This window comes from Nycticebus coucang, chromosome 10, assembly GCF_027406575.1.
Source record: "Nycticebus coucang isolate mNycCou1 chromosome 10, mNycCou1.pri, whole genome shotgun sequence".
NCBI lineage: Eukaryota > Metazoa > Chordata > Mammalia > Primates > Lorisidae > Nycticebus > Nycticebus coucang.
In genome coordinates, this window is record NC_069789.1 from 112,936,779 (window position 1) to 112,992,451 (window position 55,673).

Here is a 55,673-nt window from a genome sequence, read left to right on the forward strand (position 1 = left end):
ATGAAAAATACATATAAGCCCCATCGAAGTACTGCTTTAATTTAACTATACATAAGAAATCATTCAACCTTCTGTTATTCCAAATACATTGAATGCTCATTTTTTAAGATGAGCCTTTCTCACCCCCAAAGTAACTGCATTTAATCTTTGAAATTAAGAAGAAAAGCAAACAAACAAAACCCCAGTCCTGGTGACAAATATATAGTGAACTGACTTCTTCATTCTTCCTGAAGACTGAAACCAATTTTCAGGACCATGAAGACTAGAAATTCACCTATTTGCTAAGACTTGTTTGTAGACTATGCAGCAACTCTGTTGTCTTTCCTATATTCAAAATCTGCAAATTACCTGCACCACGACCTCCTCTGAATCCGCCTTCACGGGGTGGTGAAGGTACCACCTCTGCCACCACGGCAACAGAGACATTCTCTTTATCCACCAAGGCCACGGTTTGGACAAGGTGGGATTCCAAATGTTTCCACATTTAATCTCCTTTCTTCAGCCCATGTCGGTCTTTGTTCTCTATTATCATCACAGGAAATATTATCAAAGAAGGATTTAGTTTTGTCATAATAGCAATTATTAGTTCCAAGTGGATCTTCTTCACCAGCATTAACTTCACTATTTTGGGTATCAACTCCTGATCCACCTTTATCGTCGCCATTTACAAGTTCGTCTTGTTTCTCAAGTTTCTTCTTTTAATCTAAGTTTATTATGAAACTCTGTCCATCTCCTCCTTGTCGAACTGTGCGTTTGCACTTTTAAAGTCTATCTCAAATTTCATTGGACAATCTCGGGAAATACCAGGTCTTCCCCCTGCCACCTGCATGACCCCAAATGCTCTTCTTGGAGCTGCAGGAGCACCTGGAGCTAACTGTCTCTTGCTATCATTTCTGAGTTGCTCATGTTCTGGCCTGGAAACTCTATGTACTTCAGCTCACGTGTGCTCTTGATTCTCTGCTGCTTTTTGGCTGGTAGATGGCAAAGGCCTGGTTGATACAGGGCCCCTTCTCCCAACAGGTGCCAGAGCAGTGGGCCCAGGCGGTCTTTACTGCTTGTTCCATGGTTGGACTTTTTCTCAAAGGGTCTAACTTAGAGCTTGAATGACCTTGAGATAACTGCGTTTTAAGAGATCTTGAATCCTCTGTAAAGGCAGAACCCACCGCACTGCTTTGGGATAAGGTGCCACTGTTGGATGTTTCTGTTCCAAAGGATGTCAAGGACCTTCCAGCAACACCAACAGCACCAAACTGCTGTCCAGCTAATGAACTTGGACTGAACTGGCAGTACGTCGGCATCCTGCCAGAGGTCGGCAAGAACCCGCTGATTAGAATGAAGCCTCGTAAGGACGGAACGATAGCAGGGTCTGGAGGCAAAGAGCATCGCGGCTCACAAACAGTGCGGTCTTTAATATCACTCCCACGGAAAATACTGTACTCAAATACTTCACCTAGAGGTGGTATCAGATGATCCGGTGATCTGTCTTCTGTACCAAAGGATTGAACTTTGGCGAGAACTACGGCGGAGTTCCCCGTGTAGAGGATGCCCTGGAAGCTGATCTCCGCCCTGCAGAGGAGGATGATAATGCTATCAATGTGAGGGATGCCCCGCTCGTGGTGCTCCGGGCCGCTAGCAGAGAGGCAGACCCCACACCGCAGTCCGGGCCACGTACACGGGCTCTCTCAGTGGGCGCCACTAAAACCCCAGGTGGCGGCAGCACCGGCTCCGCTGCCCTCCCTCAGCCTCGCCCCCTAAGTCACAGCGCTGCAAGAACAATAGCTGCGCCGGCGCGGGGCTCGCCACAAGTCCTGGGAGAATACTAGGAAAATAAAGGCATGAACATTTACTTCTCAGGGGAATTAATAATCCAAGGAGAGCACTGGATGCGAGTTGGAATCATTCATGCGGCCCCCGCCTCATCTTCTCTTACAGGGTCCTCCACCTCAGAAGGCTTCCCTGACAGGATGGCTGCCAGGGATGTGGCAATAGGAGTCATCTTCTTATCACAGACTGTGGTGGGAATTCTAGGGAATCTCTCTCTACTTTACCAGTATCTGCTGCTGGGCTTCTCTGGATACAGGATGCGGTTGTTCACAGAAACGTTAGTTAAACACTTAACTGAAGCCAACCTCTGCCTCCTCCTCTATAAAGGAGCGCCCCGGCAATGGCAGCTTTAGGGCTGCAGGATTTCCTCAGTGACTTTGGATGCAAACCTCTTGTCTATCTTCACAGAGTGGGCAGAGGAGTGTCCATTGGCAGCACCAGCCTGTTGAGTGTCTCCTCTGCCATCACGATCAGTGCCAGGAACTCCAGTTTTGCAGAGTTAAAGCAAAAGGTCCCAAGTACACTGGCCCCTCCATGTGCCTGAGCTGGATCCTGTCCTGTACTGGAAAATTATGCAAAGGAGCAATTCAAACTTCACAAGCTACAGAGATTTGGGATACTGTTCTGGAGTTCATAATGACAAAACCACCGAGATACTGAATGCAGCACTGCTTGTCATGGCCTGATGATGTCGGTCTGGGCCTCATGCTGTTGGCCAGCAGTTTCAAGGTTTTGGTCCTATATGGGCATTAGATAATCTCCTCCAGATCATCTCCTGAAAACCTTTGTCTGCTTTTTTTTTTAATTATTATTGTTGGGGATTCATTGAAGGTACAAGAAACCAGGTTGCACTGATTGCATTTGTTGGGTAAAGTCCCTCTTACAAATGTGTCTTGTCCCAAAAAGGTGTGGCACACAGCAAGACCCCACCCCCGTCCCTCCTTCCCTCTCTCTGCTCTTCCTTTCCTCCACCCCTCCCTCCTTCTTTCTCTCTCTGTTCTCTCCTTCCCCTAACTTGTCATAAATTGTCCTCATATCAAAATTGAGTACATAGGATTCATGCTTCTCCATTCTTGTGATGCTTTACCAAGAATAATGTGTTCCACTTCCATCCAGGTTAATACAAAGGCTGTAAAGTCTTTTTCTCTCTCTCTTTTTTTTTTTGCAGTTTTTGGCCTGGGCCGGGTTTGAATCCACCACCTCCGGTACATAAACAGTCTAATGCAAGTGTCCTTAGGATAAAAGGATTTTTTTTTCCTTCTGGGTAGATGCCCAGTAATGGGATTATAGGATCAAATGGCAGGTCTAGCCTGAATTCTTTGAGGCTTCTCCATACTTTCTTCCAAAAAGGTTGTATTAATTTGCAGTCCCACCAGCAGTGTAAAAGTGTTCCCTTCTCTCCACATCCATGCCAGCATCTGCAGTTTTGAAATTTTGTGATGCAGGCCATTCTCACTGGGGTTAGATGATATCTCAGGGTGGTTTTGATTAGCATTTCTCATGACGAGCATTTTTTCATGGTTGCTAGCTATTTGTCTGTCTTCTTTTATAAAAATTCATTCATTATTATATCACAGCTGTGTACATTAATGCAATCATGGGGCACAATATACTTGTTTTATACACCATTTGACATATTTTCATCATACTGGTTAACATAGCCTTACTGACATTTTTTAAGTTATTGTACTGAGACATTTACACTCTACATTCAGTAAGTTTCACATATACCCTTGTAAGATGTACCCTCCCTTGCATCCCATGAATCACTCTCCCTCCACCCATCCTCCCCCGTCCCATCACCTCCCTCTCTGCCTTCCCCATATTCTTAGTTTATAATTGGGTTATAGCTTTCATATGAAAGCCATAAATTGGTTTCATAGTAGGGCTGAGTACATTGAATACGTTTTCTTCCATTTTTTTATTATTAAATCATAGCTGTATACATTAATGTGATCATGGGGCAACATACACTGGTTTTATAGACCATTTGACACATTTTTATCGCACTGGCTAACATAGCCTTCCTGGCATTTTCTTAGTTAATGTGTTAAGACATTTATATTCTACATTTACTAAGTTTCACATGTACCCTTGTAAGATGCACCGCAGATGTAATTCCACCAATCACCATCACTCTGCCCATCCTTACCCCTCCCTCCCCTCCTTCTCCACTTTCCCCATTTCTTAGGTTACAACTGGGTTATACCTTTCATGTGATAGCCATAAATTACTTTCATAGTAGGGCTGAGTACATTGGATACTTTTTCTTCCATTCTTGAGATACTTTGTAAAGAAGAATATGTTCCAGGTCCATCCATGTAAACATGAAAGAAGTAAAGTCTCCATCTTTCTTTAAGGCTGCATGTACTCCATGGTGTACATATACCACAATTTATTAATCCATTTGTGGATTGATGGGCACTTGGGCTTTTTCTATAACTTAGCAATTATGAATTTGGCTGCAATAAACATTCTAGTACAAATATCTTTGTTATAATGTGATTTTTGGTCTTCTGGGTATATACCTAGTAGAGGAATTATAGGATTGAATGGAAGATCTATTTTTAGATCTCTAAGGGTTCTCTAAACATCTTTCCAAAAGGAATGTATTAATTTGCATTCCCACCAGCAGTGTAGAAGTGTTCCCGTTTCTCCACACCCATGCCAACACCTCTAGTCTTGGGATTTTGTGATATGGGTTAATATTACTGGAGTTAGATGATATCTCAAAGTAGTTTTGATTTGCATTTCTCTGATGATTAAAGATGATGAGCATTTTTTTATATGTCTGTAGGCCGTGCACGTGTCTTCTTCAGAGAAGTTTCTCTTAAAGTCCCTTGCCCAGCTTGTGATGGGATCATTTGTTCTTTTCTTGCTCATACGTTTGTGTTCTCTGTGGATTCTGGTTATTAAACCTTTGTTGGGGACATAACATGCAAATATCTTCTCCCATTCTGAGGGCTGTTTGCTTGCTTTACTTGCCATGTTCTTGGTTGTTCAGAAGCTTTTTAGTTTGATCAGGTCCCAGTAGTGTATTTTTGAAGCTGCTTCAATTGCCCAGGGGGTCCTCCCCATAAAATACTTGCCCAGATGGATTACTTCAAGGGTTTTCCCTGTACGCTATTCTAGTATTTTTATAGTTTCATGTCTTAAGTTTAAATTTTTAATCCAGTGAGAGTCTATCTTAGTTAATGCTGAAAGGTGTGGGTTCACTTTCAGTCTTCTGCAGTTGCCAGGCAGTTTACCCAGCACCATTTGTTAAATAGGGAATCTTTTCCCCACTGAATGTTTTTTAAATAGCTTGTCAATGATCAAATAATGGGAATTAGCTGGATTCATCTCTTGATTCTCTATTCTGTTCCAGACATCTACTTCTCTGTTTTTGTGCCAGTACCATGCTGTTTTGATCACTGTTGATTTATAGTACAGTCTCAGGTCTGGCTACCGATTTATGAAGGTTGATTTTATAACCTGAGACGTTGCTGTATTCCTTGATCACTTCTAAGAGTTTTGTGGTAGAATCCCTAGTGTTTTCCAGATATACAATCATATCATCTGTGAACAACGAAAGTTTGATCTCTACTTACCCTATATGGTTACCCTTGATCACCTTTTCTTCCCTAATTGCTATAGCTAAAACTTCCATTACAATGTTAAAGAGCAGTGGAGACAATGGGCAACCTTGCCTGGTTCCTGATCTGAGTGGAAATGATTTCAATTTAACTCCACTCAATCCGATTGGCTGTGGCTTTGCCATAGATGGCCTCTATCAGTTTAAGAAATGTTCGTTCTATACCCATTTTCTTACGTGTTGTGATCATGAAGGGATGCTGGATTTATCAAAAGTTTTTTCTGCATCAATTGAGAGAATCATATGGTCTTTATTTTTTAATTTGTTTATGTGCTGAATTATATTTATAGATTACATATATTGAACCAGCCTTGAGACCCTGGGATAAAACCAACTTGATCATGATGTATAATTTGTTTGATGTGTTGCTGGATTCTGTTTGTTAGGATCTTGTTGAATATTTTTGCATCTATATTCATTAGTGATATTGGTCTATAATTTTCTTTTGTTGTTGTGTCTTTTCCTGGTTTGGGGATCAGGGTGATGTTTGCTTCATAGAACATGTTGGGTAGTCTTCCTTCTTTTTCTACATTTTGGAACAGGTTGAGTAATATAGGTACTAATTCCTCTTTAAAGTTTTGGTAGAATTCTGACATGAAGCCATCTGGTCCCGGGCTTTTCGTTTTAGGAAGATTTTGTATGGTTGATGCTATTTCAGAACTTGATATTGACCTGTTCAATATTTCCACTTGATTCTGGCTAAGAAGTGTAAGGTGACATGCTTCCACGTATTGGTCAATTTCCTTCAGATTTTCATATTTCTGAGAATAAGTTTTCTTGTAATATTTATTAAGAATTTTTTGAATTTCTAAGAAGTCTTTTATTATTTTATCTTTGTTGTTTCTTATTGACGAATTAGAGATTTTACTCTTTTTTTTCCTGGTTAGATTAGCCAAAGGTTTATCTAAAAAAGGTTTATCTAAAAAAACCAACTTTGTGACTCATTGATCTGTTGTATAATTCTTTTGTGTTCAAATTCATTTAATTCTGCTCTAATTTTGGTTATTTATTTTTTTCTCCTGGGTTTGTGGTTGGAATGTTCTTCCTTTTCCAGTTGCTTGAGATATCCCATTAAGTTATTAACTTCCTTTCTTTCCTTTCTCTTGAGGAAAGCTTGCAGTGCTATAAATTTCCCTCTTAGGACTGCCTTTGCAGTATCCCACAGGTTCTGATAAGTTGTGTCTTCATTGTCGTTTTGTTCCAAACATTTGACCATTTCCTTCTTAATCTCACCTCTGACCCAGCTATCATTCAGCATAAGGTTATTTAACTTCCACATTGTTGTATGAGTATGCAGATCCCTGTTGTTACTGAGTTCAACTTTTATTTCATGGTGGTCCAAGAAGATGCAAGGAATAATTTCTATTCCTTTAAATTTACTGTGGTTAGAATTATAACCTAAGATGTGATTTCTTTTGGGGTATGTTCCATGGGCTGATGAGAAGTATGTGTATTCAGTTTTGTTGGGATAAAATGTTCTGTAGATGTCTGCTACACCAAATCTTGGATGGTTAGGTTTAAATCTAAAATTTCTTTGCTCGGCTTCTTATTGGAGGATCTATCCAACACTGCCAAAGGAGTGCTGAAATATCCGACTATTATGGAGTTGGAGGAAATCAAGTTTCTCATTTCTATTAGGGTTTCTCTTACAAATTGAGGTGCATTCTGGTTGGGGGCATAAATATTAATAATTGAAATCTCATCATATTGAGTATTACCCTTAACAAATATGAAGTAACTATTCTTATCCTTCCTTACTTTTGTTGGTTTAAAGCCTATTGTGTCTGCAAATAGAATTGCAACACCTTCTTTTTTCTGATTACCATTTGCCTGAAACACGGACGACCATCCTTTCAACCTGAGTCTATATTTATTTTTTAAGGTAAGATGTGCCTCTAATATGCAGCAAATATCTGGCCTGAGTTTTTGTATCCAGTCAGATAACCTGTGCCTCTTTAGAGACAGTTTAAGCCATTCACATTAATGGAGAATATTGATAAGTCTGGTAAAATTTGGGATATCAAGTTTTTAGAAAGTCCAGCGGACATGTTTAATCTTTTTGCCACTTGGAAGTTGGAGTTTGATCCAAAGTTTCTGAGTGAGTTTACTTTTGTGGTATAGGATGGGGTGGTCATTATGGAGGATAAGTCTGAGAATATCCTGAAGACCTGGATTGGTTATGGCAAATTTCTTCAACATATGAATGTCATTAAAGTGTTTAATTTCTCCATCATAAATGAAACTCAGTTTAGCTGGATATAGGATCCAGGGTGGAAAGTTGTTTTGCATTAGGAGATTAAAAGTCGATGACCACTCTCTTCTGGCTTGAAAAGTTTCAGCAGAGAGATCTGCAGTCATTTCTAATATTCTTCCCTTTGTAGGTAATGGCTTTCTTACCTCTGGCTGCTTTCAGAATTTTCTCCTTCATATTAACTTTAGTAAAGTGAATTATGTTATGCCTGGGGGATGTCTTATTCAGATTGAGTCATGCTGGGGTTCTGAAACTGTCTGCTATCTGAATTTCAGAATGTCTTGGCATGTCTGGAAAATTCTCTTTCATAATTTCATGGAGAAGGGCCTCTGTGCTTTGTGAGGCCACTTCATCACTTTCAGGGATTCCAATGAGGCAGATATTAGCTGTCTTCGAATTATCCCAGAGCTCTCTGAGAGAATGATCCATTTTTGCTCTCCATTTCTCTTCCTCTTTGAGAGTTTGGGAGCGTTCAAAGGCTTTGTCTTCAATGTCAGAAGTCCTTTCTTCTGCTTGCTTCACTCTGTTATTGAGGGTTTCTACTGTATATTTCAGATCTTTGAGGGCTGCAAATTCTTCCTTCAGTGCATCAAAATCTTTGGTGGTTTTGTCTTTAAATTCATTAAATTCTTGAGACAACTTTTGAATTTCTCCTCGAATTTCTATTCTGACTTTTAAATTGCTGTTTTTAAAATTGCTGTTTTTAAACTTTTAAATCGAGTTTCTAATTCCAAATTTTTCTCCATTTTATTAATCTTGTTTGCAATCCAAATTCTGAATTCGATTTCTGACATCTCAGCCAGCTGTTTATGAATGGGATCTTCAGTTTCTTCTGCCATCTCTTTCGTTAGGGGAATTGATCTATTCTTATTATTCATGTTACCAGAGTTTTTCTGCTGATTCCACCCATGATTATTTTACACCGTTAGATTTTTCCCCTGGAGCTTTGTTGAGGACCCGTACAGTACTATGGCCTGAGAAACTGGGGACCTGTTTGGTGTTGTGGGGCTAAGTGTTTCTGTCTTGTTTTCAGCTGATCTCTGTCCAACCCTAGTGAAACAGTTCTCTGGGTTGAAGTCTCAGCTATGGAGAAATACCAGCAATTAAGTCACCCCACCTGCCACAGACAACAATTGGAAAAGGAAAATCAAACCTTCCTACAACCACGCACACAGGGAACCACTTGGATAGTCCTCTGGCTATTGGCTCAGTTCAAAATGTCCAAATCAATTGTCTCAGTCAGAACCTGTCTCAGGTGGGAGATTTAAAAGGTCTCTGGCAACTGGATCACAGGGGTAGGGTGACAACTGAGGTATGACTTGCTCCTGTGCTCCGTGAAGTCAGGAGGAACCACCCAGCAAATAGATTAGTCTGGGAAGGTTGATTCCCTCCTTCCCCACCTTGCACCTCTGTCACACCCAGTTGCTGATATCCCAACAAAGCTGTGACCCAGTTGCCTGTAATAAACAGATACTCCACGGGTTTGCACCTGCTTGAATCACAAGGAAATCTATTTCTGCTCAGCCAGGCCACTGCGCTCTGCCTCAATCTAGAAGGGGAGGTGAGGCCCGACAACCTCGGGCTCTTGATGGAGGCTAGAGGTTGTTCACTCAGTTCCAGCCCCACCCCTGATTAATGTTACTGACAGAACAGAACAACTTTGAGGGAAATTTTTTCTGTCCCTGCTAAATTCCCCTGCAGAAGAGAATCTGTTTTGAGTTCCCAGAGCCTGTGCCTCAGGCCCTGTCTTTGCTCCTGCAGGTTTATATTTGGTTACCTGTCAGTTCTAGCCTCCTGTCTTCCTTTGTCCATAGGCTGACGATTCCCTGAGGGCCAGGTGCGTCTTAGGGTCAGCAAAGTGACCCTCTGGGTCAGCCTCACCCTGGGAACTTCTGGGGTCTGTGCGTGAGTTTCTAGTCCCTACGCTCCACCCAGGCCGGTACCACCCTCAGGCAAACCCTTTACTCATGGGGTCTGCATTTCCATCCCAGATCTGTTCTGTGGTGGTTGCCACCTGAGTAGATAACAGGCCTCCTCTGGTTGCCCAGGGAGACAGGGGGTGTGGCTTCAGAATATCCGGGAGTGAGCCATATTGTTGCTAAAAGACGGCTGCTGCTTTGCACCTTGGGGCACCGCTGCTCCAGTGTGGTTCCCTCTCAGCCGACCATCCTCTCCTCACTCCCATGCCCCAGAGTCAGCACTGACCAGCTGCAGGTTAGGCCCTGTCCACACCCCTCGAGAAATCACCCAAGCATCTGGACTCCTGGGGGATAGGCCTCCAGACCTCAGAGTGAGAGTGGAGGGGAGTACTGGGAGCTCAGAGTTGCAGGTAGAGAATGTATACAGTTTTATGCCTGGCAGGAGAACGCCGTGGCACCCCATTAGGGGAGGTAGGTCCAGTTTTTAGAGGGTCTCTTCCAGAGTGTAGTGTAGTGGGAGGACCTTTGAACTCTGCTCATTTGTTTGTGGGGCACTCCAAGCCGTTCTCATGGGGGAGGGGACTCCCATCCACTTGGTGATGGATTTTGTACCTTTTGTTTGTATCCTTGGGGTCGCAGCTCACCTCAGCAGGGTTGATGTGCGTTCTTCGACCTTCTCTGTTGGTGCAGCTCTAATCCATCAGGTTACTTGCTAAATTTCTGTCCCTTAACTCTCCTTCTGGACTGGAACCTCTGTGGAAAGCTGGCTTCAGTCAGCCATCTTGTCTCTGCCCTTCTTTTACTTCCATTCTTGAGATAATTTACTTAGATGAATATGTTCCAGCTTCATCCATGTAAACATGAAAGAGGTAAAGTTTCCATCTTTCTTTAAGCCTGCATAATATTCCATGGTGCACATTTACCATAATTTATTAATCGTGGATCCAGTTGTGGATCAATGGGCTCTGGGCTTTTTACATGACTTAACAATTATGAATTAGGCTTCAATAAACATTCTGGGTACAAATATCTTTGTTATAATGTGATTTTTGGTCTTCTGGGTATATACCTAGTAGAGGAATAGTAGGATCAAATGGCAGATCTATTTTTAGATCTCTAAGTGTTCTTCAAACATCTTCCCAAAAGGAACATATTAGTTTGCATTCCCAACAGCAGTGTAGAAGTTTTCCAATTTCTCCACATCCACGCATCCATGCCAACATCTCTGGTTTTGTGATTTTGTGATATGGGCTAATCTTACTGGCATTAGATGATATCTCAAAGTAGTTTTGATTTGCATTTCTCTAATCATTAAGGATGATGAGCATTTTTTCATATGTCTGTAGGCCATGTGCCTGTCTTCTTCAGAGAAGTTACTCTTCACGTCCCTTGCCCAGCCTAATATGGGATCACTTATTCTTTTCTTGCTAATATGTTTGATTTCTCTGTGGATTCTGGTTATTAAACCTTTGTCAGAGACATAATCTGCAAATATCTTCTCCCTTTCTGAGGTCTGTCTGCTTGCTTCACTTAATGTGTTCTTGGCTGTGCAGAAGCTTTTTAGTTTGATCAGATCCCAGTAGTGTATTTTTGAAGCTGCTTCAATTGCCTGGGGGGGTCCTCCTCATAAAATATTCGCCCAGCTGATTTCTTCAAGAGATTTTCCTACACTTTCTTCTAGTATTTTTATAGTTTCATGTCTTAAGTTTAAATATTTAATCCAGTGAGAGTCCATCTTAGTTAATGGTGAAATTTGTGGGTCCAGTTTCAGTCTTCTACAGGTCGCCAGCCAGTTCAACCAACACCATTTGTTAATTAGGAAATCTTTTCCCCATTAATGTTTTTAATTGGCTTGTTGAAAATCAAATAACGGTAAGTAGCTGGGTTCATCTCTTGGTTCTCTATTATGTTCCATATCTACCTGTTTTTGTGCCAGTACCATGCCTGTTTTGATCACTATTGATATATAGTATAGTCTGAGGGCCGGTAGCATGATTCCTCCTGCTTTGTTTTTAATTTTGAGTAATGTCTTGGCTATTCAATGTTTTTTCTGATTTGATATGAAATGAAGTATTATTTTTTCAAGATCTTTAGAGTATGACAGTGGAGCTTTAATAAGGATTGCATTAAAATTGTATATTGCTTTGGGTAGTATGGACATTTTAACAATGTTGATTCTTCCCAGCCATGAGCATGGTATGTTTTTCCATTTGTTAACATCTTAGGCTATTTCTTTTCTTAGAGTTTCATAGTTCTCCTTATAGAGATTGTTCACGTCCTTTGTCAGATAAACACCCAAATAGTTCGTATTCTTTGGCACTACTGTGAATGGAATAGAGTCCTTGACTGTTTTTCCTGCTTGACTATTGTTGGTATATATAAAGGCTACAGATTTATGAATGTTGATTTTGTAACCTGAGACACTGCTGTATTCCTTGATCACTTCTAAGAGTTTTGTAGTAGAATCCCTAGTGTTTTCCAGATATACAATCATATCATCTGTGAAGAGTGAAAGTTTGATCTCTTCTCACCCTATATGGATACCCTTGATCGCCTTTTCTTCCCTAATTGCTATGACTAAAACCTCCATTACAATGTGAAAGAGCAGTGGAGACAATGGGGGATCTTGCCTGGTTCCTGATCTGCATGGAAATTATTTCGATTTAACTCCGTTCAATACGATTCAACCCCGTGATTATTTTACACGTTTTACTGGATGAGCACATAAAGGGAAGTTGGGTTAAGGGCTCCAGGAGTAGTGATTAACCAGCCCTTTGCCCAAAAAAGATACTGGTGTCTGTATCTTTTTCCCTGAAGCTTAGCCAAGAACTCATACAGTGCTGCGGCCTGGGCAACTGGGGAGTGGTGGGGCTAAGTTGGTGCTTGGTGTGGTGTGGCTAAGTGCCTCTGTCTTGTTTTGAGCTGGTCTCTGTCCTACCTGAGTGAATCAGTTACTCTTGTTTGAAGTCTCAGCTGTGGAGAAATACTAGCAATTAAGTCACCCCGCCTCCAAAAGGCAACTATTGGAAAAGGAAAATCAAACCTTCTCACAATCACATACCCAGGGTACCACTTGGATAGTCCTTGGGTGATTGGCCTAGTTGAAGAGGTCCAAATCAATTGTCTCAGTCAGCACCTGTCTCAGGTGAGAGAGTTCCAAAGATCTCTGGCAACTAGATCACAGGGATCTGCTGACAACGCAAATATGACTTGCTCTGGTGCTCCGTGAGGTCAGGATGACCCACCCAGAAAATAGATTAGTCTGGGAAGGTTGATGCCTCCTTTCCCACCTTGCACCTCTGTCACACCCAGTCACTGATAACCACAGAGGGCTGTGACCCAGTTGCCTCCAATGAGCAGATATTGCAGGGGTTTGCACATGCCTGAATCACAGGGATATCTATGTATCCTCAGCCAGGCCACTGCTCTCTGCCACTATTTGGCAGGGGGAGGTGAGGCCTGACGACCTCTGGTGCTTAATGGAGGCTGTGGCTATTCACGTGGTTCCAGTCCCACCCCAACTAATGTTACTAACAGAACAGAACAATTTCACTGCATTTTTTTTGTCCTGGCTATATTCTCCTGCAGAAGAGATGCTGTTAGATTTCACAGAAACTTCACCTCAGGCCCTTTCTGGGCTGCTGCCCGGTCTTGGCTGCAGTTTCTATTGGAGTTGCCCAGTTAGCTGTCATTTCCAGCCTCTGCCTGCCCACCTTTGTCTCTGCTAATGATCCCCGAGGGCCCAGTGCATCTTAGGCTCAGTAAAGATGTCCTTTGGGTCAGTCTTGCCCTGGGAATCTGCCGGCTCTCCACATGCATATTCAAGTCCCCGTGCCCCCCGGTACCCCGTCAGGCAAACTCTTTACTCACAGGGCCTACATTTTCATCTCAGATGTGTTCCACCAGTGGCTGCCACTAGAGAACATGCCCGGCCTCCTCTGGTTGCCAAGAGAGACAGAGGGTGTGACTCCAGAATATCCAGCGGTGAGCTCTATTGTTGCCAAAGCTACTGCTGCTATGTGCCTCAGGGCACCACCGCAGTTGTATGGTTCCCTCTCAGCTGACCGTGCTCTCCATATTCCCATGCCACAGAATCTGCACTGACCAACAGTAGTCCATGCCCTGACGACACCTCTCCTGAAAATACCCAGGGATCTGAACTCCTGGGGGACAGGCTTCCAGACCTCAGAGTGAGAGTGGAGGGGAGTGCTGGGAGTTCAGAATTGCAGGTAGAGAATGTATACAGTTTTATACAGTTTTATGCCTGGCAGGAGAGGACCATGGCACCCTAGTAGGGGAAGTAGGTCCAGTTTTTAGAGGTTCTCTCCTGTGAGATATAATGGGAGGACTTTTGAACTCTGCTCACTTGTTTGTATGGAGTACTGCAAGCCTTTTTCATGGTGGAGGGGACTCCTATCCACTTGGCAATGGATTTTGTACCTTTGGTTTATATCCTTGGGGGTCGCAGCTCACCTCAGCAGGATTGATGTGCATTCTTCAACCTTCTTTCCTCAGCCTGGCTGAGGTGACATAGATCTCCCTGTGATTCAGGCAGGTGCAAACCCCTGCAATATCTGCTCATTGGAGGCAACTGGGTCACAGCCCTGTGTGGTTATCAGTGACTGGGTGTGACAGAGGTGCAACGTGGGAAAGGAGGCAGCTCTATTCTACCAGGTTACTTGCTAAATTTCTGTTCTTTGACTGTCTTTCTGGATGGGATCCTCTGTGGAAAGCTGGCTTCAGTCAGCCATCTTGCCTCCACCCCCCTTCCCATTTCTTGGGCAGGAGACCTTTCTGTCTCCAGGTGACAGTCCCTGGAATGTCCATCTGTCTTCTTTAGAGAAGGTTCTATTCTATTCTCTTGCCCATTGATATATGGGATTGTTCGCTTTCTTCATGTGTATTAATTTTAGTTCTCTATAGATCCTAGTTATCAAAGTTTTGTCTGATTCAAGATATGCAAATATCCTTTCCCATTTTGTAGGTTGTCTATTTGCTTTGGTTGTTGTCTTCTTAGCTGTATAGAAGCTTCTCATTTTAATTAAATCACATTTGTTTATTTTGGTTGTTGTTGCAATTGCCATTGCAGTCTTCTTCATGAAGTCTTTCCCCAGGCTGATATCTTCCAGTGTTTTTACTGTGCTTTCTTTTGTGATTTATATTGTTTCATGCCTTAAATTTAAGTCTGTTATCCATCTTGAATCAATGTGTGTGAGTCCAGAAAGGTGTGAATCCAGTTTCAGTCTTTTACATGTGGATGTCCAGTTGTCCCAGCACCATTTATTGAATAGCAAGTCTTTCCCTGAGTGTATGTTCTTGATTGGCTTCTCAAAGATTAGGTGGTTGTAAGATGTTAGTTTCATTTCCTGGTTTTTTATTCAATTCCAAATGTCTATGTCTCTATTTTTTTGTGCTAATACAATGCTGTCTTGACCACTATGGCTTTGTAGTACAGCCTAAAATCTGATATGCTGATGCCCCCACCTTTGTTTGTATTACTAAGAACTGCCTTAGCTATATGGGTTTTTTAATGGTTCCATACAAATCATTTTTTCCAAGTCTTGAAAATAGGATTGGTATTTTAATAGGGATGGCATTTAATTGGTAGATTGCTCTGGGAAGTATAGACATTTTAACAATGTTGATTCTTCCCAGCCATGAGCATGGTATGTTCCTACAATTTGTTAATATCCTCTGCTATTTCCTTTCTTAGGGTTTCATAATTTTCTTTATACAGTTCTGTCATCTCTTTAATTAGGTATATTGCTAAGTATTTCATATTCTTTGAAGCTTTGGTGAAGGGAGTTGGGTCCTTATTTAGCCTCTCATCTTGACTGTTCTTGGTGCATACAAAGACAAGTACCCTTGAATTATGAAATTCTCCTCTTTAGTTGGGTCTTTTCCTGGTTTTGGTATCAGGGTGATGTTTGCTTGATAGAAAGTGTTGAGGAAGATTCCTTCCTCCTCAATTTTTTGAAATAATTTCTGCAGTATAGAAATAAACACTTATTTGAAGTTCTGATAGAATTCTGGTGTGATGCCATCTGGAACAGGTTATTTTTTTGTTGGAAGATTTTTTATTGTTTCTTTGATCTTAGTGCTTGAAATTGGTTTGTTGGGGAGCTCCAATTCTTCCTGAACAACTCTAGGGAGAGGGTGTGATCCCAAACATTGATTCATTTCCTTCATATTGTCAAATTTCTGGGCATAGTGTGTCTGATAATATTCAGAGATGATCTCTTGTATCTCTGTGGTATCAGTTGCTATTTCCCCTTTATCATTTCAGATTTTACTTTTCTGTTTCTCAGTAGTCTAGCCAATGGTTTCTCTATTTAATTTATTTTTTCAAAAAACCAACTCCTTGTTTCATTAATTTTCTGAATGACTCTTTTGTTTTCTCTGATTTAATTTTGGTTATTTCTTTTCTTCTGCTTTGTTAGGCTTAGATTGTTCTTCTTTTTCGAATTCCATAAGATGGCTTGTGAGTTTGTTGATGCGCTTTCTGTTTTTCTATTGTAGGCATCTAAAGCAATAAATTTTCCTCTATAAACTGCTTTTGCAGTGTCCCACTGGTTTTAGTAGCTTCTGTCTTCATTGTTGTTGTGTCAAAGAAGTTAATTATTTCCTCTTTTATTTCTTCCTACACCCAACTGTCATTCAATACAAGGTTGTTTAATTTCCATGCCTTTGTGTGGGGTTGAATGTTTTTGTTGGAATTGAGTTCCACTTTTAGTGCCTTGAGGTCTGAGAAGATACAAGGTGAAATTTCAATTGTTGTGGTTCTGTTAAGGTTTGTTTTGTGTCCCAGGATATGATCAATTTTAGAGAATGTTCCATGGGGTGATGAGAAGAATGTATAGTCTTCATCTTTGGGATGGAGTGTTCTATATGCGTCTATCAAGCACAGTTGTTCTAGGGTCTCGTTAAAGTCCCTTATATCTTTGTTTAATTTCTGTTTAGAGGATCTGTCCAGTTCTGTAGGAGGAGTGTTAAAGTCCCCTGTTATTATGGTATTATAGGATATCATATTGCACAGACTGAGTAAGGTCTTTTTCAAGAATCTGGGAGCATTTAAATTGGGTGCAGAAATATTTAGAATTGAAACATCTTCTTGTTGTATTTTTCCCTTGACCAATATAAAGTAACAATCTTTGTCTTTTTTGACTTTTTTGACTTAGCTGCTTTAAATCCACATGTATCTGAAAATAAGATTGAATTCTCTTTGCCTGAAAAATTGTCTTACATCCCTCAACTCGGAGTTTTAATTTCTATTTTGAAGCTAGGTTTGTTTCCTACAGACAGCAAATAGATGGCTTGTGTTTTTTTTAACACAGTACTCCAATCTATGTCTCTTCAGTTGGAAATTCAACCCATTAACATTTATTGTGATAATTGATTGGTAATGTTCTATTCATCTTATTTTGTGAGAGTCCATTGCTTAGTTTTATCTTCTCCATCAGTGTGGAAGTTAAGTTCTGTCCTTTAATTGCTGAGTTCTTACTTTACTGTTGATCCAGTGTGATGGTCAGTAGAACAGGTTGAAGTATTTTCTGTAGAGCTGATCTTGTTGTGGCAAATTTCCTCAATGTTTGCATATCAGTAAATGATTTGATTTCTATGTCAATTTTAAGGCTTAGCTTAGCAGGATATAGAATTCTGGGCTGAAAATTTTTCTGTGTAAGTAGATTAAAGTAGATGACCATTGTAGTCTTGCTTGAAAAATTTCATTAGAGAAGTCTGCAGTCACCCTGATGGATTTGCCCCTGTAGATCAACTGCCGCTTGCTCCTGGCAGATTGAAGAATCTTTTCTTTTGTCTTGACTTTGGACAGGTTCATCACAATGTGTTTTGGGGAAGCTCTGTTAGAGTTGAGGTAACCTGGGGTCCAATATCATTCTGACAGGAATGTGTCAGAATTTTTGGTGATATTTGGGAAATTTTCATTTATCATATTCTCTAGTATGGTTTCCATTCCCTTAAGGTATTCTTCCCCTTCTGGGATAACTATTACTCGTATGTTTGAACACTTCATAAAGTTCCATAATTCTGTCAGTGAATGTTCTGCTTTCTCTCTCTTCTTTTCTGTCTCTTTAACTATCTGAGTAATCTCAAGAGCTTTGTCCTCTGTTGCTGAGATTCTTTGTTCTGCATGATCTAATCTGTTGTTGATACTTTTTATTGCATCTTGAAGTTATTGACTCCTTCAGTTCCTTCAGCTCTGCTATATCCTTTCTATATCTATCATGTCATTCATCTCTTAATTACCTCTGGTTTTGGATTTCCTTTTGGTTATTTTCCACTTTATTAGCAGTTTACTTCATTGTTTCCATCCTTTCATTCACTGTTTTTATCATCTGTATTTTAAATTCCCTTTCTATCATTTCTAACATTTCCTTATATGTGAATCCTCTGAATTAGCTACTTCATGTTCCCTTGGGGGGTTTCTCTTGACTGTTTTCATGTTGCTAGGATTTTTCTGCTGATTCTTCTTCATGGGTGTTTTCTTTTATCTGTTTCCTTGCCCTAATTTTCCTTTCACTTCCTCTTGCTCTTTAAGTTAGTGTGCCTCTGGACTAGGGTTTCAATGAGTTTTTTTGGTAGAGGACCAGAAGGATGAGAAGATTGAAGACGAAGAAGGGAAAAAGCAAAAAAGAGAGAGAGAATGGAGAGAGTGTGAGTCAAAGGGAATAGTGACAAAGGGGGAGAGGCACAGAAAGAGAGAGACAGGAGGAATATAGGTGTACAGTAGGGTACATTGATCCAATCTTAAAACCCCCCAACCTCTGGAGGTCCCAGGTTGGGTGGTTTCCTTGAGGTCAACAACTCTTTGCTAGCCTGTTTGGACACAGTATCCCACCTCCATCAAGTAGAGGGGGAAGACAAAAATGCTATAAATCAAACCAAAACAAGCAAACAGAAAACTTTGCAGGATAAAATTGGGGGAAATATCAAATAATAGAGGTAGAAACACTAGCAAAAATATAGTTCTAATTGTTAAAGAAGACAACTATGGAAAATTATATTTAAACTAGAAAAAATGAAGACAGAAGAGAAAGAAAAAAGAGAAAAATCTAGAGGGAAAATGTTGAAATTTTAAAAAGCAACAAAAAATAAAGCAGTATATATATATATATATTTATATCTTGCTGAATATTTTCTGGGCAAAAAGTGATCTTCTGGGGTATAAGATTTTAATCACAATGCTGATATAGCCACACACAATGAAGACTGGAGGCCTCTGCTGATTTCTCAAACCCCTGTCTCGCAAGAGGATTGGCCTGTCTCTACTGACCAATCATGGCTCCTTAATAGCAAACACCCTCATCATTTCATTCACCTGATTGCAGTAGACCTGTTCTCAGTTGACCAGGTTTCATGAAGTTGTAGTGAGTAATATCAGTTCTGGACCACCAAACACCACCATTAGATTTCTTAGATAAACATTCAGTTTTGGATTGGCTTTGGGCATTTCATCATTATCCAACCACTGAGTCACATCTTTGCAATTCTCAAGAACAACCACATTTATTATCACGTGGAACAATGAGATGTAAAAATGATTCACCTTTATGTTGTGACAGAAAAGCAAGGTGATCTTTGAGGCGATTACTCCTCTGTTGCTCATTTCATTCATGTGGATCCATCTATCCACCTTCTATATCTTGCTGGTTGTTTCAAATGTTCCAATATCACCAGAACAGTAACATCAAACCATGCTCATTCACGTGTAGGTTGAGATGGATTCACTTGCTCTATAGCTCATCGTCATATACCTTGGGCTGATGTCATCCACGTGGGTAATTTTCAAGATTAACACCATTAGAATAAGACTCCTCAAACTACTGACACACGTGATGGTCATTAACCACACCTTCCCAAACATTTTATGAATATTTTGGGATGTCTGTACTGCCTTTTTTCCACAAAGGAACTCATATTTGAGAATATCATGAATTTATGATTTCTCAAAAATTGTTCTCAAAACCATTTGAATGATAATCGCAAGCCAAAACATGCATTTGAATACATGAGGACATACCTTCACAATACGTATAAAACAACAAGTATCAGTATGAAAATCGAGAGACATCAGCCATCACACTACTTAAGGAAATTGAACATTTCTCAGTTAATAAGCTAATGACAAGTCAATCAATCAATATAAAAATACACAAAAAATATTTTATGTTAAAGTAGTTTGTTATTGTTGAAATTAGTCTTATTTTTAATCCAAAATTTACAGTTCTTGTGTGTAATATTTTAGTGTTATTACTGGGTCAATAATAAACATAATCAGATTGTTATGTACACCCACACACAAACGTTCACACACAAATATTAGTAACAAACAAATATATGTGGGTAGATAATCATTCCTTTTTAATCTGACTATTTTACAACAGCATGTACAATTCTGTGGGGAAGAGGAAATAAAGACCTCAACACTGAGCTGAAGCTAATCATTTCCACATTTTTTTTCTTCTTCATTTTCTTTTTTTCTTTATCTTTTTTTCTTTTTTTTTTTAGCAGAGTCTCAAGCTGTTGCCCATGTTAGAGTGCTGTGACGTTAGAGCTCACAGCAGCCTCAAATTCTTGGGCTTAAGCTATTCCCTTTCCTCAGCTTCCCAAGTAGTGGGACTACAGGCACTCACCACAACACCTAGCTTATTTTTTTTTTATTAAATCATAGCTGTGTAATCAATATGATCATGGGGCACCATACACTTGTTTCATGGAATATTTGACTCATTTTCATCTCATTAGTTGACATAGCCCTCCTGGCATTTTCCTAGTTACTTTGCCAAGACATTTACATTCCACATTTGCCAAGGCTCACATGTACCCTTGTAAGATGCACCACAGGTGTGATCCTTTCAATCCCCCTCCCTCTATCCACCTCCCCCCTCCCTCCCCACACTTTCCCCCTTCTCCCTGTTCTTAGGTTGTAACTTGGTTATAGCTTTCATGTGAAGGTCCTAAGTTAGTTTCATAGTAGGGGTAAATACATTGGATATTTTTTCTTCCATTCTTGAGACATTTTACTGAGAAGAATATGTTCCAGCTCCATCCATGTAAACATGAAGGAGGTAAAGTCTTTACCTCCTTCTTTAAGGCTGCATAGTATTCCATGGTGTACATATACCATATTTTGTTAATCCATTCGTGGATCGATGGGCACTTGGGTTTCTTCCATGACTTAGCAATTATGAATAGGGCTGCAATAAAGATTCTGGTACAAATATCTTTGTTATGATGTGGTTTTTGGTCTTCTGGGTATATGCCCAGCAGAGGGATTACAGGATTGAATGGCAGATCTATTTTTAGATATCTAAGTACCTGCTTTTTAACATTGTAATGGAGGTTTTGTCATAGCAATTGGGGAAGAAAAAACAATCAAGCGTATCCATATAGGGTCAGAAGAGATCAAACGTTCACAATTCACAGATGGTATGATTGTATATCTGGCAAACATCAGGGATTCTACTACAAAACTCTTAGAAGTGATCAAGGAATACAGCAGCATCTCAGGTTACAAAATCAACACTCATAAATTGGTAGCCTTTACATATACCAACAATAGTCAAGTTGAAAAAACAGTCAAGGACTCTATTCCGTTCACAGTAGTGCCAAAGAAGATGAAATATTTGGAAGTTTATCTAACAAAGGACATAAATGATCTCTATAAAAAGAACTATGAAACTCTAAGAAAAGAAATAGCTGAAGATGTTAACAAATGGAAAAACATACCATGCTCATGGCTGGGAAGAATCAACATTGTTAAAATGTCCATACTACCTAAAGCAATATATAATTTTAATGCAATTTCTATTAAAACTCCACTGCCATATTTTAAAGATCTCAAAAAAATAATACATCGCTTTATATGGAATCAGAAAAAACTTTGAATAGCCAAGACATTACTCAGAAATAAAAACAAAGCAGAAGGAATCACGCTACCAGACTTCAGACTATACTATAAATCAATAGTGATCAAAACAGCATGGTACTGACACAAAAACAGAGACGTAGATGTATGGAACAGAATAGAGAACCAAGAGATGTTCTTCCCTTTGAAGGTAATATTTTCTTTCAACTGGCCGCTTTGAGAATTTTCTCCTTCATATTAACTTTAGTGAAGTTAATTATGATATGCCTGGGGGATGTCTTATTGGGGTTGAGTCGTGCTGGGGTTCTGAAGCTATCTGCTATCTGAATTTCAGGTTCTCTAGGTATGTCTGGAAAATTCTCTTTCATAATTTCATGCAGAAGGGCCTCTGCGCCCAGTGAGGCCACTTCCTCTGTTTCAGGAATTCCTATGAGTCAGATATTAGCCTTCTTTGAGTTATCCCAGAGTTCTCTGAGAGAGTGATCCATTTTTGCTCTTCATTTCTCTTCCTCTTTGAGAGCTTGGGAGCATTCAAAGGCTTTATCTTCGATGTCAGAGATCCTTTCTTCTGCTTGGTCCATTCTGTTGCTATGGGATTCTACCGTATTTTTCATATCTTTGAGGGCTGCACATTCTTGCTTCAGTGTGTCTAAGTCTTTGGTGATTTTGTCTTTAAATTCGTTAAATTCTTGAGACAGCTTTTAAATTTCTCACGAATTCCTAGTTCCGTTTTGTTAATCTTGTTTGCCATCCAAATTCTGAATTCGATTTCTGACATCTCAGCCAGTTGTTTGTGAATGGGATCTTCAATTACATCTGCCGTATCTTTCCTCGGTGGGAGGTTGATCTATTCTGGTTATTCATGTTACCAGAGTTTTTCTGCTGATTCCGCCCCATGATTGTTTTCCTGCCTTTGATTTCTCCCCTGGTGTTTTGTCGAGGACCCATACAGTGTTGTGGCCTGAGAAACTGGGGCCCTGTTTGGTGTAGAGGGGCTAAGTGGTTCTGTCTTGTTTTCAGCTGATTTTTATTTGACCCTAGTGAAACAATTACTCTGGGTTGAAGTCTCAGCTGTGGAGAAATACCAGCAATTAAGTCACCCCACCCACCATAGGCAACAAATGGAAAAGGAAAATCAAACCTTCCTACAACCACACACCCAGGGCACCACCTGGATAGTCCCCAGGTGAGTGGCTCAGTTCAAAAGGTCCAAATCAATTGTCTCAGTCAGCAGCTGCCTCGGGTGGGAGAGTTCAAGAGTTCCCTGGGAACTGGATCACAGGGGTCTGGTGACTGCTCTAATATGGCTTGCTCCAGTGCTGTGTGGAGTCAGGAAGAGCCACCCAGTAAATAGATCAGTCTGGGAAGATTGATGCCTCCTTCCCCACCTTGCAGCTCTGTCACACTCAGTTGCTGCTAGCCCCACAGGGTTGTGACCCAGTCAGTTGTCTGCAGTAAGCAGATACCCCAGGGGTTTGCACCTGCCTAAAACACAGGGTGGTCTGTGTCTGCTCATCTAGGCCGCTACTCTCTGTCTTTATCCAGTAGGGGTGGTGTGGCCTGTCAACCTCGGGCACTTGATGGAGGCTGGAGGTGTTCACTCAGTTCCAGTCCCACCTTTAGTTTATTTTATGGGTGAATGGAACAACACTGTGGGAGTTTGTTTCTGACCCTGCTAGATTCTTCTGCAGAGGAGAGGCTGATTTGAGTTCCCAGAACCTGTGCTTCAGGCCCTGTCTTTAGTCCTGCGGGTTTGTATTCGCAGTACAGTCAGTTGTCGGCTTTAGCCTGTTGGCCTCCTTTGTCTATAGGCTGGTGATCCCCTGAAGGCCAGGTGCATCTTAGGCTCAGTAAAGTGGTCCTCTGGATCAGTCCCACCCTAGGAGTTTCCCTGCTCTGCGGGTGTGTTTTCTAGTCCCCGTGTTCCACCCAGGTCAGTGCCGTCTCAGGCAAACCCTTTACTCACAGGGCCTGTGTTTCAGTCCCAGGTCTGTTCCATGGTGGTTGCCATCTGAGAATCTGCTCAGCCTCATCTGGTTGCCCAGGAAGACAGGAGGAGAGGCTCTGGGATATCTGGGGGTGGGCCTTGTTATTGCTGAAGACGGCTATTGCTCTGCACCTCGGGACACCACCGCTCCAGTGTAATTCCCTCTTAGCTGACCGTTGTCTTCTCACTGCTTTGCTACAGAGTCAGCACTGGCCAGCTGCAGTCCAGGTCCTGTCTGCACCTCTCGAATGTTCACCCAAGAATCTGGACTCCTGGGGGGGCAGGCCTCCAGATCACGGAGTGAGAGTGGAGGGGAGTGTTAGGAGCTCAGAGTTGCAGGTCATAACACCAAGCTCATTGAGACCAAATGAACAAATAAACAGATACAAAGGTTACCAGGCACACGGGCCCATAGATACAGAGACAGACGGAAACACATAGACATACAGGTAACAGCCATGACAACAGCAATATAAGAACAACTGCAATAAATATAGTGAAAATCATAAAATAATTGAAAGAAAGGAAAAACAGAGAGAAAAAAGTGGTGTTACTAGGAATGTTAAATGAGAAAAAAGAAGAAATTAAAATTAGAAGACATAGAAATAAAAAATATATCTATATAGAAAGTAATAATAAAAAATTATTGAAATCTCCTCTGAGAAAATGGTGAGGAAAAAACAGACAAAAACAGAACACACACGCAAAAAAAACCACGAAAACCAAAAAGAAAACAAAACAAAGGAAAAAAAAGGCACCAACTACAAAAATATTCTTGCGTGTAGAAATATACCTATATATATATATCTATATGTCTGCTGTAGGGATCAACTTTCGTAGGAATATATTCATACTGCAATATACTTTCTGGACACCAGGTGGTGCTGTGAGTGGTTCCGAGTCTTGTACCTGATTTACAGTTTATACTGTTACCATGGTAACCACCTTCCATAGCTGATGGCCATTTTGGAATTTCTGTAAAAGTTTGTTGCCTAAGAATTGTGTAACCTCGGCTGTTCTTTTCCAGATAGCACTTGTGGCTGACCTTCCCACTCAGTGCAGGTGTCCATGCTTCTTAAGTCTTTCCACTCTGTTCCCAGGTTCTCCTGCAAACTGGCAACTGCAATTGGCTGTAGGGGGAGTGGTGCTGAGTTTGCCCGGTGGTTGGCGGGTTTGCGGTTTTACCTGCTGTAGCTGGATCCTGGGGCTGAAGCCAAGTTCGCAGCTTTAGCAGCCAAAGCTGGTCCATGGTTTCAGTAGCTTCCCGGCTTTAGCGGCCAAAGCCGGTCCGTGGCTTCAAGCTGGTTCCCGTGGTTGGAGCATTCTGGGGACTTATTCTAGGTTTTGTGGTTCACAGTTTCCCTTTTGGATCAGCGCCCACTAGTTCGCTGCACAGCCTAAACCGCCAGCCCCCTCCAATGCCTGGGGGAAAGGTGCCCGCCCTTTTGGGTAGTTCAAAATGTCTGTTTCCCGGGCAGGATACCTTCCCTTCAATTGTCCAACAGTTTGCTGAGCTCCCCGTTGTTTTGAGTGGCTCTCCTTTCAGATGCCTCCCTCAGTTCAGGAATAACTATTTCTCAATGGGGTTTTGTCAGCATTTACAAGCTGCTGACCTCCATAGTGGAGGGGCCTGCTGGCCCACATGGCCAAGCAGGGAAGAATCTCTACAACAGAGTCTGTGATTTTAAATTACCCCTCATATATAGCAATCTGCCAGTTCGCTGGGTGTCTCCAGTTGTCTGTCCACGCCAGTAATCCACACACAGGGAAGGTCCAGACTGCCTTTCCTCTCACCTGATGGCTTGGGAGAGGTGGGCTACACGTCCATCCTGTCCGCCATCATGCTCTGCCCCCCCAACTCTAAAAATTCTACAAGACAATGTTGGAAAAACTCTTGTACACATGAGCTTCAGGAAAGCATTAATGAAGATAACTCAAAAACAATCATAGCAACAGGAAAATAAACAAGTGGGATTTGATCACATTGGAAATTTTCCTGATAGCCAAGGACACAATCAACAGAGTAAGGAGACTGGCCACAGAGTAGGAGCAAGTATTTGCATGGGCTGTTACCCAGAATCTACAAAGAACTCAAGCAAATTAACAAGAAAATAATTCAAACAACCTCTTTACAAACTCTGACAAAGACATGCACAGAACTTTTCACAAGAAGATTATCTAATGGTCAAGGAGCACAAGAAAGATTTCTCAATGTCTATTCATTTGGGAAATGCGAATCAAAACCCCAACGTGATATGACCTAACTACAGTGCAAATGTCACTATTCTAAAATTGCCATAACAGCTCAACTTCACCTGGAACTTTTCCTAATAAATACAAACAATGTAACCTAATCATTTATACATTCATATTAATCTGAAAACAAATTCCTATACCAACAAACATTAGTGTGGATATGGAGAGAAAGGACACTTACACACTATTGGTGGGACTGCTGTAAAGTAGTCCAGCCTCTGTGGAAAGCAGTACGGACATAGCTCAAAGAACTAAAACGACAAAGACCATTTGATCCACCAATCTCACTACTAGGTATTTACCCAAAGCAACAAAAGGTTATTATATCATAAAGATACTTCCACTCTAATGTTAATAGCTGCACAATTCACAATTGCAAGGATCTGGAAACTACCCAAATGTTCCTTTAATACATGAGAGGATTAATACAATGTAGTATTTGTGTGCCATGGACTGGAGACCATTCTTCTAAGTAAAGTGTCACAGGAATGGAAGAACAACCACCACATGAACTCAATGCTACATTGGAACCAGTTGATCCACACTTATGTAGACGTACAGAAGTAAGAAGAATCAAGTATGTGGGAGGGAAAGGGGGCCTTGGGTTAATTCACACCTAACAAGTATAATGCACAATTTCTGGGATGAAAGGCACATCAGTAACTTTGACCAGAAATATACACAACAAACTATGTAACCAAAATGTGTGTGCCCCTGATATATTCTGAAATTTAAAAAACAAAAGCCTGAAAGTAAAGAATAAAAGTAGAGAAAGAAAAATACAGTCTATATGTTTCATTAGGTTATTAAATATGAAATGTCTGATATAAAGACATAGTTTATTGTATCTCCAACAAGAAACAGTTCATTGACTCAAAGTATGTACCTAATCCATCTACACAGTTCTCTCATCTTAAAGGCAGCGTTTTTATTTCAGCAGCAAAGAAGCCTGAAGAGGGACTGAGAATTAAATCGTAGAAGTCATTATCTAAAGCTTCTACAGAATTGACTATTTTCCCCTGCAAAACGTGTTCCAAAGCCTGGAGGAAGTGGTTTTCAGTTGGCACAAGGTCTGGTCAACATGATGGATGACAGTTTCCATGTCCAGCTTCTGTAGTTTGAGCAGCACTGTTTGTGCAGCATGTGGTTGAGCACTGTCGTATAAGATGATGGACCTGTTTCTATTGACCAATTGTGGCTTTTTAATAGCAAATATCCACATTATTATTTCTCTCAACTGGTTGCAGTAGGTATGGGTTCAGTTGACAAGGTTTCATGAAGTTGTAGTGGGTAATATGAGTGCTGGACCACCAAACAACACCATTATGCTTTTTTTGTTGTTGTTGCAGTTTTTGACCGGGGCTGGGTTTAAACCCTCCATCTTTGGTACATGGGGTCAGTGCCCTACTCCTGTGAATCACAGGTACTACCCCACCATTAACTTTTTGATAAATATTCAGTTTTGGACTGCCTTTGTGCACTTCATTATTATCCCATCATTGTGTCATATGATTGCAATTGTCACAAAGAATTGATTTATCACGTGTAACAATAAGATGTAGAAATGATTCACCTTTATGTCATAACAGCAAAGCAAGACAAGCTTTGAGATGATTCCTTCTCTGGTGCTCATTTAATTCATGTGAAAACCATCTATCCACCTCTTTTATCTTGCTGTTTGGTTCAGATGTCCTAGTATTGCTGGAATAGTAATGTCCAACCTTGCTGCTAAATCACACAGAGGTTGAGATGGATTCACTTCCACCACACCTTTCACTTCATCATTATACACCTTGGGCTCAGGTCATCCAGATGGCTCATTTTCAAGAGTAAAGTTACCAGAAGAAAACTCCTGAAACCATTGACATACAGACCGCTAATTAATCATAGCCTTTCCAAACACATTGTGGATATTTGAGCTTTCCGCACTGCATTGGTTCCACGATGCTACTCATATTTGAAAATGTCATAAATTTTTGGCTTATCCATGGTTGCACAAAAATTTCTCCAAAAAGAATTTGAATGATAATCACAAGTCAATTTTTACATTTGAACACAAAAGGTTGTACCTTTGTATTCCAAAGAAACAAGAGGTATCACAATTAAAGGGGAGAGATGCCAACTATCAAACTAACACATCAGGTAGTTAAGGAAATTGAACACTTTTTAGTTAATAAGCTAATGACAAGTAATCAATCAATACATATATATGAAATAAAAGAGATTTGATGTTAAAGAAGTGTGTTATTTTTGAAATTAGTTTTATCTTAATGCAAAATTTACAATTCTTACATGTAATAATTCAATGCTATATTTGTTAGATAATAAACATAATCTGATTGTTATGCACATACACGGACACACACACACGCACATGTTCATAGGCAAATATTTATAACATGCAAATATATGTGTAAGTGTACATCCACTCTGTTTTAAACTGAGTACTTCAGAAAGGCAGGTATATTCTGTGGGGAGGAGGAAACAAAGACTTGAACACTGAGCTGAAGCTGATCATTTACACATTTCTTACAAAATCAGGAGGGATTTGATACCTTATCCAGGCAACACAGTGCCTGCACACACTGGAATCACAGGTGATGAGCAGACAGGGGCTGACAGCTGGGAAACATCCAGCAGCAATTGCTGTAGCGTTCACCAAGAGCAAGCTGGGGTAATCAGTGAGAACCACACAAACTTGAACGATGTGAGAGAGGGTGTAAAAATAGACAAAGGTGCTCACCAAGACAACAATGGTTTTACTAGCTTTAGATTCAGGAGATGATCTGGAGGAGACATTAGGCCTATGAAAGTGTCTCATCTTCTCCTTGTGCCTATTCAGGACCAAAACCATGAAGCTGCTGGCCCAGAGCATGAGGCCCAGACAGACAACATCTGGCAATGACAACAGTGCTGCATTCAGTATGTTGGTGGTTTTGTCATTATGAACTCCAGAACAGTATCCCAAATCTCTGCAGCTTGTGAAGTTTGCATTGTTCCATTTTCCTGTCACAAACAAGGGAAAGAAGCTATTTACAAGCATGTACAGGATCCAGCTTAGGCACATGGAGGGCCCAGTGTACTTGGGAGCTCTTCCTTTAAGCTCTGCCAACCTGGTGTTCTTGGGGCTGATCATGATGGCCTGGAAGACACTCAACAGGCTGGTGCTGCCAATGGACACTCCTCTGCCCACTCTGTGAAGATAGAAAAGAAGTTTGCATCCAAAGTCACTGAGGAAATCCTTCAACCCCAAAGCTACCATTGTCCGGGGCACTGCTTTACAGAGGAGGATGCAGAAATTGGCTACAGTCATGTGCTTAATGAACATGTCTGTGAACCGCATCCTGTATCCAGAAAAGCCCAGTGGCAGATACTGATAAGGTAGAGATTCCCTAGAATTCCCACCACAGTCTGTGATAAGAAGATGACTCCTATTGCCACATCACTGGCAGTCATCCTGTCAGCGGGGCCTTCTGAGGTGGAGTATCCTGCAGGGGAAGATGAGGCAGGGGCCACATGGGTGATGGGAATTCAAATTCTGTACCCTCCTTTGACCATTAATTCCCCCAAGAAGTATGTGTTCATGTCTTTATTTTGCTAAGAGGATCCCAAGATCAATGTAAATATTGAGAGAGAAGAAATAGTATTGAAATCCGTTCTACAAGAGCAGTAACAATGAAACTTCTTCATTTCTCACAATGCAGGAAGCAGGCAGGGCTGTCACTTTATTCCTAAAGATGGGAGAACTCAGCCATCCACAAGTTCAATACTTGTCTAAATTAGCATGCTGATTAGAGATCAACTGGGCTCTTTAGCTGTCTGACTAGTCAAAAAAGGAGAGAGAGAGAGACAGACAGAGACAGAGAGAATAGCTTGTTTAGGGAATTTTTCCAAATAACTCAGATGTATATTTGGATGTCTTTTAACTCCCTGTCATTTAGTTCTACATTGGTGGTAGTTTGTGCATTTGGTTGCAACACATTTCCATTTGTTTGTAAAGGTTTACTTAGGGGCCAATATCAATTGCCAGGGTATCTTCTAGATATATTAATAAATGTGATGTTCTGATGGCAATTTATCAATAATACTGCAGAGAACAGCCCCATTACTAGTTATGGGTAGTGAGTGCAATCATGGGTCGATATGAGGGTAGGTACAGAAAACTTCATTTGCTTTAGGCACAGGGAACCAGAGCAATAGCACCTGTATTAGGAATTATTAAATAATCCTTTATCATGAACTAATCTTGGTACATAAAATATGATACAATACTAGTTAAAATAGTGAGAGTGGAAATATTAATTTTAGATCATATACTTATGCATTTATTAATACTGTAATAGATAGTGACATAATAGATAGCAAAACTATTATTAATGATGTGAGATATCAAATGATGTTAAAGTGGAAGTCATAGCTAAAACTATGAGAAAATTTAAAGACTAATATATGGGTCGTAGTTAGAATGTATATTTTAAGATAATTGTCTAGAGCAATTTTAATTTCATACCAAACTTGAACAGAAGGCAGAGAGATTTCCCATATAAGCCCTGAGCATGCACGGAGTCTCCACTATCAAATTCCTACACCAGTAAGGCACAAATGTTATAATTAATGAGAATATTTTTAAACAAGTGACAAGATGATACAATCCTGACACCTGCTGTCAGAGATCCATGATTATTATGTCAACTTGTTCTTAACTGTTCCTTCCCTAACACTTGGAAGATAGGCAGCCCCAGCAACATATTCAGACTCTAATATTTACACAATGGACACAGTTACTGTCCCATGAATTGTATCTCACACCCAGAATTAGAGAAAAATCTTTCTATTCAAGTCATTGCCATTGAAGTACACTTTGCATCAGGATGATCTTATTCCTATAAATTCATCTCACTCTCCATTATAAGCATTAAGGGATTATAGGGAAAACTTTGCAGTAGGCTAGGCAGAAGAATGATGTCATAAATTTTATTTTTGCAGATGTGGCTTTATGTACTTATTTTATACTCCTACACTTTGCATTTGAAAGATAATTATTTTAAAGCATGTAATTTTGAGAAATAAAAGTTGGATATCTGCAAAGTATACCTCATGGTGATTTGATATTCAGATGCATTGTATAGTAATTACTAGATCAAACATATCTATCATCACCCATAGTTCCTGTGGCAGGAACATATCTATCATCACCCATAGTTCCTGTGGCAGAAGAGTGAGTTAGGAACTTCTAAAATTTTCTCTCTATAAATTATCATATAAAAAATACAGTATTTTGCAATGCAGTTTCCATAATATTTTAGAACGCAGAGGTTATTCCTCTTATAACTGAAATTGTTCACCCTTTTGGAATGACATCTTTAAGCACCTTAAATGTTATGTTTCTTTATCATTTTAATTAAGCAATAAAATCCCCACCAGTGAGGCTTATTAAATCTAATTAGGCATCATCAGTATGGATGCAGGGTCTAGAACAACTATTTCATTTTTACCAGCTGCATCTATTCCCCACATATTTTGTCCCCTTCCTGAGTGGCCTAGACACTCAACCAGTTTCCCTCCAGGAAAGTCCCCTTCTCTGACATGATCATTTAAACAGACCCTTGATCTGGGTTTTTCCTTACAGACTCTGCCCGTCACACACCCTGCATCTTCTCTATGCCAGGATGATGGGCTCAGTCAGACGGTCACAAGCCAGTACTTGTGTGGCGGGGAGGCAGCCAGACCCTAGATATGGGTTGAGCTTCAGTGACCTCACCTCTCTTCAGAGTAGCAATTATCATTTCACCTGGAGCATCCATGGGCGGGTAACTTTGGAAGCTGAAAATACTTCTGGAAACATGGTTCCCAGTTGCGGGTTGTTAAAAACTATTACCCATCTCTAGCTAGCAACCGCTAAGTAAAACTGAGTCTTTTCAAGAGGCTCTATGTTCTCCATGATCCCTGGAAGCAGGTCATGTCTCATAGGAGAGCAGGAATTACTGAGGTCTGTCATGTGAGGGATTGGCAGTGAAGTGTGTATGTCCCATTATGTTCTTTGCTTCCCTTAAAAGATTTTCTATCCAAATCTAGTTCTTTTCTTATCTTCATTTTACTGAGTGGCACCACCTTTGAATTTGTTAATAGTGTAGCAAGTCCAAATTTGCCAAAGTTGCTGCAGGATATCCATTACATTAAGAGAAAACTGTTGGGGGAGGGAAAGTGACTTTTATCCTCAAAGCCAGGAAACATAGGAGATTGTGCACTACTGTCCTGAAGAACCATCTTCAAGTTCTATGAAAATTGGACTCCTACAATTTTAAGAGCGACTTTACTAATAAATGCAATTAATGTAACTTGGTTCTTTGTACACTCAATGAATTCCCAACAATAAAAAATAAATAAAAATAAATAAGAAAATTGGATTCCTTTTATGTTAAGAGGTGATGGGTATTATAAGAGGAAGGTGAGTGTCAGGTAATTGCCCCAGAGAAAGCCTCTCCCCCAGTAAAGCCTCTTCTGCTTTCTACAGACCAAGATTAACTATCTCACTCTTAAAGTTACAGCTACCCGCTGAAATTTTCAAACTTATGGCCTTCCCCTTACGCCTCTTCCAGCCAGGGCAGTAACTCCTTATTGGGTATTCTATCATCCCATCACCATTCTAAGACTTCCCCTAATCGAGCCTATATAGCTCTCTCTCGCAAATGCGCTCCCTCTCTCTCCTCTCCTCTCTTTTCCTCTCTCTCCCTGTCCCCCAACCTTTCCTCCCTCTCTCTTTTCTCCCTCATCTCTCTCCTCCTTGGTGCTGCTCTGCAGCATCCCTCACTCGCCAATAAAAACCTTTCATACAAGCCTTGGTGATCTGTGAGATCTTTGCTGTTCGAGTGCCCCCCTTTCAGTGAGAACTACAGAAATGTGGGTATCATTGAGAGCCTGTTGCTTGAATGTCTCCCAATTGACTGGTGATGCAGAGAAATGAGTTCTGCAATGAAATATTCTGAGTAAAAAGGAGGTCCACTTACACTCTCATGGCAAGTGGCAATCTTTATTTCTTCCACCAAAGCTTATATAGGCGCATAACTTAATCAATAAACACATGAATTAAACCTTGGCCCCAGGTCTTTTATTGCCTGGTACTTACAGGCCTAGAAACAAATCAGATTAACTGATAACCATTTTACTAACATTATCTAAAGCCATCCTTATGGGCTAAGGTTTAACCAGTTTAACTGATAACTACTTCACTAAAGTTATTCTTATGTTAAGTAATCAAAAACAATACCACAAAACAAGATTCTGGGGAATTAAGCTGTTTGAATGCTTGACCATCTGGAGGCTGTTAATCATCTTTAGGGAGTAGTCTGGAAAATCCTGAGGTATACAGGTGACTGCTTGCAGCCCTGCCTCCACGAAGCTCCGCCCTAAATCACTTTTACATGATTAGGTTCTAAGCCACATATGGAGTTCTAGCCACGATTTTTTTCCTTTCTAACTCACAAAAGACTTTAAACTTGCCTTCACAAAATGGGACCATTTAAAGGTTTACCTATAGGCTTTTTGCCTACAGAGCCTGAGGAAGTTGTAAAATTTCCTTGTTTCTGGTCAGTTACCTCAGCAGGGCTCAGGCTGTGAGGTTGTTATGTATCTTTTACATAGTAGTATATTTACTGATGTATAAACTTTTCTTACCTCCCTGGGACTTAGTTTTGGAAAAAGGACAGTTGAGATTTTTCTTTCAGCCTTAGGTGTAGGGCCAAGAAGATGCTTTCAACCTAAAAGATATTACCACCAGGTGTCAGAAGCAAAACAGAGGTAGTTACGTTGAGTCTCCCTTCCACTGTTACAGCAGAGAATGGAATGAGACAAAATCCCTGGGATGGATGTTCAAAGAGATACAAGCTCAAGGAAGAACATGAAGCCAAGAATGTACACTGGAAATTGTAGAGTTCATTTTCACATTGAAAGTAAAATTGTTCTAATGTATTTTTACAATGGTAGGCAAATTAACATGGAAAGTTTATGGGAAGATATATGTTACCATTATGGACCTTTATTAGTCACAGATCTTAGACAAAGAATATCCACAAAAGGAAGAGAAAAAGACCTGAAAGAATTTTTCATAAATAAAAGCACCAGGATTTGAAGGTTTTCCAGGCTAATTCTTCCATTCCTGGTACTTTCAGATAAGCCTCTGCTCACCAGTTACTACCACAGTTGTGTACACCTATATTTTTTATAAGTTTTCACTAATGAGCAGTGTTGCTTTCATAATTGAGAAACATAAAGTAGGACATGATATTAATTCCTTTGATTTTTCTTATAAGGAATTCTACAATTTAATTCAAGTTCACTATCCAATCTCACCTAATTTTGAAGGCAGGAATGACAGCCATAATGGTGAACCACCAACACTACACCCGTGCAAAAACACACAAAGTAATTTGCACAGATGAAAAAGGCATCCATGTACACACACCCACACAGAAACACTAACATATTTACATGCAGTGTCACTCACATACACTTTCAGTTGAACACTCACAAACATTTGTGCACACGCTCTGCATACACATATTCACACTCATATTCATAAACACTCATGATCACACACACTCATGCAAACACACAATTACATGCACTTTCACAAGATTAACCTTTACAGTTATGTGGATGTCCTTCCTAACACACATACGCATACCCATGGCATACACACGCAGAAGAACTGTTACATCTCCAGATCTCTGGGTGTCAGAAGAGGGGACACTTTGCATCATGATTTTTTTTATTCTTTCCATCATTTTTGCTCCCTCTAACCCTAGAACAAAACACAAGACAATATTTACAGTAGAGGCCTTAAAAATTGCTGAGAATTGGCCAAGTGTTGGGACTACACCTATAATCCTATCACTCTGGGAGGGTAAGGTGTGTGAATCCCCTTAATTCAGGAGTTCTAGGCCAGTCTGCACAGGAGCTATATGCTAATATAGAGAAAGTAGCCAGGTGTTGTTCTGGGCGCCTGTGGTTCCAGCTGCTCAAGAGGCTGAGGCAAGAAGATTCCTTGAGTCCTAAAGTTTGAGGTTGCTGTGAGCTGTGATGCCAGGGCACTCTACCTGGGGTGACTGAGTGAGACTGTCAGAAAGAAAGAAAGAAAGAAAATAAGAAATGAAAGAAAGAAGGAAAGAAGGAAGGAAATTACAAGGAAAGCGTTTCTTTATAAACAAGAAGTTTTAATAGACTTGAATTTAATAAAAAAATAAATTTTAAAAAAGAATCACATAATTAATACTTTTACAAAAATTTGAAATTTTCATAGCATCTGATATGGAATCATTTATTGTCTTATAAACACTTTCATACATTATCATAAAACTACTGTAAAAACATCCTAGGCATGTTATTTGTATTTCAGAAGCAATTAAAACAAGTCTATTGTTCAAAGAATCTTAGGTTTGGAGCAAGAAAGAATGTGCAAGAAGTTATTAACATGAGGAAAACTCTTTTTTTTTTATATAAGGACTCAGGAGGTCTGATAGTAAGCATGCAGTATTTTATCAGGGTCTTACTCCATTTATCAGGCTGGACATGTCATAAACTCCGTCCCTCCATACTTGGCAAGCTGATGAGTGCAGGTGCTCCTTCTCTTAATACCAGCAAGAGCAAACCACTTGCAGAAGCAGAACCCAGGCTCATCTTCTAAGCACCATATAAACTCCGAGCAAGTCCCCTTTCATGCTCTCTGAAGTGTTTTGTTTGTTGGTTTGTCTTGTGACAGAGTCTCACTGTGCGTAGAGTGTCGTGATATCATAACTCACAGCAACCTCAAACTCCTAGGTTCAAGAGATCCTCCAGCCTCAGCCTCCCAAGTAGCTGGGACACATAATGCCTGGTCAGGTGTTCTTTTTTTTTTTTTCTTTTCATAAGCGACAGCATCTTACTCTTGCTCAGGCTGGTTTTGAACACCTAAACTCAAGCAATCTGCCCATCTCAGCCTCCCAGAGTGATGGGATTACAGGCATCAGCCACTACTTCTGGTCTCTCCAAAGTGTTTTTTCTTTTTTCTGCTGTGCCCTTCACTTTTTAAATTTAATTAATTTTTAAAAATTATTTTATTTTTATTTCATTTTTTATTTATAGGTCCAGGTTCATTGAGGGTACAAAGAATTAGATTACACTGTTTTTGTTTGTTAGGAAAAAGCCCTCTTATACTTGTGTCCTGCCCCTAAGAGGTGTGCCATAGACCATAACCCCCGATCCCCCTCTATCCTCCCTCCTCCAGCTCCCTCATTCCCCCGCCACCCACCTTGAATTGATTTGAATTTTTCTCTTATGTGGGTATGTATTAGATTGTCTACTGGCTTCACATTGCAATTGAATACACTGGATAATTGCTTTTCCATTCTTGTGATACTTTACTAAGAAGAAAGTGTTCCAACTCTATGCAGGTTAATACAAAAGATGTAATGTCTCCATTTTTTTTAATGATTGAGTAGTATTCCATGTGCACATGTATTGAAGCTTGTTAATGCATTGCTGGGTTGGTGGGCATTTAGGCTGTTTACAATTTTGGCAATTGTAAATTGAGCTGTTAATCTAGTGCAAATGTCCTTATGATAAAATGATTTTTTTTCTTCTGGGTAGATGCCTAGTAATTTAACTTTAGGATCACATGGGAGGTCACATTTGAGTTCTTTGAGGATCCTCCATACTTCTTTTTTTTTTATTTCTATGAACTTTATTTTTTAAAGTCTTTTTAAGTTCAAAATCAAACAGGAAGCACAAAGAGTTCACACATTCCCATCACATTTTGCGTTTCCTAATATTCCAAACTGATTGGTACCTTTGACGGTTTTGGACAAATGGAAGCAAACAAGATTTTCTGCAGTGGGTGTGTTGTAAACTGTGTTACATTGAGACAATGGAATATTATTCAGCAGTAAAAGAAAATGAGATATCAAGCCATGAAAAATATATGGGGAAAATTTACATGGACATAATTAAGTGGAAGAAGATAGTCTGTAAGGGCTGTTTACTGTATAATACCAGCTATGTAACTATCGGGCATAAAGCAACACTGTGGAGACACTGTAAATGTCCATACTTCTGTCCAAAAAGGTTGTATTAGTTTGCAGGCCCACCAACAGTTCCCTTCTCTCCACGTCCACGCTGCCAGCATCTGCAGCTTTGAGACTTTGCAATATTCTCACTGGGGTTAGGTGATATCTTAGGGTGGTTTTGATTTGTATTTCTCTGACAATCAGGAATAATGAGCAGTTTTTTAAATGTTTGTAAGCCATTAATTTGTCTGTCTTCATCAGAGAAGTTTCTGTTCATACCTCTTGCCCAGTGGTAGATGGGACTGTTGGCTCATTTTTTGTTGATTGAGTTCTCTGTAGATTCTTATTACCAACCATTTCTCAGATTCATACCCTGCAAATATCTTTCCCATTCTGAAGATTATGTTTTTGCTTTGGTTGTTGTTTCCTTAGCTGTACAGAAGGTTTTCAGTTTAAGTCCCATTTGTTTATTTGCATTGTTGTTGCAATTGCCACAAAAGTCTTTTTCATAAAACCTTTCCCCAGACCAATATCTTCATGTTTCTGTACATTTTCTTCAAGGATTTTTATTATTTCATGCCTTAGATTTAAATCTTATATCCATCGTAAACCAATTTTTGTAAATGGTGAGAGGTGTGAGTCCACTTTCAGTCTTTTACATGTGGTTATCCAGTTCTCCCAACACTATTTATTGAATAGGAGTTCTTCTCTCCAGTGTATGCTCTTATTTGGTTTATCAAAGATCAGATAACTGTTAGATGTTAGTTTCATCTCATGGTTTTCTGTTTAGTTCTAAATGTCTTTGTTTGTATTTTTGTGCCAATACCATGCTGTTTTGATCACTGTGGCTTTGTAGTATAGCCTAAAGTCTGGTAGGGTGATACCCTCAGCTTTGTTTTTATTACTAAGAGTTGCCTTGCCTATGCAGGGGATTTTCCTGATTCCATGTAAAATGAAGAATTATTTTTTCCAAGTCTTGAAAGTATGATGATGGGATTTTTTTCTTTTTTTTATTTTAATTATTGGGGATTCATTGAGGGCACAAAGAACCAGGTTACACTGATTGCATTTGTTAGATAAAGACCCTCTTATAATTGTGTCCTGCCCCAAAACATGTGTCATACAATCTGAACCCCACCCCCCCATCCTTCCCTCTCTCTGCTCTCCACTTCCCCACCTCCCCACCGTATGCTAAGTCATCGATTATCTTCACATCATAATTGAGTACATGGGATTCTTGCTTCCCCATTCTTTCGATGCTTTACTAAGAATAATGCGTTCTACTTCCATTCAGGTTAATACAAAAGATGTAAAGTTTTCATCTTTTTTAATGGCTGAGGAGTATTCCATGGTATACATATACCACACTTGTTAATCCATCCTGGGTTGGTGGACATTTAGGCTGTTTCCACATTTTAGCAATTGTAAATTGAGCTGCAATAAATAGTCTAGTGCAAGTGTCCTTAGGGTAAAAGATTTCTTTTTCCTCTGGGTAGATGCCCACTCACGGGATTGCAGGATCAAATGAGAGTTGTAGTTTGAGTTCTTTGAAGCATCTCCATACCTCTGTTGAAAATAGGTGTATTAGTTTGCAGTCCCACCACCAGTGTAAGTGTTCCCTTCTCTCCACATGCATGCCAGCATGTGTAGTTTTGAGATTTTGTGATGTGGACCATTCTTACTGGGGTTGAGTGATATCTCAGGGTGGTTTTGATTTGCATTTCTCTAATGGTTAGGGATGATGAGCAGTTCTTCATATTTGTTTGCTATTCATCTGTCTACTTTAGAGTTGGTTCTATTCATGTTTCTTGCTCAGTGATATAAGGGATTATTGGCTCTTTTATGTTGATTAATTTGAGTTCTCTTTATTCTGAGTTATCAAGATTTTGTCCAATTCAAAATGGCAAATATCCTTTCCCATTGTGCAGGTTGTGTATTTGCATTAGTTGTCTCCTTAGCTGTACAGAAGCTTTTCATTTGTTTATTTTCATTGTTGTCACAATTACCACAGAAGTCTCCTTCATAAAATCTTTCCCCACACCAATATCTTCAAGTGTTTTTCCCCACACATTTTTCAAGGATTTTTATTGTTTCATGCCTTAGATTTAAATCTTTTATCCATTGTGAGTCAATTTTTGTAAGTGGTGAGAGAGGTGTGAGTCCACTTTCAGTCTTTTACATGTGGTTATCCAGTTCTCCCAGCACCATTTATTGAATAGGAGTTCTTCTCCCCAGTGTATGTTCTTCTTTGGTTTATCAAATATTAAGTGGCTATAAGATGTTAGTCTCATCTTGTGGTTTTCTATTCAATTCCAAATGTGTCTCTATTTTTATGCCAGTACCATGCTCTTTTGATCACTTTGCAGTTGTAGTACCGCCTAAAGGCTGCTAGGCTGATGCCCCAGCTTTGTTTTTACTACTAAGAATTTCCTGGGTATATGGGTTTTTTTTTCTGGTTCCATACAAAACAAAGAATTATTTTTTCCAAGTCTTGAAAGTATGATGTTGGTATTTTAATGGGATGACATTGAATCTGTAGATTGCTTTGGGAAGTATAGACATTTTATTTTATTTTATTTATTTTATTTTTTATTTTTTTTATTAAACCATAGCAGTGTACATTAGTATGATCATGGGGCACCATATACTTGGTTCATATATCGTTTGACACATTTTCATCACATTAGTTAACATAGCTTTTGTAGCATTTTCTTAGTTATTTTGCTAAGACCTTTACATTTTAACAATGTTGATTCTTCCCAACCATGAGCATGGTATGTTCTTCCATTGTTAACATCTTCTGACATTTCTTTTCTTAGTGGCTCATAGTTTTCTTTATGGAGGTTTTTAACCTCTTTTGTGAGATATATTCCTAGATATTTCACTTTATTTGAAGCTACTGAGAATGGAATTGTTTACTTTATTACCTTCTCCTCTCAGTTGTTATCAGCATGTACAAAGGCTACTGATTTGTGGACATCGATTTTATATCCTGAGAAATTACTGTATTTTTTGAACCCTTCCAGGAGTCAAGTGGTTGAGTCTTTGGGGTTCTCTAAGTATAAGATCATATCATCAGCAAAGAGGGAAAGTTTCACTTCCTCTGCCCCCATTTGGATGCCCTTTATTTCCTTCTCTTGCCTGACTGTATTGGCTAGAAATTCTAGCACTGTGTTGAATAGTAGTTGTGGTAGAGGACAACCTTATCTTGTTCCAGTTCTGAGTGGAAATTCTTTCAGTTTTACTCCATTCAGTATAATATTACCTTAGGTTTGTCATACACGGCTTCGATCTGCTTAAGAAATGTGCTGCCAATGCCTATGTTTTTTAGAGTTCTAATGAGAAAAGGATGTTGAATGTTATTGAATGCTTTTTATGAATCTATTGAGAGGATCATTCCGTCTTCCTTTTTTCTTTTGTTGATATGGTGAATTCCGGTTATGGATTTGTGTACGTAAAACCAGCCTTGCATCCCTGGATGAAACCTACTTCATTGTGATGTATGAGTTTTTTAATGATATGCTGTAATCTATTGGCTAGGGTTTTATTGAGAATTTTTGAATATATATTCATTAGTGAAATTTGTCTGTACTTCTCCTTTTTAGTTGGATATATTTCTGGTTGTGGTATCATAGAATGTCTTGAGGAAGGTTCCCTCCTCTTCAAATTTTTGAAATAATTTCTTCAGTATGGGTATAAGCTCTTATTTGAAAGTTTGATAGAATTCTGATGGGAAGTTGTCTGGACCAGGTAATTGTTTAGTTGGGAGTTGATTTGTTATTGTTTTTCTTTCTTTTTTTTTGTATTTAGTTGTGTTTATTGTAAGTAATTAGTAGTTCTTAACTCTTTTTTAAATATTATATGTATTTCTTTTTATTTTTACATATATATGTGTTTGTTAGGTTTCCATTGTTTGCCTTCACAAAATTAAAGAGGCTTAAAATTTAATAACAATAACAATGTTTAAGATAAGGACTAGAAACAAAAACCTCATAAAGAATGAGTGAACATAAATACATTCAGAAAATAAATCAGAGAATTGCTGCATCAAAATATTAAGCAATAATAATAATGTAAAGAAAGTAATATTCAAATTGTCAAGTAAGGGTATGTCTATTATAGAATGCTTTGACTCTGAGATTCAGTATGGAGTCTTCAGTTAACTTCCTCTCAATTTTTTTTATTTTTATTTTTTATTAAATCATAACTGTATACATTGATATGATCATGGGGCTTCATAGACCATTTGACACATTTTTATCACAGTGGTTAACATAGCCTTTCCGGCGTTACCTCAGTCACTGTGCCAAAACCTTTACATTCTACATCTACCAAGTTTTGCAAATACCCCTGTAAGATGCACCACAGGTGTGATCCCACCGATCCCCCTCCCTCTACCCACCCCCCTTTCCCACTTCCCCCTATTTTTTAAGTCTCAAAAATAGATAACTAATATTTATAAATAAAAGTAAAAGATAATTTAAAAAAACAGATCATGCCAAATCTTATAGACAATAGAAAAAGAAGAAATACTTCAAAATCATTCTACTTGATCTGGGTACACCTTATATTAAAATTGGAGAGAATATATTTGTATAAATGGGAAATTGCAAACATACTTCACTTATAAATGAGGATGCGATATCCGAAACAACATATTAACAAGTTGAATCAAAAATTAATGTTTAAGTAATGTACTATTTTTTATTAAGTCATATACACATAGATCATGAATACATTTATACATATGTGGGATACAATGTGTGGATTTTTTTATACAATTTGATGTGCTTACATCAAACTAATTAATATGCCTTTCACCTCATTTACTTGATTATTGTGCTAACACATTTATGTTCTACACTAGATAAATTTGACTTGTACCCTTGCAATATGCTCCATAGGTGTGGTCCTGGCATTTACCCTCCCTCTAACAAACCTTCCCCCTCTTCTCACTTCCCACCCATTTCTCTCCTTCATCCTGGGCTATAGTTGTGTTCTACCTTTCATAAGAAAGGATAAGTAAATATAAATTGCTTTCATAGAAGTACGGAGTACATTGGATGCTTTTTCCTCCATTCTTGAGATACTTTACTCAGGAGAATATGTTCCAGGTCTCTTTAAGTAAACATAAAGAGGTGGGGAGGGGCAAGATGGCCGACTGAATGCTGCTTCCAAAAGAGGCTCCTGTCCAAAAGGAACAATAACGTCCAGAAACAGCCCAATTAAGCTGAAGACTGGGAGCCCAGCCAGGAGAGAAATGATAACTTCAGGTCACCTCTGCTAAGGCCAGCTGCAACTCCAAGAAACCAAGTTCAGGTACAAAATTTATCTGAAAGGAAAAGTGTCTGTTCCCTCCCCCAAGAAAGCTATGGGATTTTATTTTATTTTATTTATTTATTTATTTTTGCTTTTCTGTCTCCTTCCTTTCTTTTTTCTCTTCGTTTGCTCCTGCAGGTTTTCTTTTCTTTTTGTTTTGTTTTGTTTTTTTTTGGCCGGGGCTGGGTTTGAACCCACCACCTCCAGCATATGGCGCTGGTGCCCTACTCCTTTGAGCCACAGGCGCCTCCCTGCTCCTGTGGGTTTTCTACAGACAAGTGGTGAATTGTGGACCCCTTGTCTCACCTCACTGGTGAGTGCTGTGGGAAGTGGGGACTACTTCCTCAGAGGGACCCTACTGTGACTCTGAACACATTCTTGTTAGGCAGAAAAATTGAACTAAATTCTTCCCTGCCATTCTGAACCTCCAGCACACTCTTCCTCCCTTACCTGATGAACCAGAAGCCTAATACCAGCTGAGAGAGACTGAGGGAGGAAGTTCTTGAGCAGTGCCTCTCCCTCCCTGTCTGCTGGACCAATCTGCCCCCCCACCCAGCAAAAGATTCTGGGGGCCTCACCGAACCCCCCCACCAGGGACTGCACCAGGAACCAGCACCCTGGGCCCACCCTGGCCAGGAAGTCTGCTGGCAACGGGTGGCCCCATGCCCCAAACCCACCGGACTTCTATGCACACACCCCAGCTATGGACTCACCAGCAACTGCGTGGTCCAGCAACCTGTGCCCACCCTGGCCAGGGACTCCATCAGCAACCGATGGCCCAGCGATCAACACCTGCCGGGCCTCCATACGCCAGCCAACCCCAGCCAAGGACTCCACCGGATACTGTGTAGCCCCATGCCCGCTGGCCCTAGCTGTACAGCAGTTCCTAGCTGTACACCCACCCCAGCTAGGAACTCAACGGCAACAATGCAGACAAGTGATCTGCGCCTGCCTCTGCCAGGGACTCCACCATGCCCCATGCCCCCGGGCCTCTGCATGCCTGCCCCTGCCAAGGAGACCGCTGGCAACCCAGTGACCCCGCACACACTGGGCCTCTGCACACCCACCCTGGCCAAGGACTCTGCCGCCTACCGCACAGCCCTGCACCCAGTGCCCCACGCCCAGTTGGCCTCCAGCCGCCCCGGCCAGGAACTCTGGGAGCTGCACAACCTGTGTCCTCCCTCCTGTACTCTTGCTGCCTTCTCACAGGCCTGCCCATCTGACCAGGAACTCTGGTAGCTGTGTGAGCCACACCCTCCCTCCACAGCCCTCCCTGACTCTGAATGGAGACCTCCTCATGGCCAGAGATGGCTGGAGCCTTGGGCTCTCTGTACCAAAGTCACTGAGTGCCAGGCACTCCCAGAGCCATGTGCAACACCCCCTGCCCTGTTGAATCTGTGTGTGCCACACTCCAGAGCTGCTCCTGCAGCCAGAACTCCCTGGCTGGGCTCCCAGAGGAGCTACATATGGTCACTCCCGACAAAGATCTAGAAACAATAGACTGATCCCACCGAGGTCTAATCTTGCAGAGACACCTCCCCAATTCTGAAGATGGCCAGAGGCAATGGTGAAAAACAATAATGGGGTGGAATCAACGTAAGAACTCTGGCAATATGAATAATCAGAGTAGATAACTCACCCAAGGAACAATAAGGCAGACAGAGCACAGATCCCATGCATAAACAAATGGCTGAGATGTCAGAAATCGAATTCAGAATCTGGATAGCAAATAAGATTGAATTAGAATTCCAAGCAGTTAATCCAAAAGATGTCTTAAGAATTCAATGAATTCAAAGACCAAATGACCAAAGATTTTGACACATTGAGACAAGAAGTTGCAGCCCTCAATGATCTGAGAAATACAATAGAATCCCTCAGTAACAGAATGGAGCAAGCAGAAGAAAGGATTTCTGACATCCAACACAAAGTTTTCCAACACTCCCAAACTTTCAAAGAGAAAAAGAAATGGAGTGCAAGAACAGATCACTCTCTCAGAGAGCTCTGGGATAATTCAAAGAAAACTAATATTCACCTTATATGGATCCCCAAAAGCAACAAAGCGAATTCACAATGTACAGAGTGTTTTACTTTATGAGATTATGAAAGAGAACTTTCCAGACATGCCAAAAGATTCTGAAATTCAGATAGCACTTTCAGAACTCCAGCATGACTTAACCTGAATAAGACATCCACCACACATCAACATCAATTTCACTAAAGTTAATATGAAGAAGAAAATTCTGAAAGCAACCAGACACAAGAAAAGCATAACCTAAAAAATGAAAAATATTAGAATGACTGCAGATCACTCTGCTGAAACATTTCCAGCTAGAAAAGGATAGTCATCAACTTTTAATCTCCTAAAACAAAGTAACTTTCTTTCTTTTTTTTTCTATTAAATCATAGCTGTGTACATCAATATGATCATGGGGCACCATACACTTGTTTCACAGAATAATTGACACATTTTCATCTCATTAGTTGACATAGCCCTCCTGGCATTTTCCTAGTTACTTTGCCAAGACATTTACATCCCACATTTGCCAAGGCTCACATTTACCCTTGTAAGATGCACCACAGGTGTGAGCCTTTCAATCCCCCTCCCTCTACCCACCTTCCCCCTCCCTCCCCACGCTTTCCCTCTTCTCCCTGTTCTTAGGTTGTAACTTGGTTATAGCTTTCATGTGAAGGTCCTAAGTTACTTTCATAGTAGGGGTGAATACATTGGATATTTTCTCCTCCATTCCTGAGACACCTTACTAAGAAGAATATGTTTCAGCTCCATCCATGTAAACATGAAAAAGGTAAAGTCTCCATCTTTCTTCAAGGCTGCATAGTATTCCATGGTGTACATATACCACAATTTGTTAATCCATTCGTGGATCGATGGGCACTTGGCTTTCTTCCATGACTTAGCAATTATGAATAGGGCTACAATAAAGATTCTGGTACAAATATCTTTGTTATGATGTGGTTTTTGGTCTTCTGGGTATAGGCCCAGCAGAGGAATTACAGGATTGAATGGCAGATCTATTTTTAGATCTCTAAGTGTTCATATATCTTTCCAAAAGGAATGTATTAGTTTGCATTCCCACCAGCAGTGCAAAAGTGTTCCCTTTTCTCCACATCCACGCCAACATCTCTGGTCTTGAGATTTTGTGATATAGGCTAGTCTCGCTGGAGTTAGATGACATCTCAAACTAGTTTTGATTTGCATTTCTCTGATGATTTAAGATGATGAGCATTTTTTCATATGTCTGAAGGCCGCTCACCTGTCTTCTTCGGAGAAGCTTCTTTTCAGTTCTCTTGCCCAGCCTGTGATGGCATCCCTTGTTCTTTTCTTGCTAATGCGTTTGAGTTCTCTGTGGATTCTGGTTATTAAACCTTTGTCAGAGACATAACCAGCAAATATCTTCTCCCATTCTGTGGGCTGTTTGCTTGCTTTACTTACTGTGTTCTTGGCTGTGCAGAAGCTTTTTAGTTTGATGAAGTCCCAAAAGTGTATTTTTGAAGCTGCTTCAATCGCCCGGGGGGTCCTTCTCATAAAAAACTCACCCAACTCAATTTCTTCAAGGGTTTTCCCTGCACTCTCTTCTAGTATTTTTATAGTTTCATGTCTTAAGTTTAGGTCCTTAATCCAGTAAGAGTCTATCTTGGTTAGTGGTGATAGGTGTAGATCCAGTTTAAGTCTTCTACAGGTTGCCAGCCAGTTCACCCAGCACCATTTGTTAAATAGGGAATCTTTTCCCCACTGAATGTTTTTAACTGGCTTGTCAAAGATTAAATAATGGTAAGTAGCTGGATTCATCTCTTGGTTCTCTATTATGTTCCAGACATCTAATTCTCTGTTTTTGTGCCAATACCATGCTGTTTTGATCACTATCAATTTGTAGTATAGTCTGAGGTCTGGTAGCGTAATTCCTCCTGCTTTGTTTTTATTTTTGAGTAATTTCTTGGCTATTCGGGTTTTTTCTGATTCCATATAAAATGAAGTATTGTTTTTCAAGATCTTTAAAGTATGTCAGTGGAACTTTAATAGGGATTGCGTTGAAGGTATATATTGCTTTGGGTAGTATGGACATTTTAACAATGTTGATTCTTCCCAGCCATGACCATGGTATGTTTTTCCATTTATTAACATTCTCGGCTATCTCTTTTCTTAGAGTTTCATAGTTCTATTTATATAGATCTTTCACATCCTTTGTTAGATAAACTCCCAAATCTTTCATCTTCTTTGGTGTTACTGTGAATGGGATAGAGTCCTTAATTGTTTTTTCAGCTTGACTATTGCTGGTATATATAAAGGCTACTGATTTATGAATGTTGATTTTGTAACCTGAGACGTTGCTGTATTCCTTGATCACTTCTAAGAGTTTTGTAGTAGAGTCCCTAGTGTTTTCCAGATATACAATCATATCATCTGCGAAGAGCGAAAGTTTGATCTCTTCTGAACCTATATGGATGCCCTTCATTGCCTTTTCTTCCCTAATTGCAGTGGATAAAACTTCCATTACAATGTTAAAAAGCAATGGAGACAATGGGCAGCCTTGTCTGGTTCCTGATCTAAGTGGAAATGATTCCAATTTAACTCCATTTATTATGATATTGGCTGTTGGTTTGCTGTAGATGGCCTCTATCAGTTTAAGAAATGTCCCTTCTATACCAATTTTCTTAAGTGTTGTGATCATGAAGGGATGTTGGATGTTATCAAAAGCTTTTTCTACATCGATTGAGAGGATCATATGATCTTTGTTTTTTACTTTGTTTATGTGCTGAATTACATTCATAGATTTATGTATATTGAACCAGCCTTGAGACGCTGGGATAAAGCCAACTTGATCATGATGTATGATTTGTTTGATATGTTGCTGGATTCTGTTTGTTAGGATCTTGTTGAATATTTGTGCGTCTATATTCATTAGTGATATTGGTCTATAATTTTCTTTTCTTGTTGGGTGTTTTCCTGGTTTGGGGATCAGGGCGATGTTTGCTTAATAGAATGTGTTCGGGAGTCTTCCTTCTTTTTCTACATTTTGGAACAGTTTGAGTAATATAGGTACTAATTCCTCTTTAAAGGTTTGGTAGAATTCTGATGTGAAACCATCTGGTCCCGGACTTTTCTTTTTGGGGAGGTTTTGTATGGTCGATGTTATTTCCGAACTTGAAATGGGCCTGTTCAACATTTCCACTTGTTTCTGGTTAAGTCTTGGAAGGTGACGAGCTTCCAAGTATCGGTCATTTTCCTTCAGATTTTCATATTTCTGAGAGTAAAGTTTCTTGTAATATTCATTAAGGATTTTTTGGATTTCTGAGGAGTCTGTTGCTATTTCGTCTTTGTCATTTCTGATTGATGAGATTAGAGATTTTACTCTTTTTTTCCTGATTAGGTTGGCCAACAGTTTATCTATTTTGTTGAGCTTTTCAAAAAACCAGCTTTTTGATTTATTGATCTGTTGTATTGTTCTTTTGTTTTCAATTTCATTTAGTTCTGCTCTGATTTTGGTTATCTCTTTTCTTCTACTGGGTTTGGGGTTGGAGTGTTCTTCCTTTTCCAGTTGATCGAGATGTCCCATTAAGTTGCTAACTTCCTCTCTTTCCATTCTCCTGAGGAAGGCTTGCAGCTCTATAAATTTCCCTCTTAGAACTGCCTTTGCGGTGTCCCAGAGGTTCTGAGAGTTCATGTCTTCCTTGTCGTTTTGTTCCAGAAATTTGGCAATTTCCTTCTTGATCAAATCTCTGACCCAGCTATGGTTCAGCATGAGGTTATTTAACTTCCATGTTTTTGAATGAGTATGTAGATTATTGTTGTTATTCAGCTCAAGTTTTATTCCATGATGGTCCGAGAACATACATGGAATAATTTCTATTCCTTTAAATTTACTGAGGTTAGATTTGTGACCTAAGATGTGATCGATTTTGGAGTAAGTTCCATGGGCTGATGAGAAGTATGTGTATTCAGTTTTCTTAGGATGAAATGTTCTGTAGATGTCTGCTAGATCTAAATGCTGAATGGTTAGATTTAAATCTAAAATTTCTTTACTCAGCTTTTTGTTGGAGGATCAATCCCTCACTGCCAAAGGAGTGTTAAAGTCTCTGACTATTATGGAGCTGGAGGAAATCAAGTTGCTCATGTCTGTTAGAGTTTCTCTTATGAATTGAGGTGTATTCTGATTGGGTGCATAGATATTAATAATTGAAATCTCATCATATTGAGTATTACCCTTAAGAGATATGAAGTGACCATTCTTGTCCTTCCTTACTTTTGTTGGTTTAAATCCTATTGTGTCTGCAAATAAAATTGCAACACCTGCTTTTTTCTGGTTACCATTTGCCTGAAATATGGATGACCATCCTTTCACCCTGAGTCTGTATTTGTCTTTTAAGTTAAGATGTGACTCTGTAAGCAACAGATATCTGGTCTGAGTTTTTGTATCCAGTCAGCTAACCTATGCCTTTTTAGAGGACAGTTTAAGCCATTCACATTAATGGAGATTATTGATAAGTTTGGTGAAATTTTGGGTATTGAGTTTTTCAAAAGTCCAGTGCACAATTTTGATCTTTTCACCATTGTAGAAGTTGGAGTTTGATCAGGAGTTTCTGAGTGAGTTTACGTTTGTAGTAGAGGATTGGGTTGGTCATTATGGAGGATAGGTCTGAGAATATCCTGAAGAGCTGGTATGGTTGTGGCAAATTTCTTCAACATATGAATGTCATTAAAGTATTTAATTTCTCCATCATAGATGAAACTCAGTTTAGCTGGGTACAAGATCTGGGGTTGAAAGTTATTTTGCTTTAGGAGATTAAAAGTTGATGACCACCCTCTTCTGGCTTGAAAAGTTTCAGCAGAGAGATCTGCAGTCATTCTAATGTTCTTACCTTTGTAGGTAATGTCTTTCTTTTGCCTGATAACCTTGAGAATTTTCTCCTTCATGTTGACTTTAGTGAAGCTAATTATGATATGTCTGGGGGATGACTTATTGGGGTTGAATCGTGCTGGAGTTCTGAAACTGTCTGCTATCTGATTTTCAGAATCTCTAGGCATGTCTGGAAAATTCTCTTTCATAATTTCATGCAGAAGGGCCTCTGTGCCCATCGATGCCACTTCATTGTTTTCCGGAACTCCTATTACTCGTATATTTGCCTTCTTTGAATTATTCCAGAGCTCTCTAAGAGAAAGATCCGTTTTTGCTCTCCATTTCTGTTCCTCTTTGAGAGTTTGGGAGTATTCAAAGGCTTTATCTTCTATGTCAGCAATCCTTTCTTTGCTTGGTCCATTCTGTTGCTGAGGGATTCTACTGTATTTTTCATGTCTTTAAGGGCTGCAAATTCTTGCTTCAGTGTGTCTAAGTCTTTGGTGGTTTTGTCTTTAAATTCGTTAAATTCTTGAGACAAGTTTTGAATTTCTCCTCGGATTCCTAATTCCATTTTATCAATCTTGTTTGCAATCCAAATTCTGAATTCGATTTCTGACATGTCTGCCAGTTGTGTATGAATGGGATCTTCAATTACATCCGCCTTTTCTTTCCTTGGGGGGTTGATCTATTTGGTTATTCATGTTACTGGAGATTTTCCACTGATTCCGCCCCATGGTTGTTTTACTCCCTTTGATTTTTCCCCTAGGGTTTTGTTGAGGACCCATTCAGTGTCGTAGCTGAGAGATTGGGGCCCTGTCTGGTGTGGTGGGGCTGAGTGGTTCTGACTTATTGTCAGCTGGCATCTGTTTGACCTCAGTGAAGCACTTACTCTGGGTTGAAGTCTCAGTTCTCTGAGTCGGCCCTACCCTGGATGTTTCTGGGGTCTGTGAGTGATCTCGGGCAAATCCTATACTCAGGGGTGGCCTCCTCTGGTTGCCCAGGGAGGCAGGGTGTATGGCTTCAGCCACCTCAGGGAACTGCTGCTCTGATGTGGGTCTCCCCCAGCCTCACTCCAGTGTCCCAGAGTCAGGGCCGACCAGCCGCAGTTCAGGCACTGTCCACACCCCGACAAATCCCTCAAGAATCTGGACTCCCGGGGGACAGGCCTCCAGAACACAGAGTGAGGGTGGGGTGGGGTGCTGGGAGCTCAGAGCGGCCTGCAGTAAGGTCACTCAATTCCTCCCAATCTTTGGCTCCACCGCACCGCCGCAGCCCCAGCCTCCAGGCTTCAGTGTGAGGGTGGGGTATGGGGAGCGGCTGGAGCCCAGAACTGCCAGGCAGTGAACAGACTGAGCTCCACCCAGTTCCTTGCCCAGCCACATGGCATGTGCTCTGGTCTCCAGACCACAGAGCGAGGGCTGGGGGGAGCACCAGGAGCTCAGTGTCAGCAGGGGCTCCGAGCCGCACGGAGTCCAGTCGTCAGTGAGCAAATTCAGTTCCTCCCAGTCTCTCGCCTGGTTGAACCGCCACAGCTGAAGCCTTCAGGCATCAGAGTGGGGGCAGGGTGGAGGGAGCTGCTGGAGCCGGAACTGCCGGGCAGCGAACAGACTCGGCTCCATCCAGTTCCCCGCTCGGCCACACGGCAGGCACTCAGGTCTGCAGACCACAGAGTGAGGGCCCGGTGAGCGCCAGGAGCCCAGAGCCAGCAAGGGCTCAGAGCTGCAGAGACCCCATTTGGCAGCGAGAAAATTCAGTTTCTCCCTGTCTCTCACCTGGTTGTACCACTGCAGCTCAAGCCTTCAGGCTTCAGAGTGGGGGCGTGGTGGGGAGGAGTGGCTGGAGCCCAGAACCACCGGGCAGCGAAATGACTCATCTCCCCCTAGTTCCCTGCCAGGCTACACAGCCGGCACTCAGGTCTCCAGACCACAGAGTGAGGGCAGGGGAGCGCCTGGAGCCCAGAGCCAGCAGGGGCTCCAAGCCGTAGGGAGCCTGGTCGACAGTGAGCAAATTCAGTTCCTCCCAGTCTCTCGCCCGGTTGTACCATCACAGCACAAACCTTAAGGCTTCAGAGTGGGGGCAGGGTGGAGGGAGCAGCTGTAGCCCAGAACCACCAGGTAGCGAAAAACAGACTCAGCTCCACCCGGCTCCCTGCCCGGTCACACGGCAGGCACTCAGGTCTCTGGACCACAGAGCGAGGGCGGGGGGAGCACCAGGAGCTCAGAGCAGCAGGGAGCTCAGAGCAGCTGGTAGCAATTGACTCAGTTATATGCCTTGTTGTATTGTTGCCCAAGGAGGGCTGCTGCACCTCGCCTCAGGGAAGTGCTGCACTGGTGAGGGTCTCCCTCTGCTGACCTCACCTCTCTCCCGTGCCCCAGAATCAGTGCTGACCAGCCGCAGCTCGGGGACTGTCCTCTCCCCTTTAGGAGTCACCCAAGAATCCGAAATCCTGGGGGACAGGCTTTCAGACCTCAGAGAGAGTGGAGGGAAGTGCTGGGTGCTCAGAGTTGCTGGCAAAGGATATTTACAGATTTATACAGTTTTATGCCTGGCAGGAGAACGCCTAGGCATCCTAGTAAGGGAGGTAGGTCTGGTTTGTAGTAGGTCTCTCCCGTGAAGTGTAGTGGGATGGCCTTTGATTTCTACCCTTTTGTTTGTGGGGCCCTTAAGCCGATCAGGTGGGGGACGGGGGACTCCTGTTCGCTTGGTGATGGGTTTTGTACCTTTTGTTTGCTTCCTTGTGGTCGTAGCTCTCCTCAGAGGGGTTGATGTGCGTTCTTCAACTTTCTCGCTTGGAGTTGCTCGAATCCATCAGGTTACTTGCTAAATTTTTGTCCCCTAACTCTCCTTCAGGACGGGAGCCTCTGTGGAAAGCTGGCTTCAGTCCGCCATCTTTCCATCATCCTAAAACAAAATAACTTTCAACCCAGGATCCTGTGTCCAGCTAAACTGAGTTTCATTTATGATGGAGAAATTAAATACTTTAATGACATTCACGTGTTGAAGAAATTTGCCATAACTAAACCAGCTCTCCAGGATATTCTCAGACCTATCCTCCATAAAGACCAGCATACTCCTCCACAACAAAAGTAAACTCACCCAGAAACTATTGATCAAATTCCAACTTCCACAGTCGTGAAAGGATTAAAAATGTCCACCAGACTTTTGAAAGGCTCATCAATATTCTCGATTAATGTGAATGGTTTAAAATGTCCTCTTAAGAGACACAGGTTGGCTAACTGGATACAAAAACTCAGGCCTGATATCTACTGCATACAAAAATCTCACCTTACCTTAAAAGACAAATATAGACTCAAGGTGAAGGGATGGTCATCTATACTCCAGACAAATAAAAAGCAGAAAAAAGGAGGCATTGCAATCCTATTTGCAGATGCAATAGGCTTTAAAACAACCTAAATAATGAAGGATAACGATGTACACTTCATATTTTTAAAGGTAATACTCAATATGATGAGATTTCAACTATTATTATTTATGCACCCAACCAGAACGCACCTCAATTTATAAGAGAAACTCTAACAGACATGAGCAACTTGATTTCCTCCAGTTCCATAGTAGTTGGAGATTTTAACACCCCTTTAGCAGTGCTGGATAGATCCTCCAAAAAGAAGCTAAGCAAAGAAATCTTAGATTGAAAGTTAACCATTCAACAACTGGACTTAACAGATATCTGCAGAATAATTCATCCCAACAAAACTGCATAAACATTCTTCTCATCAGCACCCGGGACATACTCCAAAATCGACCACATCCTGGGCCACAAATCTAACCTCAGAAAATTTAAAAAATAGAAATTATCCCTTGCATCTTCTCAGACAATCATGGAATAAAATTTGAACTCAATAACAAAATAATCTGCATACCCATACAAACATGGAAGCTAAATAACCTTATGCTGAAGGATAGATGGGTTATGGACGAGATTAAGAAGGAAATCACCAAATTTTTGGAACAAAACAACAATGAAGACACGGACTGTCAGAACCTCTGGGATAATGCAAAGGCAGTCCTAAGAGGGAAATTTAAAGCACTGCAAGCCTTCCTCAAGAAAATGGAAAGAGAGGAAGTTAATAACTTAAAGGGACGTCTCAAGCAACTGGAGAAGGAAGAACATTCCAACCCCAAACCCAGCAGAAGAAAATAAATAACCAAAATGAGAGCAGAACTAAATGAAATTGAAAACATAAGATTTATACAACAGATTAATACATCCAAAGTTGGGTTTTTGGAAAGGTCAATAAAGTAGATAAAGCTTTGGCCAACCTATCCAGGAATAAAAGAGTAAAATCTCTAATTTCATCAATCAGAAATGGTAATGATGAAGTAACAACAGACCACTCAGAAATTCAAAAAACCCTTAACGAATATTACAAGAAACTTTAGTCTCAGAAATAGGAAAATCTGAAAGAAATCAACCAAAACTTGGAAGTACGCCACCTATGAAGACTTAGCCAGAATGAAGTGGAAATGTTGAACAGCATCACCTATACAACATCTCCCTAAAAACCCAGGACCAGATGGGTTTACGACAGAATTCTACCAAACTTTTAAGGACGAACTAGTACTGATATTACTAAACCTCCTCCAAAATATAGAAAAAAGAGGGAATACTACCCTGCACATTCTACAAAGCAAACATCACTTTGATCCCTAAACCAGGGAACGACCCAACAAGAAAAGAAAATTATACACCAATATCACTAATGAATATTGATGCAAAAATGCTCAATAAGATCCTAACAAACAGAATCCAACAACACATCAAAAAACTTATACACCGTGACAAGTGGGATTTATCCCAGGCTCTCAAGGCTGGTTCGATATACGTAAATCTATACATGTAATTCAATAGATAAACAAACGAAAAAATAAGCACCATATGATTCTCTAAATTGACGCAGAAAAAGCTTTTGATAATATCCAGCATCCCTTCATGATCAGAACACTTAAGAAAATTGGTATAGAAGGGACATTTCTTAATCTAATAGAGGCCATCAACATCAAACTCACAGCCAACATCGTATTGAATGGAGTTAAATTGAAATCATTTCCACTTAGATCAGGAACCAGGCAAGGTTGCCCATTGTTTCCATTGCTCTTTAACATTGTAATGGAAGTTTTAGCCATTGCAATTAGGGAAGAAAAGGCGATCAAGGATATCCACATAGGGTCAGAAAAGATCAAACTTTCATTCTTTGCAGATGATATGATTGTATATCTGGAAAACACTAGAGATTCTACTACAAACCTTTTAGAAGTGATCAAGGAATACAGCAATGTCTCAGGCTACAAAATCAACACCCAAGAATCTGTAGCCTTTATATATACTAACAATAACCAAGCCAAAAAAACAGTCAAGGGCTCTATTCCTTTCACACTACGGCCAAAAAAGATGAAATATTTGGGAGCATACGTAACAAAGAACGTGAAAGATCTCTACAAAGAGAACTATGAGACTTTAAGAAAAGAAATAGCTAAAGATGTTAACAAATGAAAAAACATACCATGCTCATGGCTGAGAAGAATAAACATTGTTAAAATATCTATACTACACAAAGCAATGTATAATTTTAATGCAATTCCTATTAAAGCTCCATTGGCCTATTTTAAAGATCTTGAAAAAATAATACTTTGTTTTATATGCAATCAGAAAAAAACTCTAATAGCCAAAACATCACTCAGCGATGAAAACACATCAGGAGGAATCACGCTACCAGACCTGAGGCTGTACTATAAGTCAGTAGTGATCAAACAGCATGGTATTGGCATAAAAACAGAGAAGTATATGTCTGGAACAGAATAGGAAAGCAAGAGATGAATCCAGCTACTTACCATTATTTGATCTTTGACAAGGCAATTACAAACATTCAGTGGAGAAAAGATTCCTTACTTAACAAATGGTGCTGGATGAACTGGCTGGCAGCCTGTAGAAGATTGAAACTCGACCCCACACCTTTCACCATTAACAAAGATTGACTCTAAGTGGATAAAAGATTTAAACTTAACACATGAAACTATAAAAATACTTGAAGAAAATACAGGTAAAACTCCTGAAGGAATTGGCCTGGGTGAATATTTTTTGAGGAGGACTCCCCAGGCAGTTGAAGAAGTATCAAAAATGCACTACTGGGACCTGATCAAACTAAAAAGCTTCTGCACAGCCAAGAACATAGTAAGTAAAACAAGCAGACAGCACTCAGAATGGGAGAAAATACTTGCAGGTTATACCTCTGATGAAGGTCGAATAACCAGAATCCACAGAGAACTCAAACATATTAGCAAGAAAAGAACACGTGATCCGATCTCAGGGTGGGCAAAGCACTTGAGGAGAAACTTATCTAAAGAAGACAGATGCACGATCTACAAACACATGAAAAAAGTTCATCATCCTTAAACATCAGAGAAATGCAAATCAATACTACTTTGAGATATCACCTAAACCCTGTAAGAGTGCCCACATTACAAAATCCCAAAACCAGAGACGTTGGCGTGGATGTGGAGAAAAGGGCACACTTCTACACTGCTGGTGGGAATGCACACTAATATGTTCCTTCTGCAAAGATGTTTGGAGAATAGTTAGAGACCTAAAATTAGACCTGCCATTCGATCCTATAAATCCTTTACTAGGTATATACCCAGAAGACCAAAAATCACAATACAAAAAAGACATCTGTCCCAGAATGTT

The 55,673-nt window shown here is 40.4% G+C and overlaps 1 pseudogene; it reads right to left on the reverse strand.

The window, feature by feature from the left end:
- Window positions 1-431: 431 nt before the first annotated feature.
- On the reverse strand, window positions 432-29,101 carry LOC128596551 (protein LSM14 homolog A-like; annotated as a pseudogene).
- Between the last annotated feature and the right edge of the window lie 26,572 nt (window positions 29,102-55,673).